The 72,089-nt window shown below is 34.8% G+C and overlaps 1 protein-coding gene across 1 annotated transcript; it reads left to right on the top strand.

Moving 5' to 3' along the window:
- Positions 1–16,008: 16,008 nt before the first annotated feature.
- Positions 16,009–54,891, top strand: LOC120624048. Its single transcript, XM_039890375.1, has 7 exons — positions 16,009–16,051; positions 34,269–34,474; positions 36,022–36,175; positions 45,923–46,040; positions 52,096–52,262; positions 52,830–52,889; positions 54,783–54,891. Exons 1-7 carry the CDS (start codon positions 16,015–16,017, stop codon positions 54,857–54,859), a joined length of 819 nt encoding a protein of 272 aa, XP_039746309.1. The 5' UTR covers positions 16,009–16,014; the 3' UTR covers positions 54,860–54,891.
- The last annotated feature ends 17,198 nt before the right edge of the window (positions 54,892–72,089 follow it).

The following is a 72,089-nucleotide window of genomic DNA, read 5'->3' as shown; positions in this document are numbered from 1 at the left end:
AGATTCCCTACCATATCTTTGTAAAATAGATCATTCGTAATGCAGTGATTATATTTTAATATGGATCAGATACCGTTTACAATGTCAACAAAAGAACCAATAATAATATTTTACGATATTAGTTTCCCGTAAGTTATTACACAAAATATATAATCTATTCCGAAAACAAAACATATTTAGATAAGAATTATAACTAATTATAAAAAGCATTTCTATCGAAGCAATTCCATAATAATGAATCTCCTAGTGACGTCACAACATGTAATATGGCGTAGCGTGGGCAACAGTCAGGTGGGCAACCGCTAACACATTACTATTCCACATGATGATCGCAACAACACAGGCACTCGAAATTGTAGACGAGTACATATACCTAGGACACACGATCCAGTTAGATAGGTTCAATTTCGAGAAAGAGGTGAACCGCCGAATCGAACTCGGATAGGCAGCGTTCGGGAAACTTCGAGACATCTTTTCGTCCAAAATCCCTCAGTGCCTGAAGACCAAAGTCTTCGAACAGTGCGTGTTGCCAGTGATGACTTACGGATCCGAAACATGGTCGCTTACTATGGACCTCATGAGAAGGGTCAGAATTACTCAACCCAGCGAGCGATGGAAAGAGCAATGTTGGGAGTATCTCTGTGAGTATCTCTGTGATGTGTATCGACGTGATCAAATCAGAAATGAGGAGATCCGTAAAAGAACCAGAGTTACCGACATAGCTCAGCGAGTTGCAAAGCTGAAGTGGAAATGGGCGGGGCACATAGCTCGGAAAACCGATGGACGTTGGGGTTCTAAGGTGTTGGAATAGCGACCCCGCACAGGTAAACGCAGTGTTTGTGGGCCCCCGACGAGGTGGACAGACGACATCAAACGAGTCGCTGGGAGCCGCTGGAAACAAGCGGCCCAGGACCGTGGATTTTTGAAACTCTCTATAAAAGACCTATGTCCAGCAGTGGACTTCAATTGGTTGAAATGATGATGACGAAGATGGTAACGATAATCTGGCGACAGCTGAAAAGAAAAAGGTATCAAAATACTCGGACCTTGCTCACGAGATTGACGCCATGTTAAGTGTGGTGACCGTTATTTTTATTATTGTAAATAGTCTTCTCTTGAACTGAGAAGCAAAAAGGCTCCTTGCTAACGAGAGCACGATAAGTGGTAAGACCCGGTAATTATCGCTACATTGCGATATGTCCACCAACCCGTCTTGGATCTTTGAAAGATTACACCTGTGGCCAGCAGTGGGATGTTGAATACAGTATATTTGTATCGCATTTATTTAAGACTACAAAGCTTGCCAGTAAAAATTCACAATAAACATAAAATCTATGTCAGTTCATAAAAATGATGTTATATAATTATGCTGACTCTCGGTTAGATTTGAATTCACTGTCCTATACCAGCTAAATCTTTCAGTACAATATTGGAACTGCTCTAAATCTTGTTTTATTTTATACATCATCATCACATCAACCCATTAACGGCCCATTATAGGGCATGGGTCCAAGACCAAGAGAAGAAGAGACCGACCGAAAGAAAAAGAGCCCGAGCGAGAGAAGACAAGAAGAGAAGTGCGGTGGACTACAATGTAAAATTAACCTCCTCTCCTCCTACCGATGATCGTATGATCTACAATGTAAAATTAACAAAATATTCACTTCACTACCCTAATTTCCCCGATTAACCGCACTAAACTCTCTCGCTCCGTTCCATTCCGGTTGATTGATCGCGCCCCGTTAAATATTTGATCAGATTTTGGCTTGGTATCTTTGTGCAAAGTGATTTTGTGCTGAATCCGACTGAACCTGGCGGAACTCAGAAATGTACGTCGTTGTGCATTCACAATTGCCTGCCCTATGTATCTCATCATGTATCTCATCATATACACAAAGGGAAACCGTACCCGTCTGCAGATAAAATAATAAAGTGTTTTTGCGATAAACTACATAGCGTTTTCCAATAATTTAAATTCAAAATGATTTAATTAGGCTTTCTCTACAAGCACTTTTAAAACGCCAAGTCTGTCCGTTTGTAATGACTTTGCCATCGGTTCGGAAAGCCTGTTCTACCAAGAAAAGCCGACAAAACAATCATCAGTTGCTATTTTCCAAAATCAAGTGCACAGATCTTTCACAATAAAGTAAGTTTTTAAATACCGGAAATGGCCACCTGTTGTATGCAATTTATATATTTAAAAAAAGCAGCTATATGTTTTAAAAATGGTAGTTCATCAGTCAATAACATCAAATAAAGATTATTAAAGTCTACTCAAACTCAAGACTCCTTTATCTATAATAAAGTTACCAGTATTTGTGACATTAAACATTGCTCCGTTAAACAAACAAAAGCAAAAATTGTTTCCTTGCTTGCTTCCTTAAGCTTGTGTCTAGCATAATATCTACATATGTATAAAGTTATTGGATAAGCAACTTCATCAATAATTAGCTTGTATTGTACGAATTGTTTAATCGTCTGTATTTCGAGGGACAACATAAACTTAAACTGTTAAATTGAAAATAGGCACCCACGAAACAGGGATACCTAGTGTACCCACACTAGGTATCCATCCAAATATTTATTTATTAATAAATATTTTTTAATTTGCAAATTTTTGATAAAATGAATGCATTAGTTGAGCTGATCATAATATATGAACAAACATGTAAATAAACAGACCCACTTTAAGTAAAAGTAATAATATTCTAAATCCTACAATACTTTACTATTTTGTTAGTATTAGTTGTTCGAGCTTTTATTCTAACTTTTTGCTCGAATTCGTGTCCGAAAAAATCACGACTCTCGATAATAACTTTATTCGCCTCATTTGACCCTACAAATAATGCAACGCTCATCAAACTGGGTCACACAGGAAATTGTGTCGAAAATTGTACACAGCACTCAAACTAAACAGACATAATACTGTCACAGTGTTTGCAAATGGAAAACAAAATCGACACGAAGCTTGCGTGTTAAAGTTAGCGGTATTATACCTTCGATACGAAGTTATATCGTACAATTGCACACAACGTGGCTTTGTAACCGACAATTTTGTCGATCAAAATGATTGCTACTAGTTAATTGTTGATTATTCAAGTCCTTATGATTCCTAGATAAGGTTAATTCTACTACCATTAACCTTTGTATTTGCAGGTCTCGCGCAAAAGATATTGCGTATGTAAGTACATTGACAAGTTCAAATTCAAAACTCGAATTTTTTTTATTCATGTATGCCCATCACAGGCTCTTTTGAAGCGTTCATTCATATATATGTTTACATTATTGTAAGAGTTTTTATCGATTTCGTAGCCCTTTATACTGTTATAGGACTTTTCTATAAGCTTACGTTTAATGCGAACTGGAACTTTTTAAGAGACATAGCCATTGCCTTGTGGGCTTCAGCCGTGGCCAGTTAGCAAAGTGTATTGGATTTAATATAACTATAACAAACGCAACTGATTAGCCCGCTACCATTTTAGACTGCATCATTACTTACTACCATATGAAATTTCAGCCTTATATAACGTAACCTAACCTTGACCTTCTCATTTCTAAATATCTGCTAGCAAGTTTAATGAAGACTAAGTGTAAATATTAATGAATAATCAAATTATTCCAATCAAAAGAAATGTTTAATCACTGCTCCAGTCTATTAATTAAGTTCTTAATGTTCAATAGACTCATTTCTGTTTACTTATTTGACAGATTCGTGACAGAAAATTACGTATTATTACGAGTTACCAAATTTAACTTCTACTAAGCTGTTGCGACTTCGTCTGTTTTTTATAACTTTAAGGAACAAGTCCGGCAACGTGCCACCCTGTATGTATCAACCTGAGACGTAGGTGTTAAGTCTCATTTACCTGTTATTACACTGACAACAGCGGCGTGCACTTCATACATGCACAAAAGCACTGCTTTCCCTTAATTTTTTGTATAATCATAAGGGCAAAGGATTTTTGCCATTTTATGCCATTTGCCTTCTTTATGCATATCCTGGTAAAAAAACCCTGTGCACGCCGATAACTGACAACCACTCACTGTAGACATGAACCCAGCAAACCTGCTTGGCGGCTGAAATAAGCACCGTGGCGGTCTGTGTGTTTGTTAAATACACACGTTTTGTTACAATTCCTGCAATTTCTATCTTTACCCCCTTTCAACTTGTGCTGCTTTAATTAGATCCCTAATTAGTAATCAAAGGTATTTTAGTCATCGAGACAGTATCACCGTCGTTAGCAAATCTCGTTTTTGAGTACAAAGGCATAATGGGGTTCAATGTACTCCCTAGAAAACCTTTTTAGGGTTCCGCAACAAAAAAGAAGAAGAACCCTCATTGTGCGATTTAGTCAGACTGTCACAAGCCATAACTTCATATTTATATTGCTTAACTAATGAAAAATCGGGCGTCCAACAAAGTGATGCCCTGTGTCCATCAACCGTTAAATTAGCACCCTCAATGGAATCTCGTAACAATACATATCGATAGAATACCATACGTACGTCTACTACCTCACTTTAAGCCGCATTGAAGACAGCCGGCACCTTCATTATATGAATGTTAAATCCAATAAATAAATATATTTTGCAAAATACACACATCGTTATCGAGTCCCAAAGTAAGCGTAGCTTGTGTTAAGGGTAGTAAGATAGCTGTTGAATATTTTTATGAATATAATACATAAATACCTACTTACAATTACATTCATCCAAATAAATGATTATCAAATTCTCTCCCAAAGAACCTAGTTGTTAGAGTGACTCGAACTTGTTCGCTTTTTTTGTTTATTACTTTGCATAATAATGACGGTGTGACGTCACGTTTGGTGCTGCATTATGTGCTTTTATGACACCCTTAATGATGGTGCCGGCTGTCTTCAATGCGGCTTACAGTGAGGTAGTAGACGTACGTATGGTATTCTATCGATATGTATTGTTACGAGGTTCCATTGAGGGTGCTAAGTGCGAGATTTTCTACCAACGTTTGCCTATTCAATCGCGAAGTTACCTACGTTTTATATGGTATAGAAAGATAAACTGATGATGAACTATACAACATTAATAGTATAAAGTAGGTATTTATGGGGTTTACAATTCGATAGTAGACGTAGGTATGGTATTCTTTCGATATGCATTGTTACGAGATTCCATTCAGGGTGCTAAGTTTGATATTTTCTACCTACGTTTATTTACTCGATCGCGTGAAAGTAACCTACGATTTATATGGTATCGAAAGAGAAATTTATGATGAACTAAACAACATTAAGTAATACTCGGGTTGCGCTTCCTTAATGGTATAGTAGGTAAGCAATTTATGCTGGTCATAATAGTGAAGAGAGAGGAAACTCCTCAACCATTAACGCCCCGGCATCGAGAAATGCCAAAATTTTGTAAAAGATTATGAGTATATGACATTTTGCTATTATAAATTAGATATAACTGCAAACCTACCGATTCCCCGTGTACCGTGCGTTCTTACCACCATCCTCTGCGATCTTCTGCGATCATGGGCTGCGGAGCCCGTCTGTCGGAAGAAGCCCTTAGTCCAGCAGTGGACTGCTATAAGCTGTTGATGAGTGGCATTCACAGACAAACATACATACATATTATACGTTGTTTAAACTTATAACACCCCGCGTCAGGCGATAAAAAAAGCGTTGCTCATTTACGTCTCCGACTCAATTATTTAGCTGGTAGCGTATTGAGCTCTTTCAACGGTTAAGGTTTTAACGTGGTGTACATTTTTAACGAAGTGCTTGTCGATAGGGCCCGTATCGCGAGCAAACAATGAAATCGGCTCTTTCCTACTTCGCCGCCTCTTTGAATTGGAAAACAGGGAAAAACTCCGATAACGATAGTGCTTAAACGCTACTGTTCTCATTTTTTTTATATTTATACAGTGACTTTTTTTTTTTGTCATAGCAGAGTAATTTAAACAATGGATTTTATTTGTGTCGCCTTTAAAAACAACAAATTACTAAGTGGGCATATACTTTAGTAAATAAATTGACATACTTTTCTTAGAAAAAAGGATATATTATTCTTATAAACATACCTATACAAAATATTAGAGATATCTATAGACTAGGTAATGTGGCGTTATTAAAAAATATGTATAAATGATTTAATTAATTAACATACTTAATAAAAACATACAGAAAGGATCTTAGAAATCCAGGGGGCTGAAGCAGTAATCCCTACTAATATTATAAATGTCAATGTATGTTTGTTTGTTACGCTTTCACGCAAAAACTACTTAATCGATCCTCTGAAACTTTGTACAAATATTCTTGAAAGTGTTAGAAGTAATATAGGATACTTTTTATCCCGACATTAAGCTCCGTTCCTTTGAGAGAGGGTATGAGTGTTTGACGATTTTACACCATAACTCCGACAAATTATAACCGATTTAAATAATTATTTTTGTACTATAGAGGTTATAATATGTGTTTAATTTTGCTCAAACTGTGGTTGGAGATAGAGGACAGAACTCCTCAGCGGGCAGCAGTAAACCTATTTAAGGCTTAGCGACACTAAAGACTTTAATTTTTTTTATCTACAACTAAATTTAATGCCACATCAAAAAACAAAATCAAACGCAGACGAAGTCGCTGGCAACAGCAAGTATTTTAATATTGCTGACGCTCTTGTTTTAGAATTATTATCCTCATTAAAGGGACGTCAGTGTCATAATAAACTGTCAGAATTCGAATGCAAAATGTCAGAAAATAGCAGCATAATATTTCAAAAAAGTAAAAACCTTAACTAATGTAATATATGTTCAACAAATATAACCAAAATAGTATCAAAATTCTCACAGTCTTTTTCCCGCATAAGACTTATTGGGCTGTACCGACCGTACACAGAAAAAAGGTTTTCGCGGCTAGTGTTTGCATAATTGCTTTTTGTGATGGCAGTAATCTGAACCTCCTTTCACAACTGAAATTAATCTAAAGACGTCTTTAGATTAATTGGACAGGCATAGTACGTAACACCCGAATTAAACATAACACATAAATTTTACGCAACACAAAGTACATGTAAACTACAGTAGCAAAATAAAAACTAAATAGTCGCTAAAACTACTGTTATTCCATACACATACGGAACCTAACCATATCCCACACTATTAAGAAAAAGTTGAAAAAACTTTATCAGCGCATAACAGTTGGTCACGGTGTCTAACACCGACCCCGTAACCATTGATACACCGGAGGGCAAAATTTTTGAACATTTCGCTATGTATTACATATTACAATTTTTTTTTATTGCTAGCATATAGCGTTCACCGTACGGGCGGGTTATTGCATAACCAGACTGGAAGTGCCGGCCAAAAAAAATTAAGTAATAACGATTAGGTATATTATTCTAACACTTTTTATAAAAGTTTAAAAAAAAGCTGAAAACTACTCTTCTAATCTTACATCCTCTTGACCTTCTGCTGGAGGTCTCATTGCTCTTCTTCATCACAACAGCATCATGATTTTTTCACCGAAACTCTTAGGAAAAATCAAGATTTTCAAACTACAATATCTTTAATAGTAGGGATTACAGCTGTCTGTGATATATTATGAAAATTAAGCTTAAATAATCCACGAAAAGCAGGAGAATCTGTATGGTATAATTTATAATTTGTTCAATCCGTATACTCAACACCAAACAGATCTTCGGCAATGTATCCTCTACAAGTTACGCTCAAACACCGGAGCATCCTCAGGAGATGTTGCCTTTACAATGAATAATTGTTAAGAATCATAACATATCATGGATAAAGTAGCGCATGATTTGTCCGTAATAATAAAATATGTTAAGAAATATACGATCTATCGAACGAATTAATTTATTTTTTTGCCTGGCCCTTTTACATTTTGGTGTATTTTGTATCGGCTGTGAATGATCTTCTTTGCTGTGCCAAGTGCCATGTTATAAAATTAAACATATAATAGATACTATATAATAATAATATTTTACTTGCTTCCTGTATTATAATGTACAATTAAAGAAAATTGATTATTAGTAACTTACGTTTTAATATAACCATGTAAATTTCTGAACTAGACACTACTACAGAATTAAAAAAACAGACAGACTCTTTTTAATAAACAACAATTTTTTTTATGAACATTTATAAAACATATGCAATAATATTTGTAATAATAGTAAAACCGGCCGACTCAGTGTCAGACTCGCGCACGCAGTGTTCCGTAAATGTATAAAAACTGCAAAATATCATGTCTGTTGTATGGGATCCTATTGAATATTGTTATAGCGGTAAAAGAAACACATCCTCTGTGAAAATTCCAACTTTCTTACTAACACGGTTCACCAGTTACAGTCTGGAGACACACAGACAGACAGGCAGGCGGACGGACAGCCGAATCTTAGTAATAGCGTCCCGTTCTAACCTTTAGGTATGAAAAATTAACTACAGCATAACTCCAATTGTCTCCCATACCCTGATAATAAATACTACGAGTTATTCTACTAAAAGGGAAAGTACTAATAAAGATTATAGGTTATAGATGGAGAGAAAACATGAGCATCAAAATCCATTTTATCTAGCCTACTGTGTACCTATTCAGTGAATCTACGACCGGTGCCACACCGTGTATGTGTAGATCAAGAAAGCGTAACAGAACGTGTTTACTGTTCTAAACAATCGTGTTATTTATCGTTTTAGTACTTGTTTTGTAGTATTCTGCTTACATACTACGTAAAAGTTTCAAATTAACTTTTAATGAATTAATTTATTAATAAAAAGTGGCAGGTGTCCTCAGAAAATGTACGCGCTTTCGAATTAAAAAAAATCTCGTTAATTTTCCCGGGATACTTTTTATTTTAACCAAGGAAATTTAAAATATCTATTTCCTTCCTTAATTTTTGTTTTTTTTTACTTAGTCCCCAGGATCATGGAGAAATCGAGATATTTAATTAAATATTATAAGGCTTAGGTAACGGCCGCAGTCTATTAAGCTGGCCCAGTTGGTAGACTCCACACACTTTTGAGAACATTATGGAGAACTCTCAGGCAATGCACGTTGTTTTCCTTCACCGCTGAAGCAAGTAATATTATAATTACTTAAAACTCACATAACTTAGAAAAGTTAGAGGTACGCCGGGATTTGAACTCGGCCTCCTAAAAGTGAAGATAAGTTCCTACCCTATCTATCTATAACCGCTTCCCTACCCACTTGGTTATCACCGTTTCAGTCTCTCCCTTACACCCCAACAACTTACTACAACGCCTTAAAATATTTTTCAACTAGTTGCCCGCGTTGGTGTCTGCCTTTATAAAACGGACTCAATGCCAAAAACCATGTTTATTGGTTGCGTAAAAAAGGACAAACAAACAAAAAACTTGGTAAGGATAAGAAAAAAAATAACTATTGTTTTAAGCATTTTTTTCAGTACCCAATCTAGTTTCTCTAGCATCAGCTACTTATTCATGTGCCATCGAGTATTCGGAAATGTTAATTGAATGTCAAAATACAAAAAGCCCTTAGCATATTTAACTACGCCACACAAAATGATTAAATTGCGTGCTAAAATCAACTAAAACCAATGAGCTTTCATCAAACAATATCAGAGTCATCGCAAATTCAATCGCGATACGTCAACTGACACAACGATGTAACAAATTTACAACTAAATTCGGGTTGATTATTGACAGGTCGATACACGTTCAAATCGAAAGGAGTAGATACGCTTCGAAATCAGAATTAAATCGTAAGAAAGATCTTTTCCCAGACTGCACTGCGAAAATGGGTAATTATTCGGTATAATTTAACATAATTTTAACCTACTGGGCTTGTTTTATTCTTTTTAGTTTTGTCATATTTAGGTAATTTTTTTGTTTTTTCAAGTTGTTTCTAGGTGCAGGTTAGGCGGTTTCTAATGCGCTCTGGTTCAAGCAGAAGCCCGCAACAAATTTGATGATCCAAAAATTACAATCCACTCATACGAAATAAAAATCCTAAAATTAACTTAAAATTAATTAGCGCATACACCAGGTTATATTTTTTGTAATCACCATCTTACATTGTCATGTCAAACTATGTAAGAACCGCCTAGTTAAAGAAGTTTTATCGTTTCAATTCTGTGAAGTTTAATTATTGAAATTGCCTGATTTCAAATCGCTCCATAACAAATAACTTTTTAAATTACGGTACAATTGGATATAATTAAAATTGTTACATTTTTTTGGTACAATGTACTAAAACGACACCAAGAATAAATTGAAAACAACAGAGGACGGTATCTTTTGTTTCGTTACGTTCTTGGCTTTTAAAATTAATTTTTGTAATGTGTTTCGGCAAAAGCTCTAAATATGAATCATCCTGTAGTTTTAAAAAAGCACGTAGATATAGGTCAGCGTACTGGTGCATGGAATAAAAAGAGACAAAATAAGAAAAAACCGCTCGGCTAAAACTATATACTATTCAAAACGTTTTTACCGCGGACTTTCAAAAACAAAAAACGCACGCCGCAGTATATGGATGACCGTAATTTAACTAGGGTCACATTGATATAACAATCCAAAGATTGACATGTACTCTTAAGACGCCTTTTGGTTGCACAAAAAGATTTGTTATAACAATAAAACTATTTAAAATACGTATCTAGAAAAATGCAATAATTAAGCTAAATCGATGCAAGGCCTATTATATAGTAATATTTACCACACTACCGACAAAGACGTGTAGCTTAGCGATCAATCACACTGTTGTGTAGAAACCGATGTATGGGTTTAATATAACTGTAACCCCTTACAGGTTAGCCCGCTACCCTCTTAGTCTGCGTTACCGTTTATCACATGGTTCCAGTAAAACCAACTAGCTTGGAGGACTACAAAATGGCAACGCACAGGTAGTTGTAGCCTACTTTTAAAGTTTTTTTAACCACTCTTTGTAAAACCCCAAATTGAAAGTCGCTGGATCACCAAATTTGGAATTGGTTTAACAATTTGCCACGAAAGAAATCTCAACGGTCGAAGAATGCGGGTGGTAGAATAGTATGAACGGAGGTCGTATTATTAAACAAATTAAAGCAAAATGTTGACATACTTTTGTTGTTGAAAATTTTACTTTTAATTTATAAGTAGTAATAATTATGCAGTGTTTTACGTATAACTTTTAGTTCGTTCAACCCTTCTCTTGATTATATCTGCAGAGTGAATTTATATGAACTTGGTTTAGAATTTGGCAAGAAGACGCATAACTCAAACTCAAAATAACTTCATAGATAAATATTAACTCGACTTTGAGATGGTGATAAAAAAAACTAGGCTAGGTTTGTGGTGGGATCTGCTTAGACCAGGGCGCATTTGAAACCCTCCTAGCTTTAGTTTTAAGTTAACGAATGCAGTTATCACCATCACCTATCATAAGAGTTAACAAGTTAAATGTACAAATGCTTCATAAGTGCCTGTGATAAGGTCTACCTGAATAAAACTTTTTTGAATTTAAATAATCAACAAATCAATTGCTATCAGTGATTGATTTACATAGGGTTTTTTTTTTTAATTTTATTTCTTATTCCACAGTATCTATGGTTAGTATATCAGTAATAGGGCCGCAAAAACCCTTTACTCAGCACTGTCAGTCCTCGTCTAATTTATTATCCCTCCCTTGGTTTTGCCTCATTTCCTAGCGACACTGTTGTGTCAAATATAAACCGAGATTATCATTATTATTGGACGTAAAAAAATGGGTAATTCCAGAGAACTCTGTGTCAAGAATAATAATTCAATTCGTTGCAAAGATATCCATGTTTTAAGAACAACGTGGTTCTCAGTTTTAAATTTAAATTTATCAAACAACTGCTCTAAAACAATTAAAACCTTCGACAAAAAATACTTCAGCATACCTAAATGAAAATATATGTTTAATCTATCGAACTAAGATTTAGATTTAATTTCGTTTAGTATAACTTGTAACATAGTTTAGTAACTTTTACAGTTAAATGACATCTTTGCAAAGCTAAGAACATTAACCAACAAAACCTTAAACAAAAATTCTTTACCAAACCTCGGCAAAGAATTAGTATATGCGATAGTATATGCGAGTAGTATGCGATCTTGACGAATGCCACTCATTAACATGCCACTCATTAACACTAAACTAAACTTGCTGGAAGACAGTATTTCATAATTAGCGGTAAGTTATAAAATGAATGCAATATACTATAAAAATTTAACTATTGAATATAAATGAATATAAAAACCGTGTAAAAAACAGGTTAATTACGCAGTCTGATGCTGCTACTAAAAAGTACTCTCTCTTTCTCGTATACTACAAAAGGAAAGTTGCCTAAACCAGAGATTGAGATGGATAAAGTCGAGCTCAAAAGTATTAGGATAAATGTTTTATCTAACTCCATCTTTCGTATATGTATATATATGTATATATATATATATATATGTATATTTGATCAGACAGATATTACAGTTTCCAAGGTAACTTCTATCTCGTTCTCGCGCCGACTTAATTCTATGGTACATAATATGAAAGATAATCGAAAATTTGTTTGTTTCTTGATAGTAACGTATTCATCGAGTTTCAAATCAAATCGATTCTAAAGAAGTCTAACTTCAAAACAATACAAATATAACTATATATGTTTACGCACGGTACGGTCACATAATATATAATCTAAAGAAGTTTAACTTCAAAACAATACAAATATAACTGTATCTGTTTACGCACGGTAGGGTCACATAATATATAACCTAAAGAAGTTTAACTTCAAAACAATACAAATATAACTGTATATGTTTACGCACGGTACAGTCACATAATATATAGTCTGAAGAAGTTTAACTTCAAAACAATATAAATATAACTGTATCTGTTTACGCACGGTACGGTCACATAATATATAATCTAAATAAGTTTAACTTCAAAACAATACAAATATAACTGTATCTGTTTACGCGCTGTACGGCAATCTCGCAGCATACATTACAATTATTATCGGCTCTTATAATCGGTTGGGTGATCAGAAGGGACTTCGTTGAGCCGTGACGGAGCGGAAACGATACGTCGCCGGACGTCCGCGTGTTCCGTATGGTTAACATTCCTGTGGTGTACTTGGGATGTAATATTATGTTGACGTAATAAGCCGATGTTTGCACTTTTTGACTTTGAAAACAATTTAATATGGCGACTGTGGATTCAAATGAGAGGTTTGATCCCCGGGTTGCGCGAATTGGGAATTTATAATTTTTGATTGTTATCTGGTCTATTGGGAGGTTTCAGCCGTGGCTAATCACCACCCTACCGACAAAGACATGCCTCTAGGTAATTTAGCGTTCCGGTACGATGTCGCGTTGAAGCTGCTTAGGCTTAATGTAACTTCCGAACCCCTGACAAGTTATCCCGTTGCCCTTGACTGCAGTTTAAGATGGTAACATTTTAAACTGCTGAAATAATAGTCAAATAAATAAAAAATCCGTAGAATAAAAACTTTAAGGCAAAACTGCCTCGATGCTACAGCAACGTTTTGGTTTTTTAGCTTTAATTTACGGAATAGCTTCGTCTCACCAATATTGCGCTTGGGGTTTTGATTATTTTTTTTATATATTACTAGCTGTTGCCCGCGACTTCGTCTGCGTTTGATTTTGTTTTTAAAGTATTCAGTATCGCTAAGCCTTGAATGAGTATAGTAGTATATATATGTATAACATGTGACTGTCAATTAATTATAGACAAATAATTAGCAATAAATTAAAATTACGACTATAATTTGAGATTTAAACTATCCTATCTCTCAAGTTGGATCGAACTGCACATTGTGTGCGAATTTTATTACAATCGGTTAAGTGGTTTAGGAGTCCATTGAGGACAAACATTGTGACACGAGATTTATATATATTAAGATGATTAATATATCGTTTTAATTGCTGATTTTAATATACAAACTAATCTGTGTTCTAATAAAATTTTAGAACACAAAAGCTGCTAATGCGGCTGATTGTTATATATATACCTTTTAGGACTTTTTAGGTTATAACGAGTACCTACATGATTACAGTACTCGTTATAACCTAAAAAGTCCTTATCCATAGTTTTTATGTAATATCAATAGAATTCTCATCGCACGCCAAATAATGAATCTGCCGGGATCTGCATGTTCTGTCGCTTCTGTACTGTGTGTTATTTAACCCTAAAACTCCCTCTTACCTAAAGGAGAAATTTAATTTTCTTGGAGTGCAGTCAGATATACGTTCTTGTCGTACGCTGACTTTGAGCATGCCGTTTCATAAAACTAAGTTTTATAAGCATTCATTCATTGTTCAAGCTACTGAACTGTGGAATGCACTCCCAATAAGCATACGACAGTCAAGGTCACTAGACATATTCAAAAATGCTGTTAAAGCCCATTATCTTGAACAATAAAGACGACAGTGATTAACTCTTACTCATATTAAAGTATGTTTTAGTATATATTAGTTTATTATTTTTTTATATTTATTATTATTAATATTTTATGTGTGTAATCTTGATAAGTATTAGTGTGTAATTGTTCGTAAGTATGTATATAATAATAATACACCCCACCAATCGGTTTCCCTTGGTTTTCCTAATCCTAAGGTTGCCTGGAAGAGATCGCTACTAAGCGATAAGGCCGCCCTTTGTATCCTACTTTTTAAGTTTATTTTTGTTGTGTGCATTGTTTTTTTTTTTACTATTTGTAGTTTACAAATAAAGTGTATAAATAAAAAAAATAAAATAAAATGAATTCCATACATTATTGCAATTTTATTACTTTGTGATAGTTCGGAAGAAATGATTAAAATCAGAGCACTACTTTATCAGCCGATTGGGTACATACAAAAATTAAAAAAAAAAGGTATAGATTAATACAAAAAATTAATAATCTGGTAAGAATGCAGTTAAGAGATAATTTATAGTCGAATAAAGTAATCATTCACAAATCTTACCGTTTTATTATAGCAACAAATCGCATGAACTTGTACATGAACCGGGCAGCCGCAGAGTCGATAAATATTAATTAAGCATCATTTTATATATCGCGCCACAATGACAGGAGACATCCGTGACTTCCTTTATTATGTTATGTTGTCGCTTCTGTGGATTCAAAGGCGTGTTTCGTCGCGGCTTATTTTAAACACTAGCCAAGTAGTTTAATTGTAAATCTTTATATATATATTTCTTGTGTGCGTGTGTATGTCACTGAACTCCTCCTAAACGGCCGGACCGATTTGAATGAATTTTTCGGTATGCGTTTGGGTGGCACCCTGGGTGGTTTAGATCACAAATCAGCCCGACAGATGGCGCTGGGGTCCGCTTGTTTTATATAAATTTGACTACCTGCCTGGTGAAGCGGTGAACGGTATGGTTTTAAGTAGGCGGTATCGTGTTCGATTCCTGGCAGGGGCAAATTATGAATTCAAAATTCCTGGATTTTCACTGGTCTCGTTCGATGAGGGCTTTATCCGCGGCTAGTTACCACCCTACTGACGAAGACCTGCAACTAAGCGATTCCGTAACTATGTCTTGTAGTAACCGATTAGGGGTATTTTTTGTTTATCTCCTACTCGCTGCAAACTTAGATTTGTGCATCATAACTTAGATAAATGATGACGCATCACTTGACAGACAGCTTTGAAATTTGGTATGCATGTTACCTATACTATGGAAAAGTACATGTACTTTCTATACCGATCTCTCAAATAATTTCCGTAGTAGGATTAAAAATTGTTAACGAACGAAGCTTTAGAAAACATTCTGAAATCCACGCAGATGAAGTCGCGGGCAGCAGCTAGTATATAATATAAAAAATAAGTTATAAAAGGTTTTGCATAGTTAAAATAATTTACAAACTTCCCCTTTGTAAAAAAACAAGTGTTGTATCCAAGACCGACTTCCGATACGGTTCGGTGGTACCGGACGGCAGTTGCACTGTCGGTTAGTACGTACCGTGGGTTCAAACCCCACACACGTTGTGTATCGAGTTTAGTGTAGTGTGGTGCAGTGGAACGTGTATAAAATGTGGTGGTTACTTAAAATGACTGTGTTTTTGCACTGTGAGTTTTGGTTTTTTAAATATAAATATTTACAAAGTTTTGTTGGATTTCACCAGGATGGTTTGTCAGGTTTTTTTCCGTTTTTTGTCGTCATACAATTTTTTTTGATTTTACATTATTTTACTTAAGTATAGATTTCATATAAATAAGTTCGAGGGAGTTTTTTTATTTTATAAGATTAGGTATATCTTAATCGGAAAATTACTTAACTGGATGCCAAAGAGGAGGTAGTATATTGTGCATCAATTAAAATCCATAGCCTACTTTGTATTCCTGCAAAATATTTTAGTCGCGTGGACTAACAAAAATTGTATGCGAACTGAATTGCGTTCGTTCACAAATAAATAAATTAATATACTACGACGATACAGACATCGCCATCTAGCCCTATGAAATCCATCACACGAAAATTTTAAATACGAATAGAACCCACGGCTTTGCAATCAGAAAGCAGGGCCGCGGACCACTGCACCAACCGACTGTCAAATACATACAATAATAATAAAATAAATGTACATAAAAATAACAAACAGGCAAAATTTGAACCTAGGTCTGTCTGGCTATCGAAGCCGGAGTGTTTTTCCGATTAAACCATGCTCCTACCCGGTTTCACTTATACAGAAATGCATTTTTATCAATCTAAGCCAATAATCTAGGCAACAACAGTTGTTCAACTTATTTGCCGACACTTTCCCCTCTTCATTGCAAACGCTAAATTCACAGCGACACATGCAGATTTACTCACACCAATGTCGACGACCACCATGACACAGTGGTGAAAATTGCAGTCTTATAAGTGCGAGGTCCCTGGTTCGATCCCCAGAAAATTGGGAATTAATGGTTTTCTAAATTTTCAATGGTCCGGATACGAAAGCTTTGGTCGAGACACGTTACCACTCGATCGACAAAGACGTACCGCCAAGCGATTCAGCGATCTTGTACGATTGAGGGCAGTCCTGCATCATGATTCAATAAGTTAAATATCTATAATCCAAGAGGTTGAATCAAAAAACAATATCAAGCAATATGAAGTAACATAGATACGTTATATTTTCATCGATGAAACTAATTTGATATTCCCTTTCGCTTATTTTCCTTGAATACTCAGACCGCGAAGACATGCAATTGCCTCGCAATTGTAAGCGGTGGAAAAAATATCGAATTCAAACGTCGCTATTATATTACATCGGGAACTATTAGTTTCCCAATTTTATAGGTAACGACATACTTGTCGTATGCAAATTTTTTGAGGACGAGTTTTTAATGCGAACTTATTAATCATAGAGATAAGGAGTGTTGACTATTAACTTGTATTGACGTGCAGTGGTGAGCGCTGTTTCAGTTGGAGGTTCCGCGTTTGATTCCTGGCAGAGCCAATTTGGGAATTTATAATTTTTAAGTTTCTCTGGTCTGGTTTTGGCCGTGGCTAATAACCACTCTACCGACAAATACAGGTCGCTAAGCGTTTTAGCTAATTTAGTGTTCCGGTGCGATGTCACGTAGAAACCGATTAGATTGTGACTACCATATCCCTTAATAAGTTAGCCAACTAACATCTTAAACTTTATCATTACTTACCATCAGTTAAGATCAAGGGCTACTTTGTAGTGTAAAAAAAAAATGAAATTTTTTAGTTTTTAAGTCATAACAATATCTCGTAAATATAAAACTATTTAACTGTGGCTGGGCTGCTATTTTGTATTAATATTGTTTTCAACTTTAATTATGACAAATTTTCATTCTTTTATCATATTCTAAAAGTTCCACATTGTCTTCAAATTTAATCAGAATTTAATTCATTTTATCCTTGAAGTTATAGGTAAAGAAAATATATGTAGTATGTACAGTTAAATATATTGAGTTAAAAAAAAAATTAAAAAATAATATTCATGCCTGGTGAAGTGACAAAAACAAATCAAGTTTTACTTTTACTGAAGTAATTTTTTGTTTGTGTTGTTTCACTCTTCACAGAGTTTCTAAGTGTAGTCTTCAACTGCAATATCGTGTCGCATCTTGTAAACAACGAATAAAATCATCATTTTGACGCTAATACTAGGCATCAGTTTGACACTAAAAGGCGCTGTCACAATGGCCTGACAGTTAAATGATGAAAACTAAATTGTTAGTGACGATGCTCATTCGATTTGGTAATAGAGGGAGGGGTCAATGGCCGCTGGGTATAGTGAACAAATCGATTTTGATGTTAGGTGTCAACGGGCGTGATATATGGGCGTTCGGTGATACGAAGTGTATTAATTATGCGGGCGCACTGTCATCTTGTTGATGTATTTGAAGCATGCCTACATACTCATTTAGATAAGCATACTAAGGATAAGGATATTGTAGGTGTCGCGCGAACAGAGCGCATAGCGTTCCGGTACGAATTCGCGTATAATACGATATGGTTTCCATATAACTGCCATACCCCTGACAGGTTATTTACCACCTTAGCACCATCAATTATTACCAGATAAAATTAGTCTAAGGTTAACTTGTTGTAAAACTTAAACCATAAGTATCCTATGTCCATATCTAGAATACAAGTCATATATATACTAACTAGGGACTCGTCTTGGCTTCGAACGAGTGCAATGTTTGTAAGAGCTAAGTAATTTGAATTTGTTTTTCGGGAATTTGAATGTTGCGCCCGCTACCCGCCCTGTTTTAATCTCTGATATCCTCTAAAATATTTATTTTAGAATTATTATTACAATGTTTTTAATTGGATAAGGAATAATACTGTATTAGTTTAAATAGTTTTGTGAAAACCCCATAATTTGTATTGTAAAATGTAAAAGATAAAATTGGTTACTGTAGGTTATTTTTTGGAGATCATCATACCATCGCTGAATTTTTTGTAGACTTTTATAAGGTGTACAGTAGAAAATATTATTTATATTTAGATATTCACAGAGATTATATATATATATATATATAATCTCTGTCAATTCACAGAGATTATATATATATATATATATAATCTCTGTGAAATAAAATAAAAATAATTTTATAGTTCTATTAAAATGCCAACAGTGATTCCAGATCTTTATCGTGCGAATCGAAGTGCTTCGTGTCCATTGTATATCAACCTCGTTATCCTACTTCGATAAACCTTTCAATCATCAATTTTTAAGTAAGACTTAGGTACAGTTAAGTACTATAAAGTAACAGTTATGAATGCAACTAATTAATATTCGCAATATATGGATATATATTTATGGATGCTCATTTGTATTCAAGAAAAGATGTGTTCGAAGCTTAACGGATATAGATAGTAAGCGAGTATTGTTTCCTGAGTGATGAACGGAAAGGATGGTATGTAAATAGTAATGGCGAACTACCAGTCAAATTACCACATCACATGTGTAACTATTAGTACTAGTAAAGTTTGCAACAGAGCTCGTCCGAAGAACTGCAACCATGCCTAATTCTGACGCAAAGCAACTTGTTATTGTTCTCGCTTTTGTTGTCCCAATCCTGAGGTTGCCTGGCATCAATGGCGTGCATAGAGGGTATGCAGAGGGTATGCAGATGATATAAAATGTAGAAAATCTCCAGTACGAGGTATAAATACTTAAGGGTAGGCTTTTTATAACTCTTACAATGCCTTTCCTTAAGTTTTTTATAACTCGTACTGGAGATTTTCTTTATTTTATATCATCTGCATACCCTATGCATACCCTCTATGCACGCCGCTGCCTGGCATAGATATCTTCTAAGCGATAAGGCCGCCTTTTGTATACTACTCCAGTCTTTGTGTTTCTCTCTATTCAGGCTTTATTTTCCTAACTGTGTAGTTGTGTACAAAAAATGAGTTGAAATAATAAAAAAAAAAAATTTTTTGCAATGCTGTGTTCCGGTCTGAAGGGCGTGGAGCTGGTGTAATTATAGGCGCATGAGGCTTAACTACAGGCTGATGGGCATAAGGTGGCATGTTGCAGGACGAGTTCCGACGAGTTGTATTTATTAAAAAATAATAATATTCATATCATACATTCATATATTTTATTACATTCATATTTGTGTCGACCGTTGTTGTTCCGATCGTCGTTTCAGTCAATGGTCTTCTCGCGAAAAGCTTCGACCAACATCTTAAGAAGCTTTCGCTTGGTTGTTGGATCAAGGGTCGGATACAGAAGGCAGTAGTGCTTGAAACGGCGCGTATTGTGAGGAGATTCCTCACTCTGGAGCCCTGATCACCGGTTGCTTGGGCATTCAAAAGCCCCGCAAGCGGAGGATGGAAGTTTTTTTTTTTTATAAATTTTTAATAGTGTTTTTTAATTTATTTTTAAGCATTGTTAATAATTTAAAAAAAAGAAAAGAAAAAGGATAAATGATAGAGAATAAAAATTCATATCTAGTAAAGTGACCAAAACAAATGAAGTAATACTATTACCGAAGTACTTTTTCGGTTGTGTTTTTTCACTCTTGAGTTCCTTGCATGCCCTGCTTAGTGTTTCCGCTGCTGCTTTTCCACTTACAAACAGGTGGGCCTACTGCTTAGTCTGTCATCTTTCAATAAAAAAAAAAAACTTTAATAACATTTTTACTAATATTGTAAATGCCAAAGTATGTTTGTTTCTCTGTCCTTCCTGCATGTCCGAATTAAGCAGCTAATAAACTTGGTATGTTCATTATTATTAATTCCACAAAACATACTTTTCTTGATATAACTAACGAAGTAGTTAAGCCACTATGAAACGGGGTAAACCCCGTTATGAAAGTTAAAGTAAACCCTCCCAACTCGGTGTCACCCGGTCACGCAGTAAACGCTCGGGGCACGTCATTTTCAGCAGGTAGGTAAGGTAGCCGCAGCCGAAGCCTTGAATTCCCAAATTACCCCTGACGGAGATCGAACCCGGGATTTTCTCTTTCGGAAAAGTTCTCACCACTGCGCCAGTTAGGTTGACCCATAATTGACGATTAACTGTTGACGGAATTATTTCAGTTATTCTTTAAAAAACCATATAGTTTACCATGTATTTTAAGTGATAACAACTCGTCCATTGACAGCTCGTCCATCAATATACCTGAGGTGTCTTTGCATCGTCTGAGTCTCATACAAGACTAACGTGTATCAAAATGCACCCGTAATTATCAAAGTACCATGCCACCGATACAATGTCATGAATATTTGCTGTGAATAAAATATATTTTTTGTTATTTCTTAAAAACTTTTCATCTGATAAATTAGAATTATTATCACATATTTTGTGAAATGCTAATCAATTTGATAAAATATCTGGAACATGTCAAGTTATATTTATCAAATGTACTATAAATTATTACTTGACCACTTTACAAAATAGCTACAACATAACTTTGAAATACTTAATCAAAAAGGGTAACTAATTAATTTTACCACAGTTTATATCTGTTATTTTCTTACTGCTACAAATGCGTTAAAAACTATACCCGTTTCCTTTTTTTAATTAAAAGCAAATTACGAATTCATTTGCTAGTTACTTATTCAATAAAGCCATTGCATTTTAAGGTTTTCGCGCAACATCCGCTTTGTTGATCCTTCTTTTGTTCTATAATCAGCTTATGCAAAATAAAAATAGAAGATAAAATTATAAAATGACCTTTGTCTATTAATTTAGTTTTATTTTTTTTTATTTTTTTTAAATTTAGTTTCATTTATTTTTGATATGTATTTATTTAAATTGCATTCAACATTATGTCGTAACTGATCTTGAATTGTATGGGTAAAGCCTGAAATAATCATTTAGATTATTATTATTATTATTATTATTTGTTATTAAAGAATTTTCTTTCTAGGAACAAAATATCGTACACATTTTGACAACCTCCCTGGTGCAGCAGTGAGCGCTGTGTTAAGTGGGAGGTTTCGTATTTGATTTCCGGTAGGGTTATTTTGGGAGGTTTTAATTTCTGAATTAAATCTTGTCTGGTCTGGCTTTAGCTGCAACTAGTTACCATCCTCCATCCAGCAATTTAGCGTTTCGGTACAATATCGCTCAGAAACTTGTAAGGGGTTTTGTCTTAATGTAACAGGTTAGCCCGTTATCATCGAAGACTGCACCATCACTTACCAGCAAGTGAGACTGCAGCCGAGGTCTTAAATGTACTAATATTTTATGGAAAGTTAAAAAAAAATAAGTTATGTTAGTTATTAGTAGCTTGACAGCCTAGTGGGCAGAGGGCAGTGCAGTGCTTACTTTGTTCTTTCTGTGGGTTCGATTCACACAACTGTAAAAAGGTTTATGTGATGAACATGGCGTAGAAAACCCAAGTGCAGAAGTGGGATAGATGGTGAATGTAGATATACACATAAATACAATTAAATTTATTTATTTAGAATATTGGTAAGCGTTAAACATTGACACAATAAACATGGTGCCGCGATAACCGTTGCAGTATAAACTGTGTTAAAATTAATAAATTAATATAAATATATATATATATATATATCCAAAATAAATACCAATAAGAACATATAAATTTATGTAAAAATTTTAATACATAATTTATTATCTCTATTATATATATAATACACAACTAATATATACCTACTTAATCAAAATACTTGTATATTAAATAATCTTTGTTAAATCCTAAACACAAAAATAAGATTTGGCAAAACCATAGAGAAGTTAGTAAGAATACTGGTCCACAGACGGCTGAGAAAATAAGTACTTTTTAACAAGCCTTTAAAAAATGTTAAAGGATTTTGCCTCCGTGTTAAAGGCAAGGCATGCCAAAGCTTAACAGCCTGAATAGTGAAAGATTTGTAGAAGAAAGAAGTATTATGTGAAGGCACCTTCAGCACACAGTAGAGAATTGAAAGAATATGCAAGTTGCGGCGATGTCAGATGGCTACCCACAACAAACAACAACAACGAACAAAATTGTGATACGTTGGCATTATGTAAATAAAGCTTAATTTGATATACTTAATATGTTGACCTAACAATTGTTCATTGTAAAGTCAACATCTCCTGAGGATGCTCCGGTTTCGGAGCTAAGCGTGCGTGGAGGGTATATTGCCGAGGATCTGTTCGGTGTGAGAATAAGGATTGAAGAAGTTGAAAATGGCACAATACAGATTCTCCTGCTGTTCGCGGAGTATAGCAAATTAAGCTACTATTATGTAAATTACATAATATTTATTATTATTATTAATATACGTGGTCATATTTGCGTAACCCAAATATGAATCTAATGCCAATATTTTGAAGTGAAAAAATAGATTATACTTCTTAAACGTTCTTGCGTTTTAACAAATATTTCTAAATTTCTCAAAAAAATCCGCGGTTAAATGGAGAGCGCGGCAAAATAATTGAATTCCAAATTCCAGAGGCGTCTTAGCGCTGAACCGAGTATACGTAATTCCTCCACAAATGATAAATCATTGTCACCTAAATCTGTGTCCAAAACGGAATGTGTCTTAAGAATTTTGTCATATTTTCGTGAGTTATCCTACACAAGAATTATGGGAACAAAATTATTATTTTTTACCCCCTAAATAAGAAGAGAGGTGTTTTACGTTTTTGTTTTTATATCCCAATACAATAGCTTTTGACTGCTATCTCATTTGATGTAACATGGTACTGGGGAAACACCCTAGAAATATTTTTAGACCATAGCTAGACAATAAAGTTCGTTCAAAAAGCTTCAGAATCATAATTTTTTTTTCCATCGGCATTTTTTTACATTTCAAATTTTATCATTACATCGGCATAGAATAATACTAAACTAAATTTAAAAATACTCGGACACGAGTAAAACAAATATAGTTAGTAAGTTAAATAAAATATTGAGTTAAAATTATTGAAATCGAACGAATTTCATATTTAATTAAAATCCAAAAACAAAATATTTCCAATCATGTATTTTAAACATGAATTCATTCGCTCATGCAAGAATTCTTAATGAAAGAATTTTTCGTATTATACGAGTGAAATGAAAATCATTTTATCGCTGCAGAAATCTCTGAATGGAAAGACATTATGAAATCTGTACCGTAGAGGCTCAGTTCTGCTCATATATTGGGGATTCCACTAACTTCTTCCCATCATCTTCAGTTTATTTACATCCCACTGCTGGGCATAGACTTCCACTCTTTAATGAGAAAGGGTCTTACATATAATAAAAAAAAAGAATTAAGTTTAATGAATAAATAATAATTTGGTAAATAAGAAGCATCCTATAACGATCGTTATAAGGTCAGAGCAGCGACGGTATCAATTCAACCATAAGCGTTCGTTTCATGCAGCAGAAAAAAATATCCGAATCGGTAGGTGCTTTATTTGATTAGGTGCTTCCAAAAGATTCTCTATATTCTGATTGCTTAGATCGGATAAAAGGGCTGCAATATTTGACGATAAAACCACTTTTTATTTATATACAGTTAAAGAATATGCAAGAACATCATATATTAAGGGATTTTTACAGAAAGCTAAAATTAAAGTTGCAAGAGAGTGAAGAAAGTGACTCCGAGTTAAAAAGTCAGCACTCCCGACGTCACTGCTGCTGAATTTTTTAAGTGGCCGCTACGAAAGTTTCCTCTTGGCCGTCATCATCCGTTTGAATATTTATGTCATTTTAAATACTTGCTTGTATCTTGAAAATTGTTCTTGGAAAAGTGCTTTTCTTTTCTTTCTTATTTTATAATGGAATTGAATAAAAATTTCGTTAAAACGCGAGGTGATGAGCACTGTAGTTTCAGAAGTGGGATGTCACCGTTTTGATAACCATCTGGAACAAATTCTGAATTATCTCAGGACTAGTGGGTCAGTTTTATGCTGGAAGAAACTGAATAAAGTATGAATTGAATATAACTACTAAACCCCTAATTGGTTAGCCCGCTACCATCTTAGATTGCATTAAAATTAATAATAAATAAATATACTACGACAATACACCACACATCGCCATCTAGTCCCAAAGTAAGCGTAGCTTGTGTTATGGGTACTAAGATAACCGATGAAATTTTTTATGAATAATACACATAATAACTTAATATATACAGATAAACCCAGACACAGAACACATTCATTGATCAAAAAGCATTTATGTTCATCACACGAACACTGTCCCAGTTGTGAGAATCGAACCCACGGCCTTGGACTCAGAAAGCAGGGTCGCTGCCCACTGCGCCAATCGGCCATTAATTTTTACTGGTGTGATTGCAGCCGAGGTCTTACTTGTAGTAGAGTAATAAAAAAAATCCATATAAATAATTTTCTGAAAAACAAAACAAGCCAAAGTTTTTGCTGCTCCTTGTGCTAGCTCCAACTAAAACACGCAAAAAACAAAGAACTTTGAAAATGCACATCTTAATGCCGCGGCGAGATATCCCTTTGTTCTAGTCATGTAACACGAAGCCGCGCTAAAGCTGCGTTCACAGCAATGCCCTGATTCTCTGTAACACTCTCATATTCATAATCATCAAGATCTTTTATTAAATATTATGAAAATTATGCATAATTTGCTATACTCTGCGAAAAGCAGGACAATCTATGTGGTATAATTTATAATCTCTTCAATCCTTATTTATTTATTTATTTATTTAAGAGCACTAACAACATGCATATTACACGTTTTTTTAAACATATCACACAAACAAAAACATGGACTGATATGCACGTCAATGACAAGCGCACAAAGCATTGACAAAGCGTCATGTAAACTTAATTTGCAAAAAAAAATTTACACATAATTTAACTCAAGTGTTCGGTGAGTTTTTTTCTAAACGCTGTGGGTGACTCATGGATGATATCGATGCCAGGTATCTTTTTAGATAACTCGTTGTATTTCGCACAAATACGTATAATAGGCGCTTGTTTTCCGAGATGGGATTTAGTAAATGGTATATGAAAAAAAAATTGTGGAATGGCAATTTCTGGTGTACCGGCGCAGGACAGTCAGAGATAGATGATTGAGAAGGTTGTTACATTTAATTTTGTTTTGTAATATTTTATGTAAAAAACACAGATCAATCCTTATACCACACCAAACAAATCTTTGGCAATGTACCCTCTACGCACGTTTCGCTCCGAAACCGGAGCATCCTCAGGAGATGTTGACTTTACAATAAATAACTGTAAAATACAGTTCACCATACAGATTCTGCTTTTTGCGGAGTATAGCAAATTAAGCTTAATTTTCATAAAATATCATGGATTTCCGCAAAGTAACGCCTGCTTCTATAAAATATCATCTATTAATTCGTATTAGTCTTAGGTTTTAGTCTTAGTACAAGATTCGCTCGCAATGGATTGTTTGAAAAATTCGTTTTCGCATCAAACTCTTTGCTGCACTATATATCTATGCTATATTTATGGTAGCAAATCCTTTATTTACAATTTTTATGTAACAAACGTTCTGCTAGTAAACCACAGGTGAAGAATTGTTGGCAAATCCATTTCACGGGCTCTCGAAAACGACTTCACATTAGACAAACAACATCTTATACTAAATATAAGATAAATATTCTACTGCTATGAATAAAAAATGATAGACTGTAAAGTAACTTAAATTTTACATAGTCCTGGCAAAATCAATTTATTGACATATCATCAAACTGGTTTTTTTTTTGTATGCTTGACATTTCTTCTTCAGGAAGGTACTTTTTTCTTGAATATATTAAGTTGTAGATACCGTTGCTTGATAAGTATATGCGACGCTAGTGTGGGCAACGCCTTAGCCTCGTATTCACGGTCTGCTGCATCCACACAAAGTTCTTATAATGAACAGGATGAGCGTTAGCACGAGCCGTTTTTTGAACATAATACGTCTTTGGATTTACCGGGTTGGCACGAATTATTTGTACGGAATGTACTTATTGCAGTGTGTCTCTATATAATCATTATTCTGTAACAGTCCTCTGCTGGACTAATGGACTCTCCCAAAGGGAGAGTTTGCCCAAAATCATCACTAACTCTTTTTTTCCACTTTTCACTCATTCAACAAACGAGTTGGTGATCTGAGTAGCATAGAGGACGCTTCTGCCCGCCCTGCATTAAACTCCCTTGGTCGCCTCGTACGAAACTCGCGAGAGGAGGGGTTGTCAGCTGAACTTTGATCTGCCTTGATTACACATATATACACATATAGATAAATGTCGTCATCACATCTATATTCTGTCTGTATTATATGAAGACTTGAAAAGAAAGATCACAAAAAAAACATTGTGCCCGCCCTTCGGTCGCCTGCGACTTAGTCCACGTCGTTTCGGTTTAAAAAAACCTGCGGGAACCGTTCGTTTTGCGGATGCACAGGTAATACAATCTATGTTTTCATATCCCCGAAACGGTTACTCTGGTGTTTTTCTTCTATAAAAAGTTTCTTACATAATATGTGCTAAATCCTCGGACAAGAACTATCTGTTTGTGTACACCAAACTTAGGTTACAACTAACAAAAAAAAAATCTTTAACTCTTTTGCATTATAATAGCAAGGAAGATTTAAGTGTTTCCCAAAACACAAAAATATGGCAATTATTAAGCTTTATTCCTCGCCTTTTTTTAAATTTTCTTTAATTCTGAAATCATAAACAGACAGTTAAACATACTTTCACATCTATATTACGGTTTTCGTATATTCCAAGCAGCTGGTAAGCAATATGGTGCCTCCACACATTGCGCACAAACTTTAACGAAGTGGAACGCGCACGCGTCGTTCCACATCATGATTTAAGGTCTTAAGATTCTCCATCTCTTTCACTCAAACGATTAGTTTCAGTGCGAGCGAGGGAGACGGATATTTTTTTTTCTTAAGCACCGTAAGGCACAAACTAATAGTTTTTGCCTGCCTCTTTAAAATTACAAAGCGTGGCGCCCTTTTGATCCTTCTGTCCGATATTTTTTTTTTGGTAATTTAAGGTGTTTTTTGTTGAAGTATTGAGTTTAAGACGCGTGCCAGTTGTCATGCTCAGATTTTTATACAATTTTTTTTTTTTTTTTAATGACAAATTCAATTGGCACCGCTGATGTACAACCTTAAAATGTATGTCTTAGGATATACCATATCGTTAACATAAACTTTTAAAAGTTAATATTTCAATTAATCTTATTTATTTATCAAAACCAATTTAGTTACCAAATTAGTCTTTCCAGGGCTAGAATTAAAATAATTTTTTTTGGGGCATTTCTTAATAATATTAAAATTGTAGAACTATAAATCCATAATAGCTAAATCAACAATGTACTAAAAATTGTTTTGGTTTTCTGTTATAAATTCTCCATAGATAGGCTGGAATTATTTAATTGACGGTGTCTATCCCTGCCTAGGAGAAACCGCCCGTTCCGGTTACTACCACCTGCGTGTAACAAAAATTGTTGAAGCCCGCCAACTCGCAAAGGAATAACGTGGTGTGTGATACCTACTCTCACCTATCAGAGACACCTATACTTATTATAAAGGGAAGTTACAACTACACTTAAAAAAAAACTTGCGTCTTGGCGTGCATAGAGGGTATGCACAGTATGTGCAGATGATATAAAATGAAGAAAATCTCCAGTACGAGTTACAAATACTTAAGGGTAGGCTTTTTATAACTCTTACTATGCCTATCCTTAAGTTTTTTATAACTCGTACTGTAGATTTGCATTTCGGCACGATGCCGCGGTTTACCCGATTAGGGGTGTGTGATTATTAAAACATACCATACCCCTATTAGGATAACCTATGTACCCTGTGAGTTATTAGTCAAACTGTCGGGGACAATAAAACTTACAACCTTCCAACACGCATTATATAACAGAGATATTTAACTCAACAAAAACTCTGTTTTATAAAAGAGTGCATGCAATTCTCGTATGCAAACAGGGTCATTGTTTGGTTCTATCTTGAAGTATTGCACCGTGCACGATGGTTCAGTGAACACCCCCGGTCACGCTTTATGATCGCGATGGAAGCCAGTGGAAAAATCATAATATTTTTACCTAAAAATAAAGTGAACAAAAAATAAAAATTAACATTACAGAAAAAACCGTATGCGGTGAACAACATCCGCGTTATATCATAAAACACTTTTGAAACGTAAGTCAGTCTGTTTGTAGTGACAGTTTGTAGTACCACCGATTCGGAAGGCAGATTCCACCGAGAATAGTCGGCAAGAAACTCAGCAGACTGCTCTTTTCCAACATAATTTTACAGATTACAATGAAAAAATATATATGTAATAAATTTTCTATCTTGTGAGAGACGAGAGCAGTGCCTGCTTCCAAGCACCCTTGTCTAAAATTACCTTGGAAAGCAGATTATAAAAGCATATACTCATGGGCATGGTACCCAAAATTATATATAAGAAATATATATAGAAATATATATATAGTGAACAGTTATATATATATATATATATATATATATATATATATATATATATATGTTCACTTATGGGCATGGTACCCAAAATGCTGGCGCTATTGCCTCTTTGAATTGCTAGACTTAGCCGTTGAGCTAAATAAGCGCCGTGGGTCACCAGACGTAATGACCAATTTTCAAGTAAATTTGGGACACAAGTATCAAGTTAATAGTTACCAAGGTTATTATTTAATATTTACCCACATTACGAAATTACCCACAATACAACCCAATATACCTCTAAACAATGGGTGCAAATATCGTCAGCGATAATAATAATGTTTCCACGTGAGAGAGCACCTAATGTGCCCAATAGGGCACACTTCATCCCGCTGTCAGATTATTGCGGGGAAAAATGGGGAAGGGTTTATCATCCGATTTAAATAGACAGGTGTGAATGATTGAGAACTTTTGCTCGAGCAAATTTTGTTTCGTTGATTTCATTTCGATACCTAACGCATAAGTGAAAGAATTAGAAATAAATTATATGCACCCAAAAATAACATATGTCTTATAGGTACCAAAAGTAGTACGTTTTGTTTTTTCCATCCTTAAGTTTAAAGGCAGGTTACTAACAGTAAAACCAATACACAAAATGTATATCGTTGTGGGTTTTTATATGTTTCATCCTGAGAGAACCAGTATATGATATAGAGCTTGCTCAAGCAAATTATTTTTTTTTTCTTTTATCTAATTTAGAGAGCTCAATTTTAACCTTATGCATGTAATGTTACACTTATAATGCCGTCTATTTTGACCCCAGAAGTTAATAATAAGATAAATCATTTGCAGAAGCAAATTTTATTTAATTGATTTAATTGCATTAGTCAGTAAAATAATTAAGACATTTAGAGAGAGCCCAATATTTGGATGACAACAATGTGGAAGATGACCATAAATGGCTTATAGACTAACTCAGAAGATAGAAGAGTGACAGCCCAGTGGTTAGGACCTCGGCTTTACTTTCCGGGGGCCGAGTTCGACTCCCGGCACACACATCTACCTTTTCAAAGTTATGTGCGTTTTGAAGCAATTAAAATATCACATACTTGAACGTTGATAGAAAACATCGTGCGGAAACCTGCATGCCTGAGTGTTCTCCATTATGTTCTCAAAGGCGAGTGGAGTCCGCCAGTCTATACTGGACCAGCATGGTGCCTAAACACTTCTCATTGTTGGAGGAAACCCATGCCCTGGGCTGGTAATGGGTTGATATGGTGATGACGATGCTAAGACTTAAAGCTAGGACTACACAGTCACTACAGATTTAAGACTGTTAACTTTCATGGTTTCTACGATGGACGTACTCCATTCACCGTCACGGTGTTTAACTTAGTTGATACTCGTACGATGTGATACTCCTACTGCGACAGATTCCACGCACTGTTCTATTGAATACCGGAACTTAACAATTTGTACTAAATTTCAACTTGCACTAACTACTAATTATTTAGTTTTTTTGATAAAGTTTATGATGTAACGTCCAAGAGGTATCTAAAATATTGAAAAGACAAGGCTCGCTTTAAGCCTTGTCTTTTCTATCTATATTTTGCATGTCCTACATCCTTTTTTTAATATGTTCACGCGTGCTTTGTTAGTACCTTACATCAGATGGGGGTTTCCATCGATGCAATTTGTAGTAAAAGGAACTTAATGAAACACGGCAGACACTGCCAAAAACCAGTGATAGTCAACGCGTCAAAACGTAAAAACGTCAAGCATAGATGGGCAGCACGCTATCGTAGTGTAATCAATCGTAACTATCAGAAAGGCCATATGCTTGGTCCATCAATTATAACTATAAAAAAAAGTTGTACCGTCCTCCTAAATCAATCCATAAAACCACCTTCGTAAAGAGGCCTCACTGTTCCAGAAAGTATACAAAAACAGATTGAGCAGTGTGTCTTTGAGTGTATGTGTTTGCGCCCATGCGTGGGTGCGGGTATATTTGTGTGTGTGTGTGTGAGTATGTCTGTATACATATGATTGAGTGTGTCAATATCCATTACAGATACACTCAATTCATAGAACTATATAACATTTACTGTATTTATTCGATTAAGTAAATAATAATAAATGAAAGTTATCGCAGTCAAACGCAAATATATCATAGATAAAATAGAAAACAACAGCCATACCGATTAAATTGGTATGCTCGATAAAGTCAACATTTTCGATCAAATAAAAATAATATCACAAAGAGTTTATATCTAAATTTGTTAACCCTGCTACTCCGTTACTAAGCCAGTTTTCACACGAACGTTAAAAAAGCATTTCATTCAAATTAATACGTAACCAACATGATAGAGTAGATAATGCCCATCTAGGATATTATTATGGATAACAACTTAGTCCGATACTAAGATATCTTTAAATCGTCTGAGTTTCGATACAAAACGTTAAAAAAGCATTGCATTCAAATAAATAATTTGAACGTAACCAACATGAGAGAGTAGATATGCCCATCTAGGATATTATTATGGATAACAACTTAGTCCGATACTAAGATATCTTTAAATCGTCTGAGTTTCGATACAAAACGTTAAAAAAGCATTGCATTCAAATAAATAATTTGAACGTAACCAACATGAGAGAGTAGATATGCCCATCTAGGATATTATTATGGATAACAACTTAGTCCGATACTAAGATATCTTTAAATCGTCTGAGTTTCGATACAAAACGTTAAAAAAGCATTGCATTCAAATAAATAATTTGAACGTAACCAACATGAGAGAGTAGATATGCCCATCTAGGATATTAATATTGATAACGATTCAATCATCTGTGTTTCAATACAAAACTGAAGTCAAAATACCCCCCAACACTGTAATAAATATTCGTACCCACATTTTAAAATTACTTTAATCATATATACCGAGGATGGTGTTTAAGATGTATATCTATATGAACCTAATCATTATCATCATCATCATAATAACTCATTACCGGTCCGCAACAGGGCAAGGGTCCGGGTTAAGGCCGTAGTCCACCCCTCTGGCCCAGTGCGGATTGGATCCACACACCTTTGAGAACATTATGGAGGACTCTCAGGTATGCAGGTTTCATCACTTTTCCTTCACCGTTGAAGCATGGGATAGTTTAATTACTTAAAAAGCAAATAACTTAGAAAAGTTAGAGGTGCGTGCTGGGATTCGAACTCGCCCCCCCAATGCCCACTAGGCTATCGCCGCTTTCATATACCTAATAATAACTTTTATTTTACCCGAGCAACGTTAACACCCTTTGTGTTAATACTACCATGTAGGTACTGCGATCACGAACCCTTATGCCTAAAACCTGCTCGTTAGGAGAGGACTATAGTCTATCAGTGAACTGTTATAGTAGCTTATAATAGTCCACCTAGCCTAGTGATGATTATTGATGATTTATGAACGTTAAAAGAAAATTTAAATTTCACTTATTCCAAGTAACAAAGTTAAGTCTATCTGTTTGTATTGACTCTGAAACCGGCCAGAAACTCAGGATATATTATGAAAATTTAACTTAATTTGCTGTACTCCGCGAAAAGAAGAGAATCTGTATGGTGTAATTTGACTTAACCATTATTCATTGTAAAGTCAACGTCTCCTGAGGATGCTCGAGTTTCGGAGCGAAATGTGCGTAAAGGGTACATAGCCGAAGGTTTGTTTGGTGTGGAGTAAGGATTGAAGAAATTATAAATTACACCATAAAGATTCTCCTGCTTTTCGCGGAGTACAGCAAAATAAGCTTAACTTTCTTAATATATCATGTTATTCCGCAAAGTAACGCCTACTTTTATCCAATAGAAACTCAGGAGTTACAGCACTTACTACAATACTATGCTTAGAACCTCTTATGAGATATGAGGTGAAATTAAAAACTCTGACACAGCCTCCTGTATTAACCTTAAAACGATTCCAATACTTTTTACATCGCCTTCATTGAACGACTAAAAAACTCCCCCGAGTGATTCCCAAATTAACGGTTGCAGTATTATAATGGGAAATTCTTCGACATTTATTAAAATCAACCTTCGCCGCTGTAGGTAAATACCCCAAAGGAGACATAATCTATTAGACTGTTGACTTGTCGCTTTTTTGGTTATACAATTTTTTCTTACTCATTTTCGTTCCTCTCAATTTTTGATCCGTCGAGAATTACTCAGCTTCGCAAGTAATTTGGCTCCAAGATAAATAAGCGAAGTAATTATTCTGGTTTTAGGGTTAACTAGAATAATCTTCTGGGAAATAATCTGTACTTGTTTGAATATTTAAAGTAACATTAATTTTCTCATCAAATTCGTTGAATATTAGGTATTTATGGTGTAATTTACTAACGGAAATCGTTGACCTTACAATCTTAGAGTATAACATTGAATTAGGGACACGTTACTAAAGTACGCTTTGCGGTCCACTGAGCTGTATTGAGTAAGTCTATGGCGCGTGCTGTTTCAAGACACTCACATACATCTTAAAATATCTTACTCAAAAGACGTACGTAATTAAACTTAAAAAAGATTCGTATGAATCTTCAATACATAATCGTAAATAAATCTATATTCATAAAAGGCAAAGGTGACTGACTGACTGACATCTATCAACGCATAGCTTTAACCACTTGACGGATCGGGCTGAAATTTTGCACACATTTTTTTGAAAATTTCAACCCTAATAGGTTTAAATAGGGGATGAAACTTTGTATAAAATCCTTCGGTCCTCTTGATGATTGTGTTCACCGTTATTGCAAGTTATTTTTTAATTGCTTAAATTTAAAACGCACATAACTCCGAAATGTTTCGTGCTGGGGTCAAACTCGGTACCCTGAAATGGAAGAGAACCCACTGGGTTAACACAGCTTTGGCGGAGAATATGTTGGTGTTTAATTTAAATTTTTTGTTCAGGCGTCCAGTCAGTACGCATAATGAACATTCGGGTGCCAGAGGTCTTCCAATATGGCACCAAGGACGCTATTACTTTGGACTGCGACTACGTCACAAACAACGTCACGGGTCTGGTGGTGAAGTGGTTTTACATGGACAGATCGCAGCCCGTATACCAATGGATACCTCCACAAAAACCTCAAGCTTTGGGACTGTTGAAGCATAAGGTAAATTTTGTTTAAATATTCATCAAAAAAATTCAACAAAGTCAAAGTCAAAAATATTTTTATTCAAGTAGGCCCATTTGGTGGCACTTTTGATGCGTACATAAGAATTAGGTACACAGTAGTGAGATGACGGCGATAACCACATTCATAAACTTAAAAGAAAAGCTACGAGGGTTCCAAACGCGTCCTGGTCTAAGAAGCAGCCCACAACAAACTTAGCCGGGTTTTTTTTTGTTATGGGCTATTCTCACAATGTCATTTTAAATTATTAGAAGAGCAACTAGGTTAGAGCAATAATTTACACCCAAGCTTCTTACTAACTAAATAAACACTTCTAAATTGTTTTGTTTTTGCACGGCTCAGTACACTTTTGTTCCGGATTTTAAATATCCCTTTTAATAGTCGGTGGTCGTGGTAAAAACCATACTAGTCTCCAAGAAGTGAATTATATGCCAAATTTCATCGACACTGGTGCAGCGTATGAGCCAAGCATAGGTACCAAACAAACACAATTTAGCATTCATAATATTAATATAAATGGGAAATAATACTTATAGGAATCCCTAATATTATATATGCGAAAGTGAGTTTGTTTGTCTTTCCTTTACGTTTAACTAAGCAACCGTTCAACTTGATTTTTGGCATGTGTTTATTTAATAGGAAATAGAGTTGCATAGGCTACGTTTTATCTCAAGAAAACCAACGTTTCCCACGGGATTTAAAAAAACCATAATAAACGCGGACGAAGACCGGGGGCGACAGCTAGTAGATATCTATTAGTTAGATAGAAGGAATGAAAAACCAAATTAATTAGCTTCTAAATAAATACTCTTTATTTATTTATTTATTTATACTCTTTATTTGTACACCACTCAAACAAAGAAACAAGACAAAAAAAGAACAAACACATGAAGAATGAAGCAGGATACAAAAGGCGGCCTTATCGCTAAGTAGCGATCTCTGCCAGGCAACCTTAGGATTAGGAAAACTCTTCATTGGGAGATATCAACAAGATCGCTGGGATATTTGCAGGTCGTGTTCTCTGTTTGCCATGCGATGCGTTGCTTCGTTTATAAATAAATAAATTTAAAAAAAAATTCAGTTCGGGGACCCATGTACTAAATTAAGAGATTAAAATAAAGTGAATATAAAGACACTCAGATTTAAAAAAAAAAAAACATAAAACAAAAATTAATTTTAAATTAAGTTAAAAATTAAGAGTGAATTACAATTAAAATTCAACTATTATAGGCGGATGGTTTTCCGTTTACCATCAGGTGAGCCATCTGCTCATGTGCCCGTAATTCCACAAGCATCCCTTAAGACCGGAACAGCAACAGCAACAGCATTGCAACAATGCTGCTTAGCGGCAGAAATAAGCATGGCTGTAGTTCTTCTCCGGACGAGTTCTGTAACAAAAATCTTTACTGTCACTGTGCAAAACGATAGTTGCAGCGTCTATGCCCTGTTATTAGCCGGCTTAGACCGACTTCCAAAGGTTATGAGGCGCGCAGAGGTATTGCTATAAAGTATATATTGATTTCCAGCTGGATCTCTCATACAAAGTGTCGCAGAACCCGTACACCCAACATAGGGCTCTACGCATCCTGGCACCAGGTACTGAACTGACGGGAAACTACACTTGCGTCGTATCCACATTCCTGTCTGAAGACGAGAGGACACGGCCCATGACCATTTTCGGTAAGTCACAACATTATAAATAAATAAATAAATAAATATACTACGACAATACACACATCGCCACCTAGCCCCATAGTAAGCGTAGCTTGTGTTATGGGTACTAAGATGACTGATGAATATTTTTATGAATTATATATACATAAATACTTAGAAAATACATATAAACACCAAGTCACTGAAAAACACTTATTGCTCATCACACAAACATTTTCCAGTTGTGGGAATCGAACCCACGGCCTTGGACTCTGAAAGCAGGGTCGCTGCGCCAGTCAGCCGTCATTATACTCAAAACTTCAGTAGATTGCTGTTCCAGATGGCTCATTGTTGATCTAGGCAATAAAAAACTTCAGGGTTTGTAGCATCGTCGAAGGTTCCCTACCTTTCGGTATTCTATAAGATATATTTCGGAGAGTATGCTCAAGAACTGTTTGCTCTACTTCCCCCTCACGATTTTACCATCGAACCGCGAGGCACCGTAAGGAGGTATCTTCGTTTTTGATTCGCACAGCAAGGATCTGGAATGCCCTTCCAGCTTCCATTTTTCCCACTACCTACAATACGAGTACCTATAAATCACGAGTGAATATGTATCTAATCCAGTTTAATATTTATTGAATATAATAATTTGAGTTAAAATATTGCATATTCAAATAATTATATTCAATAAAAATTAAACTGGATTTGGTGTCTAGCAACCCTACTTACAAGACTAAGGAAGTGGTTTAGCGTAAAGGTACGATGTCGCTAGGAATTATTTACTACCAGTGCTGTAACAGGTTAGCCCGGTAGCATCTTAGACTGCATCATCAGTTTCCACCAGATGAGATTGCAGTCAAGGGCTAACTTGTAATGGAGTAATAATAAATTATTTTATACATTCAATTGTTTGGCTCTAACGTTAAATAACTGCGTTAGTCTTTGTAGGTAGGGTTGCCAGAAACTTAATCCAGTTAAATTCTTATTGAATTTAATATTTTGAATTTGCAATATTTTATTTTATTATATTAATTAAAACACACCCATGTGAATTTTCATACAATCTGATTCATACTGATAGTATCAAACGTCAACATATCGAATAAGTATATAATAGAGCGTTGTTAGAACTTTCCACGTGCCTTAAACCATTCGTAAACCGCAATATTATGCTTTGTTACACGAGACGAGACGGAAATTACTTCGTGGAACTTTGCCCATTACCCAGTGTAGCAAACATACAGTTGACCGACTATTTTTTTTATTTAATTGACAGAAGTCACTTTTATGAAAAACAAAAATTATTATGTATAAAATACCGATATCGTATCATCATCATTATTTGACAGCCGACTGGCGCAGTGGGCAGCGACCCTGCTTTCTGAGGCCAAGCCGTGGGTTCGATTCCCACAACTGTAGAATGTTTGTGTGTTTTTCAGTGTCTGGGTGTTTATAAAAATCATAATATATGTATTCATAATAATATTCATCAGCTATTTTAGTAAACCTATTCTTAGAGTTTTGCGCACCCCTATAAGGATTCATATGTGTTCCTCATAATGGTTGCCTGGAAGAATTCACCGCTTTTGTGACACAAATTTAAATGACTTGTACCTTTGTTCTCTTTTTTGACGTGACAACGTCTTATAATTCGATGGAGCCGGCTGCACGCACGAAAAAACATGACGTATGCGGCGTTACCTCGCTCTGAGGCGTTCCATTCAAGGCTTGAGGTGCAAGCGAGAGCGCGGAACGAGCGACAAAGAGGCACAGTCGGCGTCCGCGTTCGACATCTGTCTCTCTCCTACTTGAGTGAGCGATGCGTCCTCGTGGACAGCTTCTATACAATAATACATTTACATGTTTTCGGCAAGGATGAAGTGCAGTGAAAAGTGAATGTGGTGTCAATTGTTTATAGCAACGATAATATCTATCAAACAAATAAAATTAAAATTTTCTTTTGGAAAATGCAACCATTCCATCAGTATTTTCTTACGACGTTGTCACGTTCAACTATCGTCAGTAAACCGACTTTACAGACAATCATTTTTTTTTCTTTTGTGCAATAAAGTATTTTTGATTGATTGATTGATTAGTACCCATAACTACGCTTACTTTGGATTAAGATGTCTATGAGTGTACCGTCGTAGTATATTAATTTATTATTTATTCATATCAACCCATTAACGGCCCACTACACGGGTCTCCCACAATGATAAGGGGTTAAGAATGGCTCAGTGCGGATTAGTGGAGAACATTATAGAACTCTCAGGCGTTAAACCTAGTGATATTTTAAATTACTTAAAACGCACATAGCATAGAAAAGTTAGTGGAGCGTGCTCAGGTTCGAACGCGACCCCCTGAAAGTGAAGCATATAATATGGCCCACCAACCAACATTGAAGCAGCGTTTTGGGTCTATACTCTAAAACCGTGTCTCCTATGAGAGAGAAGGCCTATGCATATCAGTGGGGCATTAACAGATGATATAGATATAAAATTAAAAGGCACCTTCAAATTATTGCCTAACATAAATTTAAAGTTTCTTGTACTTTAAGTAGCTGGACGGTATTAAGCACTACTTTACTATTCAAATTAACTTGTTTGTGAATGAGTTAAGTTTCCATCCCACATTTAAAAAATCATCAACTCTGGACCAAATGTATTTTCCAATCAATTAACTATTTATTATGTCACTCGTTTAACATATAAAGGTAAAAAATATCAAAGGTTCGTTTGACATTTTTTACCTTTATACAAAAAAACAATTTTTGCCGATTTTATGTATTTATAAAACACAAGTTCAATTAAGTTAACGGCATGTTACTCGAATTGGTTAATATTGGCAAATAATGTATAAATTGCATACTGTGTTACTATGTTTATCAAATAATTATCAATGCTGTACCGTAATTTTACGATATCTCTAGTTTTTAAATCTTAATCTAAATTAATCGCTCGATAATCAGTCGTTTTAATCACACTTCCAGTAACTGGAGGTAAGTAATTTAACTACGTTTACCTATTTGAATTGCAATCAAACACTAGCATTGTTCCAATAAATAACATAACATTGTTACAACTTTCCGCATGCTGTTAACAAGTATTCGTATTCGTGTGCCACAATATGCTTTGTGAGTTGAGATGAAACGGAAATTACTTCGTGCAACTTTGCCCGTGTCGGACTGCAGTGTGGGGAGCGTTAACGAGAAAGGCTCGAAATGTGAATTATGTACGTACAGTTTATTCATTAATGGTTACTGTTTAATACAAATGTATCCAGTTTTAGCAGTATAACCAGCCAATTAAAAATTATTTTCAAATATCAGTGATTAGCTGTTGCCCACTACTTCGAGTAGGTACTTGTACCATCTTCATTAGGATGAAAGTTTGTGTCGCGATTGTAGAGGCATTCTTACCGTTATTATATAATTGATTGTGGACTACAGATTTTGAAAATCACACTTTCATAAAAATAAGACATATTGTTTAGAAAGCAAATGCTGTTTACAGAACCATTTGTGGTGTGGTGGTTTGGTTTTTATTTATACGCATTTCTCTGAAAAGTGACGTGAATATTGCGATAGTTGACATAAAAAAATTACGATAAAATCCAACGGGAACCGTTAATTTTTTTTTAGAATAAAAAGTATCTAAAATGCGAAATTTCACCAATACCAGTGTAGCTTTCAACATCATCATATCAACCAGTTACCGGCCCACTACAGAGCACGGCTCTCCTAACTAAAAATAAGGAGGGTTTTTACCGTAGCCCACTGATTGGAGGACACACGGGATTGATAGGGATTGTTGTAGCTGTAAAGACGTGGATTTCTTGAGAACGTTATCTTCGTGCGGATCCTTGCTAACTGCAAGTTATCTCAAGTCCAAATTTCCTCAAGATGATTCCCATCATATAATAATATAAGCTACCAAGCGAACGGAGTAGGAGTTAGCTGAATCTCTTAAAACTACGGAACTCTAAACGCCACTGGTTACATGTTTCAGTAATCTCAACGATCGCACAGTCTAGATAGAAACTACTTTATTTAACAAACTAAAAGTTCCTTGAAGTATGGCTAGAAAGACAAAGATGTCTGATTAAATTCTTAGTTAATGGATCTTTGAAACAACATAAAGGCTTAATGTAATTATTGAATCTGGTAAATAATTTACTAATTCATATAATCCTGTGACTTTTATGTAATAATTATAATTGCCCGTAGAACATTATTATAGCGACAGCCGGTTGGCGCAGTGGGCGGCGACCCTGCTTTCTGAGTCCAAGGCCGTGGGTTCGATTCTCTAAACTGGAAAGTGTTTGTGTGACGAACATGAAAGTTTTTCAGTGTGTATTATATTCATAAAAAATTCCATCAGCTATCTTAGTACCCATAATACAAGCTCCGCTTACTTTAGGGCTAGATGGCGATATGTGTATTGTCGTAGTAAATTATTATTATTTATTTATATAGTTACAGCCAATGGCGTGCATAGAGGGTATGCACAGGGTATGCAGATGATATAAAAGAAAGAAAATCTCCAGTACGAGTTATAAATACTTAAGAGTAGGCTTTTTATAAGTCTTACAATGCCTATCCTTAAGTTTTTTATAACTTGTACTGGAGATTTTGTTCAATTTATATCATCTACATACCCTGTGCATACACTCTATGTACGCCACTGGTTACAGCATATAGTACATTATTGGATTACAATTGATTTTAGAATCTTCTACAACAATAAGACTCTTTAAATACAGTTTAATTATTAAGACGCACATTACTTAGAAAACTTAGCGGTCTGTGCTGGGATTCGAACTCGGCCCCCAAATTTAAAGCCAAAGTCCTAACCGCTGGGCTAACACCGCTTCGGGTATAGATTAAAAAATGAAGGCAATCTCCGCTTTTTTCGGAAACCTTAAAATACTAGTATATGAGCATTTTTAACGAGCGTCATAACATTTTGAAAAACGTTATTTCGAAATCACAGACTTATACTGAAATTGCCTGAACATAAAATATAGGCACAGTACGTCCCAGTAATTAGATAACGAGAGCAGACATTAAAATAAAACCAACGAGAGTATTGGCGGAGCGTAGTAAAACAACGGGAAGGAATACAAGCTAATGGAATACAAATGACCGTTTTGCTTATACCATAAAATCCATCAATATTTGTAGCGATCGGACAATGATAAACGTAAACTATGGTGCTGGATGTGTCAATGTCTTTTTTTTTAATTTAGTTCAACTTATCAATGCATACTACGCTACGCCTCGATCAATTAAATATCACTTGTTTGGTAAAGGAAAAAAAATAAGGAAACCAGCAACTCCTGCAAACCTGAGCACTATCTAGTGTTCTCAAGTCATCGTTAAAATAAAACCAATGAGAGTACTGGAGTAGTGTTGTAAAACAAGCTAATGGAAAAAAGATGAATGCTTTAATTATCTTTATATTATTACTTGTAGCAAAAATTTATTACCCCTTTATACAAAAAATTACGGACGAAGGAGGATGAAATATCCAACACTTATAGTTTATGGAGTGCAGAATACTATTTAAATTTTTAAATTTTGCATAATAAATAAATCAAATCAATAAATTAAACACTAGAGTGTTAATAATTTTTACACACATACACACGCATATATACCTAATCTTTTAATTTTTTTGGATTAAATTTGCCCTGGCGAAATTTGCTTGAATTTTGACCACTGGGCGACCACTTGCACGATAAAATCCTTTAATAATTGCAGCAATCGGACAATGATAAACGCAAACTACGATGCTGGATGTGTCAACGTATTGTTTTTTAAAGTTAGATTACCAATAAGTACATTACTACGCCACAAGCACTTCAATATCACTTCGTTGAACAGTGAAGGAAATTCCTCCCTGAGAGATCTCTATAATACTATCATATAATTAAATATAAATGTACTACGACAATACACCCATCGCCATCTAGTCCCAAAGTAAGCGAAGCTTGTGTTATGGATACTTAAATGACTGATGAATATTTTATGAATAATATACATAATCTATATATATAAAAGAAAGTTGTGTTAGTTACACCATTTATAACTTAAGAACGGCGGGACTAATTTTTATGATATTTGATTTTTTGAATTCCTCTCAGACCGGAATAGAATCATAAGTATTAAAATATAAAATTCATAAAAAAAGAAAAAAAAAAAAATTAAAGAAAAAAGATCCGCGGTACGAAGTTCACCGGGACAGCTAGTTATATATATAAATAAGTAGTAGTACTTAGAATATACATATAAACACCCAGACACCGATAAACATTCGAGCTCATCACAAAAATATTTTCAAGTGGGAATCGAACCCACGGCCATGGACTGAGAAAGCAGGGTCGCTGCAAACTGCGCCAATCGGATCGGATATTATCAAAGCTATTTGAAGTCTATTAATATAGTACTGTCACATGTTGTTAAATTGATGTTAAAATGGATTTTAATTTAAAATCGATCATTACTTTCGTCACCAGATGGATTTCAGTCAGGGGCTATCTTGTACTGAAAAAATCACACCAAACAGCTACTAAAGTTATTTTTTTTCACTTGAAATAAACCATGTCTAGTGATTATACATCCACGTTACACCTCCGGGTACCCATCACCGTTTGCGTGCTAACCAGTCGTTGTATTTGGAACATGCTGTACAATGCTGCGTTTTAACGACATCTATATTAAACCTTTATAAATAGGTACTCTATCGACTTTCATGAACATACACACGGCTTTGAATATAGTCGCTAGCCATTTGACTCGTAATACCAGTTCAAAAACTGAAACTCAACTACGGAGAAATAATTTTTTTATAGAAATTTAAACCCGGGCTATAAAACCTGAAAACAAGTTACCATCTGTTCAGTGGTCTGGTTCAGTGACAGAGCTCTTCCGGGGAAGTACTATCGCCATTATTTTTCCTGCCGCAAAGCAGCATTGTCGCAATGCTGCGTTGTGACGTAGTTGTGCGTGTAATTACAGTCACATGAGGCTTAATACCTTTGCCTCAGGAGGTCGGACACAAGACGGCCATTTCTAGGACGCGTTCACTGCATGCGCTACGAAGATATATATTTTTTTAAATAGCTCTAACCGTTCACTAGAATGGAGCACATATTGTACTTATAAATATACTAGCTGTTGCCCGCGACTTCGTCTGCGTTTGATTTGGTTTTTATAGTATTCAGTATCGCTAAGCCTTAAATGAGTATGGTAGTATATATACATATATATATATATATATATATATAAAATGTGACTGTCAATTAATTATAGACAAATAATTTGCAATAAAATAAAATTGCGACTATAATTAAAGATCTAAGCTATCCTATCTCTTAAGTTGGACCAGACTACTCGCGGTGTGCCAATTTAATTTAAAATCGGTTAAGTAGTTTAGGATTCCATCGCGGACAAACATCGTGACAGGAGATTTATATATATATACTAGCTGTTGCCCGCGACTTCGTCTGCGTTTGATTTTGTTTTTAAAGTATTCAGTATCGCTAAGCCTTAAATGAGTATAGTAGTATATATATAACATGCGACTATCAATTTATTATAGACAAATAATTTGCAATAAAATAAAATTGCGACTATAATTAAAGACCTAAGCTATCCTATCTCTTAAGTTGGACCAGACTGCTCACGGTGTGCCAATTTAATTTAAAATCGGTTAAGTAGTTTAGGAGTCCATCGCGGACAAACATCGTGACAGGAGATTTATATATATTAAGATATAAATATATAAAAGAGCACATAAAAACTGAGAAAGAATGAATTAACGAAAACCGAAATAAGGAGATCTATAGAAGAGTAAGAAAGCGGACATCTCTGCAGTTTGAGTGTATTTAATCCACTAGAATGTGTAAAACCTCACCTGGTACATTTTGATGCTGTCTAATACCCCTAATTGGTTACTACCAGTCATTTTACTGAAAGGTCTTCCACAATAGGATGCTATCTAGCTAGACCAGACCAGGGAAAATCTCATATTCATTTTAATAATAGATGAGCTAAGCGGGACCACCTAATAGTAGGTGGAAACCCATTACCTATAAACATGACCAACAAACTGTATGCGAGAGAGACGTCCTGCAAAGTTCCACCCCGTGGCCATCAATCTGAGGCGTTGGTGTACAGTCTTCTTTAATTACTACGACAACCAGATCCGAACATAGTACAGATGTATTATCAAAATTAAGCTTAATTTGCTATACTCCGCGAAAAGCAGGAGAATCTGTGTGGTGTAATTTATAATTTCTTCAATCCTTATACCCCACACCAAACAGATCTTCGGCAATATACCCTCTACGCACGTTTCGCTCCGAAACCGGAGCATCATCAGGAGATGTTGACTTTACAATTATTCATTGTAAATTCAATATTGCCGAAGATCTGTTTGGTGTGGGGTATAAGGATTGAAGAAATTATAAATTACACCACACAGATTCTCCTGCTTTTCGCGGAGTATAGCAAATTAAGCTTAATTTTGATAATATATCATGGATTTCCGCAAAGTAACGCCTGCTTCTATCCAATATAGTACAGATGCTTAAAGACAGAAATAAGCATGACGTTAATGCTTACCCAGACAAGCTATGTCATGACAAGTTCTACAAATATTAATGAGTACCCCTGCCGGCAATATCACCTTGGAATTCTACTCACAGAACGCTCATCACTAAGCTAGATAAGTCTTCAAACTCGGTTACCCGGCTACCAGCTCCTTAAATTAGAATACACGGTAAATGGGTATTATGCAAATCAATAATTTCAGATCTATACAATAATTCTGATGTTTGGTAAAAGCTCCCGCATTACGAGTTTATTTGAGAGGTAAATAAAATTCCTCTGTTTTCGGTTAGCTTCCTGATTACCAAGCAGTGCATGAATAATTAATCGGCTCATTGATTACCGTGTAATTTGTACTCCTGTACGCTTGCGGCGCCGATTTTATTACATACTTCGACAAAGTTTTAAACAAGTAATAATATAATTATTAGTTGGTTATGAAACTGTTAAATTATAGGTGGTATTAAAACACGAACTGCTTCGTTTGTCTAGTGGTTAGTTTATCACGGGGTATTGGATTCAATTCTGGTTCGGACAAAAAATTGTATTGTAAATACGACAATACACACATCGCCATCTAGCACCAAAGTAAGCGTAGCTTATGTTATGGGTACTATGATAGCTGATGAATATTTTTTTATGAATGTAATACACATAAATACTTACAATATACAGATAAACACCCAGACACTGAAAAACATTCATTTTCAGCACACAAACAATTTCCAGTTGTGGGAATTGAACCCACGACCTTGGACTCAGAAAGCAGGGTCGCTGCCCACTGCGCCACTCGGCCGTCAAATTGGGATATCGGGATTTTCTTCAGTGTCCCGTTTATTATTAGGCACTTATATATATATAATACGACGGCCGATTGGTGCAGTTTGCAGCGACCCTGCTTTCTGAGTCTAAAGCTGTTGGTTCGATTCCCACAAAAATGTTTGTATGATGAGCATGAATGTTTTCCAGTGGCTGGGTGTTTATATGTATATTCTAATTGTCTAAGTATATTATATATATATAATATATAATATTAGTATATATATTCATCAGTTTTAGTACCCTCAACACAAGCTACGCTTACTTTGGGGCTAGATGGTGATGTGTGTAGTTTCGTAGTATATTTAGTATATTGCTTGAAAAATATGCAATGTTTACAGTGCCCGAGACAAGATTCGATATGATCCAGGACCGACTCAGCGATGGTTACCTGAACATCATCTGTTCCGCAGAAGGCGTGTTCCCGAGACCAGAACTTGTCATTATGGCAGGAAACAGGTATTTAAAACATTTTTGTTTCTACCCCCGACGCAAAAGTGACTGGGTTTTATTAGTTTGATTTTTCTGGCTGTGTGTTTGTGTGTGTGCATGTGCGCGCGGCCACGTGAGTGTGTGTGTGTGTGGTGGCATCATATTTCCCGAACCGATTGTGATTAAGGTTTTTTTTAAAGGGTGAATTATTTATCAGGAGTGTTCGTAGCTATGTTTGACGAAAATCGGTCAAAGATGGACGTCGTCACAAAATTATGGCTTACATATTTTTTCATAACTACTACTACTACCAGTATGCGTATCAAATGAAAGGGCTTGACCAGTAAACTAGTTTGTGTGATTTGAAATCCAATATGGCCGCCACCACGAAATTGCAATTTACATTTTCTTTTTGCACGCACGAAAAAACATGACGTATGCGGCGTTACCTCGCTCTGAGGCATTCCATTCAAGGCTTGAAGTGCAAGCGAGAGCGCGGAACGAGCGACAAAGAGGCACAGTCGGCCTCCGCGTTCGAAATCTGTCTCTCTCCTACTTGAGTGAGCGATGCGTCCGCGTGGACAGCTTCTATACAATAATACATTTACATGTTTTCGGCAAGGATGAAGTGCAGTGAAAGTTTATGTGGTGTCAATTTTTTATAGCATTGATAATATCTATCAAACAAATAAAATAAAATTTTCTTTTGAAAAATGCAACCATTGCATCAGTATTTTCTTACGACGTTGTCACGTTCAACTATCGTCAGTAAGCCGACTTTACAGACAGTCAATTTTTTCACAAGCTGATTTCTTTATTTCATAGATGGATGGATTCTGTTTTCTGATGTCAATATCCATGAATTGATTAGGATACTGATTATGTGCTATTATTAACATGTGAAACAAATAACACTAAGGCCTCCAAACCCTCTTATGAGCAACGTGAAGGATCTAAGCTCTGACCCTGAGCTAGAAGCTTGCCTTCTCTCTCCTATCAGAAAGAACGCCATAATTTAGCTGTAGAACACTAATCGTAGATTATAGTCAGCCACGTGAGCTAAAGGAAGTGAGGAATATCTCTTGACTGCTATGGTACGTATTTTACTATCGGTCAAACCAAAGAGGATACAAACACTACGGGCAGGCTTTTAAAAAGATGACGTCCCGCAGATTAATTATAGCACCGGGAAGCAAGTTGGCTGCCTTATTAAAATTACGAACGGCTCTGTTGGCAAACATCGAAAAATTAATAACCCCGCGAGCAAATTTAATCAATTATTATGCTGTAATTAAAATCCACCCACAATTACTGTGTAATCAACATACGATATAATGAGTATCGAGTTATGGCGTTGATATTATCAATATAATGTCGTTATTCGAAGCATATAAAATTTACAATTATTGCAATGCAAGTGATATTTAAATTAAACTATTCAACTCTTAACTGTCTTTCGATATATTGCAAGATTTAAATCAATGAGCGTGCTCAAGATAACGTGCCGGCTAAGAGCTATTTTTACCGCAAGTAATACCCTTGAGAGAGACACTCTAAACTATAAAATAATATTGCTATAACGAAAGGTTGCGAGCGATCATCGTTGGGTCGTTTTCTAGTATGTGAAGCAATGAATGAATGGATTGAACTAATGAATGTGCGCATATTTACTGATTCTTTATTTGCGAAGTCATAAGTAACCGGTAGCTTCCAATAAAACCTCTTATTTTATCGAATTATGTTTTCGACTACGATTGAAAGTCTTCTTTGTATGAACTTATTTTAACATTGTATTCATATTAACTGTCAATAAATTACCTAGTAATTTGGTTCCCAGGGGCAAGCGTCATAGCTGTGTTATAGGTGTCTGGGGTACCGTTATCGTTGAATTATTAACGTTATATTATACGAGACGGCACAAAAGTATTAAGCTTCGGATATGGATATTAACCGAATGATTTTATTGCGAGTCCAATATTTTCTTGAAATATCTCAGGTGATTTTTTTTTTTTTAATTGTCGTCATCTTATCAACCCATCAACGGTCCACTACAGGGCGCGAGTCTCCTCCTTCAATGGGAAGGGGTTATGGCCGTAGTTTACCACCACCACGCTGGAAAAAAAACGTGTCGTACCTACCTAAATTTTCATGTTATTAGATCAAGAACGCAAAGTACCTAAACGGCTGGCTGGCGCAGTGGACAGTAACCGTATTTTCTGAGGCTGTAGGTTCGATTCCCACAACAAGAAAATATTTACAGTGATGAACATGAATGTTTTTCGGTATCTGGGTGTTTGTCTATATTTTTTTTTTAAATAAATGTAATTCTCAGTTAAAGCACACATAAAATAATCCAACCTTACTTTGGAGCTAGTGTGTATTGTAATATATTTATTAAATTTTTCGGGTATGCTTCAATAGGTTTAAATTTGTCAACATGTACTCCTTGCTACGGATGTCTACGCTGCGTAGGTCGTAGCTCGTAGAAGAAATCGTGTAATAATATCCAGCTATTACCGACACATAAGCGTAACCGACAAATTAAAAATTTTTGAAAAGAAAGTTTATTTGTCTACAAATAAAGCTTCTTTTTGAATAAATCTCATTTGTCGGATACACTAATTCGACGATAAAGGCGTTAAATATTATTTTTATATCCCGTTGACGTAACCGAATAGCTATTTTTTATTTAATTTTCTACTACTTGACATGATATCTAGGAGTCTTCGAGTTCAGTGCACATTCAATTTGATACTTATCAATACTTTGTAAATAACTAAGAACAAATTTAAAATTTTCGTTAGTGGTAGATTAGATTCTGTTAACGATAACATATTAGACAGATTTTTTTATTATAGTAGAAGTTGATAGCAGGCTAACCAACATTGAGATACATCATTATCATTATCAAACCATTAGTGCCCCCCTACAAGGCACGGATCTCCTCTCAGAACGAAAAGAGTGTAGGCGGTAGTCCACAGATTTTTATTCTTCACTTTCTTGATTACGCTGTCGAGTTTTGGTCCTCGCCATGTTTTACTTCTCCGTTAAAGGAAGTCATTTTATTGCTAAAATTATTTTTTATCTATTGTTATTAGGTACGCAAAATAGGGAATAATTATAGTTAGACTAGCTGTTGCCCGCGACTTCGTCTGCGTTTGATTTTGCTTTTTGATTTCATGCATTAAATTAAGTCTAAAAAAATCAAAAGTATTCAGTATCGCTAAGCCTTAAATGAGGGGTTTGCTGCTGTCCGCTGGGCAGTTCTGTCCTCCATCTGCAACCACATTCAGATCTACACAAAGTTTAGGCAAAACTATACACGTATTTTAACCTCTATAGTACAAAAATAATTATTTAAATCGGTTATAATTTGTCGGAGTTATGGTGTAAAACCGTTAAACACTTTCATCCCCTCTCCCAAAGTAACCGAGCTTAATGTAAGGATACAAAGTATTCTATATTACTTCTAACACTTTCAAAAATAAGTTTCATGAGGATCGGTTAAGTAGTTTTTGCGTGAATGCGTAACAAACAAACTTACATTGACATTTATAATATTAGTAGGGTAGGGATGTATACATAAATAGTATAAAAGTTATGTTCTAAGCTAAAACCTTAAGTGTTGTACACACAACTTGGAATCAAATTAAAAAAAAGTAAAAATTATATAATTAAAGCCGAACAATTATAAAAAGTATAAATTTATAAATAATAAAACTTTATAATAAAAAACTAGTGGTGCGTTAAGGAGATCGAATTCGGCCCCTCCGAAGGGAGACCGATGCGCTAAATACTAGGCTATCAGCGCTAAACAAAAACAAAAAGTATATTTCAGTTTGAATGCAGCCATGACTTTAATCTTATAAACAAGTACATTACGCCCGGTACGCGCGGTAGCTGGTGCTCGCAGCGAGGTGCAAATACCTGGGGACAAACTAAATCCGGCAGCAGGGCATGCACCGAGCAGACGGAGGTTGTTAGCAAACTCGCGAACATCCGAATTATTTAGTCCGTAACTCTAAGGTATTGTAAACATACGAACCGATATCACTCTTTATTGATCCCAAGAGTAGATATTTAAAACACAAAACATAAACTGAAAAAAAAAAAATTATATAACAGTAATTTTAGTTCCGAAAAGTCCTTGACTTTCTAATATCGGGAGTAGAGCATCACCTCAATGCTTTGCTTATGTGCAATATTTTTAGCTAAGTTTTTTTTTTTTTTTTTAATATACTACGACAATACACACATCGCCACCTAGCCCCAAAGTAAGCGTAGCTTGTGTTATGGGTACTAAGAGAGCTGATGAATATTTTTATGAATATAATGCAAATAAATACTTATAATATACAGATTAACACCCAGACACTGAAAAACATTCATGTTCATCACACAAACATTTTCCAGTTGTGGGAATCGAACCCACGATCTTGGACTCAGAAAGCAGGGTCGCTGCCCACTGCGCCACTCGGCCGTCGAAAGTTAGAAGCACTTGGCGTGTTAGACTACAGCCTAAACTCTCATTCTGAGGAAAATCCGTGCTCTGGTATGGACCGGTAATAATGATTATGATGATGACTTTTAATATCTCAATCTGTGCATTTTATATAGTTTGTATTGCATTGATGAACTTTGTTTTTGTTTTCATATATGCAAGTTATTTTTTTTTTATTACGCAAGTTTCTAAATTACATTTCAGAAAAATTTTGTTTAGAATACTTCTAAGCTCTGGAATACATAAGTTTTTACGGGATTTTCAAACAAACCAGACATTATCGCAATCAATTTTAAAACTGACAATGTTTTGTGTTAAAGCAATAAAGTAATAAAATATTTCGACTTGTGTTTCCACGAGCTAAGGAAGATCCAAGTGAGTGTTCAGTATTATTCGAAGAGCGATTTGGGACGCCCGGGAAGTTTTGCAAGTCTACTCGCAGATTGTTAGAATCGATGAATATAAAACGAGATAATACTACTGAAAGTCATACTATTAGTTGTTCTTGTTTTGTTTGTTCAATGGACCGTTATTGGAAGGGGTTATTTTGGTTTCGATGCATATTTTTTTATATGTATGTACAATTCTTCGGGGCTACTGGGCCGTTTTGAGTGATTTGCTGATGTTCATTGGCTTATGATCTCAAAAGTTCCAATTGAAGTCAAAACCGCCGCTGTCTAACTATATTTACTAATACATTTTACCGGTTTTTACCGGTTATGTGTCAGTAAAACCTACACAAAAGCGGCATACTCAAGCCATTATTTTAATGTTTATTTTAAGATAAATTCATAAAATATTATTTTCTGTCTGTCTATCTGTCTGTAAAAGGTCATCAGTTTAGTTTTGTAAAGACGAATCAAAACGTGAAAGAAGATGGATGTGTGAAATAATAAGAATTTATACCGTACCGTAATTACATTAACATATAAGAGGAAATAACAAAAAAGATGAGGTGGTGAGGAATGGCATGGCATAAAATAATCTGGTCATACAATACGAAGCGGTGATAGCCTAGTGCAAATCTAAGCACTTATAATTCTGATAGGAAGGAAGGAAGCCGGTAATGGGTGGATGATGAAGATTAAGGGGGGGGGGGATCATTTTAGACTATGTTATGTTATGGGTTGTGAAATATTTATGTAAATGGACAAAGACCAAATCTTACAAACAAACAGAATGAAAAAGACTGTCTGTCTGTAGCACCAGACAGAGCCCTCTGTCTGTCTGGTGCTACAGCTCAGTATATGCGATCACGTTCCAGGAAATAAAATTGAAAAATAAATTTTAAAAAATAATATTTTGACGGCCGACTAGCGCATTTGGCAGTGACTCTGCTTTCTGAGTCCAAGGCCGTGGGTTCGATTCCCACAACTGGAAAATGTTTGTGTGACGAGCATGAATGTTTTTCAGTGTCTGGGTATTTATATGATATTCTAAGTATTTATGTATATTATTCACAAAAATATTCATCAGTCATCTAAAGTACCCATAACACAAGCTACGCTTACTTTGGGGCTAGATGGCGATGTGTGTATTGTCGTAGTATATTAATTTATTTAATATGCTTTATTGTTTCAGACCACTTAATGCGAAATCAACAATCAAGAGCATCGAGGGTCGGTACACGGCGCTTACCAGTGCGGTGGTCAGAATAGACTCGCTGCCTCCCACGGTGGAAATACTGTGCGACATGAACATACCTTTAGCTAACTACTTTAGTAGAAAAAGGGATATATTTTACAGAGGTAAGTTAAAAACCCGACATGAACAAAGGAGACAGTATTTTTCGGTCTACTAGCAATGGTAGCATTTATTAATCATATTGTATTTTAAAACAAACAATTTATACCAGAAATTATGATGAATAGTATATAAAAAATCTATAATAATTTATTGATATTTTTTAGTCATTTGTCATTATAATATGCACAAAGCGTGTACTGTAACATTTTTACAACAAGAAAATATAGATATTAACACAAATCAAAAATAACCATGGCGGTACATAAATACATAAATATTATGAATCTAATGCTTTAATATAACCTATCCCTGTACGTTCTTGCTAGCAAAACAAAAATATTACAGATACATTTGAATTTGAAAAAAAATATCAAAATAAACGAAGCACGGTTGATATTCACGCTTAAAATAATACAATTTTGTAAAACAACAAAAAAATCACTAGCACAACGAAAACAGATACATTTCATTGAGCATTTTAATTGTGAAAACAAACATTTAACAATAACTCTAACAATGAAGTAAAATAAACACGAACGGTATGACAGAGGCACATGTTTTGTTTGCAGACCCGCCGCCCGTCGATCAAGAGCCTACTTCGATAAACGCGCACACATCGCGCGATCACGGTGTGTACCTGCCTTGTATCTCATGACTACTGCTGCGTCCATAATCGCGATAATAATACATAAAATAAGTTTGAAAGTTTTATGTGATCCTCGTGATAAGTTTTTCTTTATAATAATAATTGACGATCCAAGCACATGGCCCGACTGATGTTCAATATCATCATCATTACTTCGATTGACGTCCACTGCTGGACAAAGGTCTTTTTAGTGAGTTTCAAATTCCACGATCCTGGGCCGCTTGTTTCTAGTGACTCCGAGCGACTCGCTTGAAGTCGCACAGGGTATGCATAGATTATAAAATCTAGAAAATCTCCAGTATGAGTTACTAAAAACATTTTAGTGTAGGCATTTTATTATTTTTAAAATGCTGATTCTTAGGTTTTTTATAACTAGTACTAGATTTTTGGTTATTTTATATCATACCCTGTGCATATTTTCAATGCACGCCATTGTTTATACGGATCTCCTCATTTCCGATTTTATTTGTGTTTTCCATCGGCTGTAAACAGAGCAACGCTTCACAGGGCATGCAAGGAACCCGTCCTAGAAAGTGCCGCCCTGTGTCCTTCAACCTGAAGCGTAGGTATTAAACTTCATGTGCCTGTAATTACACGCCCTTCAAACAGGAACACGGCATTGTTCCGAATTGCAACAATGCTGCTTAGCGGCAGAAATAAGCATAGCGGTAGTATTTGAAATGTATATTAACGTTGAGTTGTTCACTTATGCAATGCCCCTCCGAATTCATAGCCGTTGGGATAAACTAGTTAAGTTTCTTAATACATAATTCATATTTGAATTTGTGATTAAGCTTAATGACTTAGACATTTTTCATGACAGTTACATTAATTCAATGTAACTAGACGAAAAGTTATAGATATTTGTTCTACTAATTAAACTGACTTACATTTTAGTTAGTTAAGTTTAAGTTTAATTTTATTTATTATTTTTAAGACATCAATATTAATTATTTTAATCCGATTTAATTCATTTTTGTTTTGTTTCCTAATAATTGATTAAGTTAAATTATTCACTTTAACTTAGCTTTAAATATTTGTATGTTTAAAGGTTTACATTAACAGACTAATAATTATTTGTAAATAATTTATAGGAATGACTTTTTACTTTTTAATGCATGCTATGATAACCTGTTAATAGTTGAACATTGTGATATCATATGTGACTCATTCCAAAAAAAGAAATTTTTGATGTATCTATTGTTGGTTGTCCATTATAAATAAAAAAATATTTCGTTTGGAATCATCATAAGAGTCGTCACCATTGCGATTGTGAGTCTACGTGAACTATCGATATATGATTAATGATTTTAATTCTAATGTTAAATAGACAAACAATAAATTCTATTAAATCAAGAGAAATCAATCTATTGCTTGAAATATGCTTGAGATAATAAAACATATACCTACATTTTTCTCCAGTGCCTTCTAAGCACTTACTTAAAAATTTACTTCGAAGCAAAACTAAAATAAATAACTTCAGTACCGAATAAGCAATGGCTTCATGTGACGAGAATAAACTCTTTATTATTTATCACAATATATTTATTATTGTATATATATATATTGATATCTTATTTTATTTATCTCTTTTAATAATTTATTATATTAGTTATTAGTAGTATGTACTTAAGTGTGTAAATTTATGTATTGTTTATTTTAATTGCGGTTTCCCGTCTCTCATATATTATTGTGTACTATCGTTAAGGTCACCTGGCAGAGATCACTTTTAGTGATAAGGTCACCTTTTGCTTTTATTTTTTTTAGGTATATTTGTAATTTCTCCTTTACTACGCAATAAAGATGTTTAAATTAATAAATAAATACAAAGCTTTTTTGACAGATTCATTGATGACGCTTTTTTATTTATTTACAGGTAACACAAGCAAATCAAGCCCGTCTCTGATCGTGATATGCTGCATAGCACTGTATTACTGTCTAAAAATTACGTGACATTTTATACATAAATTAACAAAAAAGGAATTAAGTTGTGAAAGAGTTGTATAAACATATCATTAATTTTCTCAATACATAATTCATATTTGAATTTGTGATTAAGCTTAATAACTTAGACATGTTTCATGACAGTTACATTAATTCAATGTAACTAGACGAAAAGAAAAAAAAACTATAATATTTTTTCTACTAATAAACCTGACTTACATTTTATTTAGTTAAGTTTAAGTTTAATAGATTTGTAGATACATATCAAATAGATGTAAATAAAGTTACAGCGAAATATTTTTATCGAGATACATTTTATATTAGGTTAAAACAAACATAACTTAAGTCAACAAAATATACAGTCTACGTACTGTTACAAAAAAAACTCCATTTGTTAAAGGTTGTTACGTATATGCGGTCTGCTACTTGGCTTGCCCGAAAAATGTTTTGGATGACATACCCATTCAATTCAAATCATTTATTTATTGCTTTCACGTATAACATAGAATATATTTAATAATTATACACATTATTGAGTAGATAAGATATGAACATGAAGCCCCATCAGGGCATTGCAATGTTGTTGAAATAATTTTAAACTTTTTTTATATAATATCTTTAACCACGAGTGTCGTATCGTCTTTGTATTTTAAATATCAATATAAAGCAGCCGGATTTGTATTTCATAAGGGTTATTTATAGTTTTAGCCGTCGTTCGATTACTCTTTCTGGGCTAGCGTTTTTTTTTCTAAGTTTTTTACCTTGACGGCAATCTCACCTAATGGCAAGATGCAGTCTTAGATGATAGCGAGCTAGCTCTTTATTGTTATGTCAGTCAAACCCATACAACATATCGGTTTCTACGCGGCATTGTACAGAATCGATGTAACTTTTAAAAGTAGAATAGTTGTACGAGATAACACTTTATATATTTATATAATAAATAGGACAGTTAATATATGTAAGAAAAAAAATGTGTAGTAATACTTAGTTTTAGAACATTATAAGAATAATTCTTAGACTAGAGGAATAAAATAGACGGTAACAAGGCATCAAAATATGAATCTTGGTGAAACCGTTCTCGCAAAACACAGACGCTACTTTGGGTTAATATTTCCTACCGTACAGTTTAAATATTTTCTTATTAACCAACGCATTAATAAGAAAATATTTAAACTAATAACATAAAACATAAATATAACACTGCATGATAACATTAATACTAGAAAGTTGAAACTCATTTCTGATAGTAAATTACAATTAACTTTGCTATAGAAATAAAAATGTAATAAAAATGTAAATAGCCATGTAGTTTTTGTATAGTTTCTATGCCAACAGTCCATAACATCACCGACCGTACTAACACCTAAATTTATGGCTTTAACTATCTCTTTCTCACTTATACCATTAATTGTGGTTCTGTTGGTCACTTATGTCTATGATCGCAAGATGTCTATTTTTTTCATTTATTCTTAGAATAATAGCAGAAGATATCGTAAAAAGAATTATAAATTCAGAACCAAAAACAACTCACCAAAATAATGGAAAAAATATACATTGATTTTCCAAAGATTTAATCACTAGTCTTAAAATAATAAATTCTATTGAAACATTGTTAAAATCTTTCATTTTTTATCCTTTAGCGTTTTTTAAGAATCTCGCAATTATAAAAATTCTTATAATATTATCTAAGAGACAGCTGTTCAAGTTCCAAACTAAAGTAGAAAGTTTGTTAATAAAACTAATGAAACTACCAGTACTATTCTAAAGGTGAGTTTACATCGAGAAAAGCGTCTCAATCAACAATTGACAAGTTAGCCCTTCACGGCTATCCTAACTGGTGGTAGGTGATGATGCAATCTTAGATGGAAGAGTAGATGGTAGAGTCAAGGTAAGACATGACCATGTAGATTTTCTTAAAAAAACAGATATAAAGTGTCTTTAAATTTATAAACAACTAGCGTACCCAGCCCGCTTCGCCGGGCTAGATTTTGCTTTATTTTATTTAAACAATCAACTTACATCATTTATTTCTCTCGGTATTCATTCTCTTCTGTAGCGGGTGAAGATCATTATCTACACATGTACACCCAACAATTAAATATCATCATAGTGAATAAAAGCTGTACTTGACAGTTTCACAGTTCAAAACCAGGGGTGCTCCGATCGTCACCAAACTTTACTCGCCAGGTCAATCCGGAGATTCCCTGAAAGTTTCATTGAAATCGGTCCAGCCGTTTCGGAACATACCCACACACTTTTTCTTTCATACATATTTATATATATATAGATTATAAAATTTGCATCGCAAAAAGCATTTTGTTCATAATTAATCATACAGTATTGTATAAACCCAATGAAGTACTTTCTAAAAAAATTACATTATTTTATGAATCGACCAAGTCGTCTCTCTGGACTGACTTTCCGGAGGTAAACTGACCCTAAGTGCAGGGAATGTGATGCAAAGATAGAATAAGTGACGTGTCATTGTAACAAATAATAATTCTTGTGACGTTTGGCTAAAACAACTTGGCCTCCTTAACTCTAACTCCATTATTTTTATGATATTCCAGTTTTAACACTGCATTTTGTAAAGAAAATATAGACTAGACAGTGTTTTTTATTAGAAATTTAATTTCAAACCTAGTTAAGATTTTATCATTATTCATATAACGTGCGATGTGTGTATATCATTGATGTAAACTCATCAATTTATTTCTCGACCAAGTTGACTCTCTAAGCAAACTTTATGGATGTAAACTGACCTTAAGTGCAGACAAGGTAATGCTTAGGTCGAATAAGAGACGTGTCAAGCTAACATTGTTATAGTTAAGTACTCTTGAGACGTTTGGGTCAAATTAATCTTCCCCTAGGGTGTTTTGCTAAGCTTGTCTATATACTGTTTGTTTCGTCAAACTAACCGGTTTACTGATAACATCTTTGACGGGACCAAACTGATACTATATTAAAGTTGTAGATCTTTTATTTGCAATCTCCGGCCGACTGGCGCAGTGGGCAGCGACCCTTTCTGAGTTCAAGGCCGTGGGTTCGATTCCCACTACTGGAAAATGTTTGTGTGATGAATGTTTTTCAGTGTCTGGGTGTTAATATGTATATTCTAAGTGTTTATGTATATTATTCATAAAAATATTCATCAGTCATCTTAGTACTCATAACACAAGCTAACGCTTACTTTGGGGCTAGATGGTGATGTGTCTATTGTCGTAGTATATTTATTTAATAGTTTATATTTTGTGGTTGAGCATGGAAATCGATGAAGCATTTGATTGGCCGACTTCGAAATACATATACTTGGTTTAATTTACTTTTAGCAAACGCCTATTATTAAACGCGTATTAATTTATTCCAGAAAATATAACATTTGTTCTAGTAAACAAAAAATAAAATATAAATTAAAAATCCTATAACAAATTCCTAGTGCCACTTGGTGCCCTATATCCTTAGATGGGTACATAATAATGTACCCATCTAAGGGTCAGGCTAAACACGACATAATCGAGTTAACTTTTTGAAAATATTGCCATATAATTATGTACATTGTAAATAGGAGTAGGTATTTCAAAATATACAAGTAGAGGTAATAAACGATTGCATCATTCAAATCCTTACACAAGGTGACAATAAACGTTATTCTGAGACATTTAAACATATTTAAACGTTTTCTTTTTAACAAAATATTCGCATGAGAAAAACTTACATTAAGGAATTCCTTCACTGTTTGATTCGTTTACATAGCCAATTAACTACTAGGAATTGGAATTACTTAAAAAACAAAAGCTGCAGAATAAAGTTAATACTGTTTAGATATCGTACCGTTCACATAATAATGTGTTTCGTGGGTCATCGAAAAAATGTCTTGTTTTGTGTCCTCAAGACTAGCTTATACTAATAAATATAAAATAAATAAATATAAAGCTATCAGCTGTTGTGATGCTGGCCCACAACGGTGCATCCACTATACATATGTATTTCCAAACTGTAGGATTGCTAATCTGCGTTTATTAAACTGTACCCCGTTGTTTTTGCTTTGAAAAACCGGTATTGGAAAATAAACTCGACATTTTGTAGCAATAACAGTCGTTGATTTCGTTACTCTTTATAGACTAAGAGCTAGTAAAGTATTTGTGCAATAAAGATTATTTTCTAAAACCAACGTTTAAAGCAAAGAAAAATAGTTAATTATATTTTAACTCGGTTTTTTTAAGAATGTTCTTCCCCTTTATACCCAACTGACTACCAAATTCTATTAAAGATTTTATATAATAGATGATGTGCCCTGCGGCTTTGCCCGCGTTACTGACGGGTTGCAGCGTGCAACACCTATACCAAACGTAAAGTTTTTTTTTCAATTGTACTAGAATTGCCGAATATGCCAACCTAGGATATTAAATACGGATAGTATTTCAACATGCTTAAGCAAACGACTGAGGTGTGGTTGAATAATATATCTGTTAAATGTGTTTGTAATTATATTCCGCTCTTGAAGCTTTACTCACCCGCCATTTGAAATCTTGAATCAAGAAAATTTCTAACATTTTTTATTTAGTCCAAGCACTAAAGTTCTGATGAATATGGCAACTCTTACTGTATTCGCTATTGTAAAAGCTTTATTGAAGGGTCCGCTGATGAGGTATGTCATCTATCTTCAATCATATTCATCAGATCTTCACGAAATTTAAGTAAAACTAAACTGATAGTATAACCTATCCAGTAAAAAAAAGGATTATTTGAAATGGTTAAATATTTAACGGAGTTATGGTGTAAAATCGTCAAACACTTCCCCCCTACCCCTCCCCCTAACTGAACTAAATTTCGGGATAAAAAGTATCCTATGTCCTACCTCGTAGTGTGACCTCAAATCGTGTAACGTTTCATTTGAATTCATTCAGTAGTTTCAGCGTGATGCGCAGCCTAGAAACAGACAGACAGACACGAACGAAAAATTTACAGTTTTGGGTTTAGTATCGGTTATAGAGTGCCCTCCAAAAAAATTGTTCAAATATCCCAATGTATAGAATTTGACCCCTTACAGTTTTATGATTAGATTAAAAGCTATAACAATATATTCACTCACAAAGACAATTAAAGGCTTTATTAGTGTTACTCCTTTAATAAAGTGGACCTATTGACTGCGTAAAATACGAGTCAAATAACAACTTTTTTGGAAGTTGGTCATAACTATAAAAATCTTCCCTTAGACCCTTAAACGTTTGAACCAATCCTTAAGAATAACAATAGATACCTACTAAATGTTTAATTTAAAAATTATTGAATAACTATTCACCAACTCCTTGGCTACAAGTTTTTTTTTTTTTTTGTATTTGCTCTACAAATCTGCAAACCAAAACAGTGCAGGCTGATTATTCAGCACACATTCCGTTAGAATGTTTGCATACGTAACATCAAAGGGAGACGGGCGAAGATTAAAACCTATATACTTCTAGTTTTACTTTGGTTTATTTTATTTTGCTGCATTTCCATAATAGTGAAATAAAAATACCCTAAAAATAAAATTATAGACTCTTGTTTAGTAAGTTTAATTATGGATCACGATATCCCGTAGCAGCGTGGTGGGTCTTTGCACTGGAAACGTCTCTCCTATGAATGAGGAGGGATGTACCTCATGTATGTAGCAATTGTAAGTTAAATAGCTGCGACATTATAACAGAAAAACCCATTCTTAGCTCGACCTAGGATTTGAACCTGTGACCTCGTGATCCGCAGGTGAACAAGCTAACCAGTAAACCGACGAGGCAGTTAACGAGGTAACTATCGCCTTGTTCTAGTAGGCTACATACATTTTTCACTAATTCCATGGAAGGGATGGGACATCGCAGGCCCCATTATGGGGGCTTAGGGTCGCCTACCGCGAGCGGATTTCCCAAGAGACGCGTATTTTACATCGGCCCGAGAAGCCAAGACTATGATACTGAAATATCGTGGGAAATAAGGGCTTTTTCATCATTTTTTCCGTGATATAAACCATATTAGATTCAAAGCAAATGGAATGTTTAATGTTAGAGGGCCTTCCATGCAAAACAACTTTCTATAAGGCCAAAGAGATTTAAAGCCTAGTTCGACGGCCGAGTGGCGCAGTGGGCAGCGACCCTGCTTTCTGAGTCCAAGGTCGAGGGTTCGATTCCCACAACTGGAATTTTTTTGTGTGATGAATATGACTGTTTTTCAGTGTGTGAGTGTTTATCTGTATAAGACATTGACTTCACTTTCGTTGGGCCGAGTTTGAATCCCAGCCTCTTAGTTTTCTTATTTATATTGATATACAAGTGACATTTTAATTGCTTAAAAACGCACATAACCTAGAAAAGTTAGAGGTGCGTGCTATGATTCGAACTCGCAACTCCGAAAGTGAAGTCGTCGTCGTACCCTCTGGGCCATCACCGCTTCTCTAAATTTGACAACGTGTATGTTAAATCGCACGATGGTCGGTTAAGAACTTAGGGCGTGCAAACATAGTAAATTGACAATTAAGGATTTGAATAAATTAAATGTTGTCCTTCTAAACAAGCAAATGTTTCACAGATCAAATTGGGACATACGATATTGTGGAGACTATTAAAATAATAACGAAAGATATAGATAATTCTTGGAAGAAGCTTAGCAGAAAATAAGGTGAAAACTTCTTTAGTTTTCATTAGAATAAACTTTATCTATTCAAATGAAAATCTTTTTGCGACAATGAGAGACTCGACTTCTTTTAAGACATGACATAAAAACTTTTGCTTGGGTAAGATAAGATGGTTTTAATAAAATCTGCAATTTTTTTATGTATTTCTCCGATTCATCTTCGGGATAATCTTTTTTCAAATATTAGGTGTAATTGTAACAAGTTTAAGCAAGTTGTGAAAATTATAATAAAATGTTGTTACTTGTAATGGAAAGATTTTACCCTTTATAGATTATAACAAAATTGTATAGTTGCCATAAAACGACAAACATTATACTTACTTACTTAACAATTATTTAGATTGAGATTCAAAAATTGAAAACAATATTTTATAATCGTTGAGTAATTTTCATCCGGTTTTCAATTATTTTCAATCATTCTATTATCAATTACATCTTCATCATAAATGCAACCAATATTTTATGGAGTACTGGCACTAATGACTGATAGTTTTTACTCTATACACTACACGGTCAGCTGATGCGAACTATAGGCGCCGCCATTTTGGTCACGGCTGCTCTGACAAGCGCCTGTCACTTTATCTTTACTCCACAGCCGAACGTCACGCGACATGCCGAAAATGTTTGAGACGATGTAACAAAGTTTCACTTTAAAAAATTGGCAGTGCGTTAGAATTAAAAAAAATGTTAGAACCTAATAAACGAAAATACAATTTTATTTATTCCCTGCCAATCGCGACTAACGACGCACCGTAATAATATCCTGTTACGGGATTTGATTACTTTGCGGAATTCAGCCAATATGTGTTTTCAAAATGGAAGTGCAGCTATCACTGACAGCAGCAGGTGCAGTCTAGTTTCCAATTCACGCGAATGTGTCGATACTTTCGGATTGGATTGGATGTTGTTTGAAAAAGTAGCACTCATTGTAATGCGTGGGAAACGGACACCGGGGGCTCTATTAATGTTATCTCTTAGAGTAAAAGCTAGTGGACTGCACGTACAGAATATACTAGAACTTTGATCAAGGATATAGCGAAGCCTAGTACACACAGGGAAATTGCTTTCGGATTCCCTTTCGGGAAGTTCCCCGGCACCCACCTAACTTTTCGGAGTTAAGTGCGTTTTTAAGCAATTAAAATGTCACTTGTGTATCAATATAAATTAAAAAACTTATAGTTGCATGCTGGATTCAAACTCGGCCCCCCAAAAGTGAAGTCAAGGTCCACTGGTCAATCGCTTTATTAATATATTGGGATTTTTTTTCCCGTATTAAATATAACCTGCATGTCTGAGAGATCTAAATAAAGGTCTCAAGGGCGTGTGAAGTTTACCAATCTGCACTTGGCCAAGGTGCCCTAAATTAATTCTGAGGTAAACCCGTGTCTTGTAGTATGACATTGTGTTTCAATGGCAGATCATTAAGGGTTCCGTAAAAGAAAAAAACGGAACTCTTATAGGATTATTATTTTGTCCTTCTGTATGTCTGTCTGTCCATTCATCACATTGTATTATTTCAGTAACGATTTGATAGTTAGCTATCGGCATGAAACTTGGAACAGTTACATTGGAATAAAAAAATCAAAATTTGTTTTAGTTTAATATTATGGATATCTCGAAACTACTAAATACTGCGGAATATAATATATACTGCGGAACCCTCGGTGGGTAAGTTCAACTCGCACTTTTCCGGTTTTTTTTTATTTTACTACAAGTTAGCCCTTGAATGCAATATCACCTGGCGGTATTGTGACGATGTGATGAATGATGTATAGTAATAATTGACGGACAGATCAAACCTTAGGTCAGCCCGCTACCATCTTGGATTGCATCATCAATTACCACCATATTATTATTAACATCAATTACGACATGGGCAGGAGACAATTATTTCCCCGGGGAAAGGATAAAAATGTATCTTCTCCCACAGCTTTATCAACTCTCAGGCACTGGCGCACAAGTGGAAAAAATATCCAAATAATATATGTGTAATATGTGTTTTTTTTTATCTTACCACAGATTGCTGTAACAATTGCTTGGATCATTTAACTAATAACTAATGTGTCTTTTTGTATACCATTATAATTGTACTTGTTTCTTTGTGCCCAATAAAGTATTCTAAAGTATTCTATTCTAATAATAATCTGGGGGACCTTGCTCACGGGATTACCGCCATGTGGAATGTTGAGTCAATCGTTATTGTTCCGATCGTCGTTTCAGTCAATGGTCTTCTCGCGAAAAGCTTCGACCAACATCTTAAGAAGCTTTTGCTTGGTTTTTGGATCAAGGGTCGGATACAGAAGGCAGTAGTCCTTGAAACGGCGCGTATTGTGAGGAGGTTCCTCACTCTAGAACCCTGACGGCCGGTTGCTTGGGCATTCAAAAGCCCCGCAAGCTGAGGGTGGATGTTTTTTTTTTATAAATTTTTAAAAGTGTTTTTTATTTTATTTTTAGGCATTGTTAAGAATTAAAAATAATTAAAAAGAATAAATGATAGATAACCAAAAACTAGGGGAAACTTCACCTTTACCATGTTCCCCTGCTTTAGCAGGTGGACACGGTAATTATATCCCCTGTCAGGGGATATTGCAGTCAAGACTTGTAATGCAATAAAAAAAACCTAGGGAGCTGACGTCCCAGGGTTACAGTTATTAATCATTTATCTCTTACTAAATCCAAACTAACAGAAAATCTATATCAAGAATAGCTTACTTCACTTATCCGCAACATACGAATTGAAATTAATTATGCAGCGTGGTCGACTAATGGCCGAGACCAAATTAATGTTGATAGAGTAATAGTTCACAACAAAGTTTTAATGTATTTTGTTTGCTCATATTTCACTATAAACTAACCATTTGCTGAAACTGGATTAACCTTATTTCTATTATCGTGGCCTCAATAGTGACTTATTGCTTAGTAAGTTTATCCACGAGGATTACAATTGTAGATACATCCATACAGTAGCGTGCATATATGGGATAGAAGCAGGCGTTACTTTGCGGAAATCCATGATGTATTATGAAAAAAGCTTAACTTGCTATACTCCTATAGTTGTAAACCCTGAGTTTGATTCCCGGATATGGTACCTGTTCGATTATACAGTCGGCGTAAATCATAAAAGGTATTGGGTCATTAGTCAAGAAATTCTGAGTTCAGGTTAGAAAATCAGTGCCCACCAACTTCGGAAAGGCCCTCATAGACTTCTATCCAAATATCACAGCCTTAAAAAGGCAACAAAGACTGTAGCAGGCATGGGCCAAGAAATTTTTAATAGGATACCAGGTAGTATAAGAGATGCACATTTAATAATTTGTTCAAGAAAAAACTGAAGACTTGAATATACTTTTTTATAATGAATTCTTGGAAAGTAAAATATTGACTTTACTTATTTGTTATTATAGAATAATATTATAATGAATTTATGAATTCATATACATTTGCATGAGATAATTTATTTTTTAATAATTACTATGTGACGTATAATATTAATATTTATAAATAAATGACTATTGACTATTGACTATTAAGCAAGTCATTTATTGTAAATGAGATATAGTTCTCTCAAACCAATTTTAGCAGTTGAAAATTAAGCTTAAAAGCAAAGTTCTCGTCATGACGAATCACACGAAATTAATGAAACTGTTTAATAAATGAGTTTCCATGAGTCTCCATCTGGCTCTATCATCTGATCAGCTCCATGCTATCATAATATTGCATTGTCTTACTTATGCATGCGAAAATTCAGCTCAATCGGAATTCCGGAAGTAGGTCAAATTTAACTTGCAAATTCGATTACAGACAGCCACTGGCACAGGTGAAACTAAATAAAAGCTTGTAATTAAAGCAAACTCGTATTGAGGCAGCGTGGAGAGTCTAATCTCTAAATCTCTCTCCTATGGGAGAGTAGACACGTTCCCAAGAGCTGGCCATTAACAGACTGAGGATGGTGATGATTATAATAATCTAGCAGAATTCGTTCATGTCCAAACTAGCACTATGCGAAAATCATGTCAATCTATTGTGACAATCTCTGTGAAAAAAGAAAAGAAATCTATCCCACAAGAAGTGAACATTTCTCCATAAAAGCTTATGTGCTATTTCAGACTATAATTTATTTCTGTACCTAATTTTATCTAGATTTATTTAACCGTCCTGACGTGATAAAGTATCAAACATCTATCCAAACTTCGCATCTATAATAGTAGTAAGATAAACTTCCTTTTGACGTTATAATCGACTTCCATTGACCCTTGAAGTCGATTATAAAGTGGACTTTAATGATTTTCTAAAACACACACACATAGATATTTTTATATAAACACAACTTAAGAGATTGACATGTACTAGGATATCATGCCTGTGTTGAAGGTACCATTAAAACACCACGAATTCCTTGAAATAATGTTCATTTAAAATCACTTACAGTTCAATTTAATGCAGAAAGTATATTTAAAGACTGATTCAATTAAAATATTAATTTTGTTCTACAAATACGGTGGCCTCTGACCACAATTTTAAATGCGCGGTCACTTCGATCCCGGATTGCACTTAGGTTCGAGCTATTTATAGCGCATCTCGGCTCCAAACCGATTCAGAACCAAATTAAATGTATTATTCAAGCTTCCATAACTTAACTGATTTGATTAAATTAGGCGGAATGAATCATGTTAATTATTATTGTTATTTATTCACCATTACCATAGTCTGTCTCATTAACTCTCCGCTGCTGGTATATCCAGCCTTCTCACTCATAAAGCTTAGCCTGCCCATACTAATTCAATTGGGTTGTTGGGCTAGGATCGCATCTTTACTACTTGCACATAACTTTCCATTAAATTTTATTAAGTTAATCAAATCTGTAAATAAAAATGTTTCATTTTAAAGAATCATAAGAAAACAATATATTCAAACTGATTAGAATATAATAAATATATCATAATGTGTCTATCTATTAAAATGTTGTTGTTAACAAAGAGTGTATTTTGCTTCATGCTGAGTTAGCCTTTAAGTGAAGTGCACAACATTATAAAACAATTGTATAAATGTTAGCTTTGTAATAAATAAATAGTAAATAATGTGTAAACCTTAACTCATAAGAAGGCTAAGAACCACTCAACGACCGGTGGAGGGAGCTATGCTTGGAGTTTCTATACAGAAATGAGAAAATCCATGGACATAACGTCGCACTGGAAATCGCAGATCCGCTAACAAATCTACAGGCAACATAAAACGAACCGCAGGGAGTCGAACCGGTGTTACAAAATCGTAGTGAGTAGAAATCCCTACAAAAGACATATTTGCAGCCTGTCCTGTCGTTGAAACGATGATGATGAATTTGCAAACAGCTTTATCTAAGTCTGAGTAAAACAAACTTCAATAACAAAATTTCAATTCTTGTTGCGAAACGTTACAATCGGAAGGAATGAAACACGTTCAGACAATGATACGCTTTGAAACATACGTCTACCGTAAGACGTAAACAGCCTCTCCAAAGGCTTTACCAAACAAGCCGATAGTAATCTCGAAAACAAAAGACGCGGAAGATGAAACGCGCATGATGCGGTGTTTGCAACTCAAAAGAGCCTGCCCGATGCAGCGGTATATTGGGATAAAGCAAATAGCGGCGAAGCCCTCTATATGCATGTAAATCTGCCCCGGGGCCGCGATACTCGATACAGATTGAAACGAACGGCAGCTTAACATTTTTATTGGATACAATGCCATTGAAACGGCGTCCGGGATTAGTGAAGATATGCACTCACACAATAACAGGATATACGTGGAAGAATAACTGATCCAACGGGAATGGGATCGTAAATCGCATGGAATACACGTTTGTTTTGTTAGTTGCAAATTTGGACGACTGAATTCGACCCATCTTTTTTCCTTGGACATTATTATAAGCAGTTGATTTCGCATGTTAATAAAACTGTTTATGGTGTTTGAATAGCTGTGTATTTCCGCATGACGTGAATCTGAGGTTCTTTCTATACTACGATTTTAAGAAATGGCTTTCAAAATAAATAAATAAATATACTACGACAATACACACATCGCCATCTAGTCCCAAAGTAAGTTAAGCTTATGTTATGGGTACTGAGATAACTGATGATTAATTTTATGAGTGATATACATAAATACTTATTATATACATATTACATATAAACACTCAGCACTGAAAATCATTCATGTTCATCACACGAACATATTCCAGTTGTGGGAATCGAACCCACGGCCTTGGACTCTGAAAGCAGAGTCGCTGGCCACTGCGCCAATCGGCCGTCTAATGCCAATGGTTTGGATTGGTTTCACTGCTGCTGCAGACTTATGGAGAGGTTACATGCCACTTGTTTTCCTACTTCTCACTTATCTTTGTTTAATGCACTTTTGATAGACTTTTTAATTCAGAAAAGTTATGAGTTTTCTGGTTTTTTAGTTTAATGAAGGTTCTATTTTTACAAGTTAGTCCTTAACATCTTACCTGGTGATAAGTACTGAGGAATGATACAGTATAGAATATTGGGATCACGTATTTTTCAAAACCTTTAAGTGGTAGGGTAGAAACTGGCCACGGCTAAAATCTCCCAGCATGCCAAAAACCGTAAAAGTAAGGAACGAAACCGTTTTGTTTTCTTCTTAGTTTTCCTAATCCTAAAGTTGAATGGCAGACATCGGTACTTAGCGATAAGGCGGACTTTTGTATCCAACTATTCGAAATAAAGAGTATAAATAAATAAATGTTCCGATACTTACGCAATAAGTACGCTGATATTCCGATTGATAAAACACGACGTTTCTTTCAAATTAATTAATTGTATTGATGTTTTCGAGAAAGATCTATACTTTGAACAGTCTAGTTTGAGACCTCCTTGGCGTTGTGGGGAGCGCTGGGCTTTTATAAGTGAAGGTCTCGGGTTCGGTCCCGAGCAGTGGCTATCTGGGAATATATAATTTTAGAATTTTCTCAGGTCTGGTCTGGTCTGGTCTGGGAGGCTTTAGCCGTGGCTAGTTACCACCCTACCGTCAGAGAAGTGCTGCGAAACCATTCAGAGTTCCGGTATGATGCCGCGTATAAATCGATTGGGGTGCCATAACCCCAAGCAGGTTAGCTCTGTACCATCTAAGACGGCATCATTACTTACCATTACTTACCAAGGGTGAGATCGCAGCCATAGGCTAACTTGTAGAGAAATAAAAAAAAAATACGAAAGTGAAATTCTATTATACGCCCTATATACGTCGCTCGCCGAATTGTACCGTCGCTGTAGTTTCACATGAACATTTTTGAAAAACCATATTCCCCACGACATTTTAGCATCACACAGCATCATACACATAGCATCCGGGCTGTCTCGGGCGATGTAAAATACGCGTCTCGTGGGAAATTTGGACGCGGTAGACGATCCTAAGCCTCCGTAATGTGCCTTCGACGTCCCATTTCTACTATGGAATTAGTATGAAAATATATTCCAGTAAACCTTCCGATCCGTGGATGAGATTGCTTATAATATCTTCTTTGAAAGATTACCTACGTCAGTATGAAATGTTATAAATTTATTTGCATATTATACTGTGTAAATATACTTTTATCTTACTTCTGGTGGTTATCATTTTAAACTACGAATCATAAGGTTCTGGGTTCGATGCCCGGCAACTAATTGCTAGATATTAGACGTTTCTGTAAAAACTCCCAGTACCAGCAGTGTTAAGCGCCGAGAACTATGAACCTATACCCACCTCCTTGGCATATATCTATGACCTATTTTGTCTTGGCATATACCTACATACGTATCAATCCTCATGTATTATTGACCTATTCGAAGTTCCTAACAGCAAAAATAGATAGGTTTCTTTTGATCATATTACTGACGGAAAGGACATCCACTAAACAAACAAGTACAATTCAATTTCCTTAACAGATAAAAATTATAAATATATCTTGAACACTTGCAAATGTTAGATTTTTTTTTTTTAAGTTCAATGTTATTTAGTAATCTATTATTCTTTTGCATAAAATGTAAAAAAATCCATCCTCAAATCCATCCATCAAATCTTGTAAACATGATTAATGTTTGGGCATGTTTAGTTTTATTCAACTAAAATACGACGTAAACGGAAGAGGTGATAGCATGTTGGTGAAAGGAGATTTTGGCTTCACTTTCTGGAAACATCTTAAGTAAACTTGCATGCCTGAGAGTTCTCCATTATGTTCTCAAAGGCGTGTGGAGCCCACCAATCCACACTGGTCCAGTATGGTAGTCTATGGCCTTAACCTTCCCAAAATGAGAAGGACTACGGCTTTCTGATTTTGGGAAGACAAACCACAATGTGATTACGTACGTACGTACAAAAGTCGTAAATATCGCGATTACTGCTGTCAAACGTCTCTTTTGTATTGTTTATGTAAGCAAGTGCAAGTGATCGCGATATTTACGCCTGTTTGTTGCAAACCTGTCTTAACATATGTTAACACTTTAGTGGGCCGCTTAAGGGTTGTAAATGAACTAAAAATGGCTAAAGATCTTAAAACCACAACTCGGCATATTATGACCTGTTTTAGTTACAACGTTTCCAAATCAAATCAGGTCTTGTCGTGCCCTTAAAAAGTAAAATATTTGCAGAATACCGTGCGTAAAAAAGTTTGTTTGAATGTCGGTAAAATGGGAGTGCAGCTTTCACTAACAGTGACAGGTGCGTTCTAGTTTTCAATTCGCACGAATGTGTAGAGACAGAGAGGATTGCATGTAGGTATGTGCCTACTGGAAAAAATACCAAATAGAAAGAAAGAAATACCACTACCACCTGTCATTGTAATTCGCGACGGCCAAATACTTCTGAATCTGTGGAAAAACATTTCACATTCGGATTTTGGTTTAAAAATACTTCTTTCTTTTATTCAAAAATTGAAGAGGTTTCGTGATCGAATTGCATGCAGGTATATCTATAGATTACTGCAAATAATAATATCTTTTTTTTATAATTAAAGCACAACCGGGTGATGCAACGCAAAGTTTGAAGTGTGTTCTGCAAAATAAATTAAAGGTGTCGTAATTACTGAACATGGATTACTTCATTTCAGTGAGCGAAGGTATTGTGGCGACTTGAAATCATGAAAACGGTATTTATTAAAGACCCAATAGAACTTAAGAAAATAAAACTTAAGAAATTAGTAGCACAGATACGACAGTAAACTTTGGATTACTATATGTAGCACTAGATTTTTAGTAGGTATCACGTTGGATTTCATAGACGCTCACTTTGTATAAAACTCGCCCGCTTTGTTAACTTTTCGCATTTATAATTTGATTCGCTTGGTTAAGTATTACAGTATCGGTTTTTTTGCGGTCGCCACATATTTTTTTATTTGGTCGAATTATAATATCCTTTATGCCGTGCACACCTTTAAGTGACACTAACAAAAATATAATACGAAATTCCTTTAATACGTATTGTGAACGAGCTCTTGGTTTCTTTGATGAACAAACCAAGTATAAAAATAGTCGACATCGCGTCTGAGGTCGCGAACTTATTTATTATTTATAAGTAAGTAAAAATTTAAAAAACAAGCCAAACAACTGTGAAATTCTAGCAGTCAATATTCCTTATTTGCATACATACTGGATGCATGAAATTTATATTCAAGTGGCTGATTCAACCCGATTGGAATTAGATTGAAATACAATTCTATTTCTAAGATAATTTTATGAAGCTATTGAATTTTGTATTCAAAGAGCTGTCTAACAACCTTGGATGCATAGATTCCTGAATATATAAAGCCATAACGTAGAAAGTGGCCCTTACATTACATTGGTAGTCTCTAAGATCTATCAAATATTTGTCTGCTATTTGCATGGAAAACCCTTAATACGTTAAAACAAAACAATAATTGAGACAAACAATCAATCAAATGAAGGTATTATTAAGTGATATTTAGGTAGGCAAATTCCTAGAACAATATTTTTTATATACCTAACAAGTAAAATAAAAATATATGGTTAGAATAAAAAAAAAAAAAAAAAATTAACAATAATAAAATAAATAATGACAATATAATATTAATAATAATTAATTTGGTTTTTTGCAAATTGTTATTTATTAATTAATAATTTGGTTTAAATACAAGAAAAATAGAAATATAATTTTTTCACGATACTAATCGTTGAAAGTATAAATTTAGTAATAACATATTTTGCTATCGTTCATTGAGGATTTCGGTATTTCATGAGATTCTCACCACATTGAGAGTTAAACGCTAGCTTTTAATTAAGAAAAAATTTAAACAAAAGTAATTATTAATAAATATTTTATTTTTATATATTTATTGATTGTTTGTAGTTATTAAAAAATATAGTTATAAGAATTAGGTTATTGAAATTTCCCCTGTCAAAAATGGAAGAACTCAAAAGTTAAGTAAACCAGTATGATAAAAAAGGTAATCATTTTACAAATGTAAAGGTGTAAATTTAGCTTCTAAAGTAGCTCGTTCATAAATCAGATTTAAGGAAATTTATAATGTTATTAATATTAATATGACGACAGAAAACAACCACAAAGGTAACGACTTTGACGA

The sequence above is a fragment of the Pararge aegeria genome, chromosome 5, assembly GCF_905163445.1.
Source record: "Pararge aegeria chromosome 5, ilParAegt1.1, whole genome shotgun sequence".
Taxonomy (NCBI): Eukaryota; Metazoa; Arthropoda; class Insecta; order Lepidoptera; family Nymphalidae; genus Pararge; species Pararge aegeria.
This window is presented reverse-complemented; position numbering and strand designations above follow the sequence as displayed.

Coding starts and splice junctions, on each gene's coding strand:
- LOC120624048 (XM_039890375.1), top strand. CDS start 16,015: ATGTGGTGGTTACTTAAAATGACTGTGTTTTTGCACT. Junction 34,475..36,021: donor TGGGACTGTTGAAGCATAAG/GTAAATTTTGTT, acceptor ATTGATTTCCAG/CTGGATCTCTCATACAAAGT. Junction 52,263..52,829: donor AAGGGATATATTTTACAGAG/GTAAGTTAAAAA, acceptor TTTTGTTTGCAG/ACCCGCCGCCCGTCGATCAA.